Source organism: Bos indicus x Bos taurus, chromosome 17 (genome assembly GCF_003369695.1).
Source record: "Bos indicus x Bos taurus breed Angus x Brahman F1 hybrid chromosome 17, Bos_hybrid_MaternalHap_v2.0, whole genome shotgun sequence".
Lineage (NCBI taxonomy): Eukaryota > Metazoa > Chordata > Mammalia > Artiodactyla > Bovidae > Bos > Bos indicus x Bos taurus.
In genome coordinates, this window is record NC_040092.1 from 12,486,318 (window position 1) to 12,558,049 (window position 71,732).

Genomic DNA, 71,732 nt, shown 5'->3' on the forward strand with positions numbered 1-71,732 from the left:
GGTCCAGTGGTTTAAGACTCTTTGGCTCTTCCAATGAAGGGGGTGCAGGTTCGATCCCTGGTCAGGGAACTAAGGTCTTGAACGCTGCATGCACGATACAGCCAAAATGTAAAGAAATTAAAAAACAAAAACAAAAAATACTCAATAGCAAGTGTGGAGCCTAGGCATAATAATCACATAAAATGCTTGAAAAAAAGTGAAAGCGTTAGTCGCTCAGCTGCGTCCAACTCTTTGAGACCCCAGGCTTCTCAGTCCATGGGATTCTCCAGGCAAGAATACTGGAGTGGGTAGCCATTCCCTTCTCCAGGGGATCTTCCCAACCCAGGGATCGAACACGGGTATCCCACATTGCAGGCAGGTTCTTTACCATTTGAGCCACCAGAGTGCTTAGCATGTAATAAATCCTCAATAATCAGAGCTGTGAAGCACTCTGGAGCCTAAACTCCAAGCTTAACTGAAGTTGATAAGGAGAGGGAAAAAGAGACTGGGTGAAATGAGCCTCCTCTCTTTCCCACCTCTGGAAGTGACAGCCTCGATATAATGCAATGAAAGTTGGTGAGGTGGGGTGGGGGGCAGGCAAAGCTGGGGAGATGGCCTGATGTTTAAAAAACAAATGGAAACCTAAAACTCTTTATAAACTCTTAATCCACCAAACCAAAGTTTTGGGCCACATGTCGGAGTTAGTCTACATTGACTGAACAAAATGCTGTCCATGGCTTGGAGCTGGCAACTTCATTGGGGTGTATCTGGTTGAGGGTATCAGAGGAGAGGTTAAAGTGGAAGCCTGTTTGAAGGACACAAGCAATTAGCTCAACTGAGTAGCTGTTGCTTTACCTCTCTCTGCCCACTTAGCCTTGATCGCTTATTTTGATTTTTCCATGTAGGATGTGGCTGGTGAGTCAGGAAGAAAGGAGAGCTTTCGTTATTTGCCCTTTGCTAAGTTCTTGGAAATATCAAGAATACTTGGCCCTCAAGACAAACCCCAGCTCTGGGCCTAAAAGCTCAGTCCAGATATGTTATATATTTATTCAAGGCAGCAATTGGCCAGGAAACGACTATAAAACACACATTTTGAATAAAAGAGGGAGATTTATGGTGCATTTTCGAATCTGAGTCATATCTCCCTGCCTCCCCCAGGCCTGGAGCCCTTAATCACTAACATACCCCCAGCTTGTACATTCGGTGGGCACAGAATTGCTTCCTTCTGGTCCTGTCCCAGTTAAAGATGTGATGGGGATCGTGCTACTTCATCTGACAGTCAGTAAATGAATTGCCAATTCATTCTGAACGGAGATGGGGGCTGGTTTTTTCCTCGGGAAGCAAAAAAAAAAAAAAAGTGAGGTCTTTTCATACATATCTTTGATCAGTCGGGACTTGACAAATTATTTTCCTAGGAATTTCTCTATCCTTAATGCCACAGGGGAAAAAAATGGATTTACTCAAAAAGAATAGCTTTTATGTTTCAGAAACTAGAGCAATGTAAAAGCTTTTCTTAGGTTCCTTTATGTATCTCTCTGCCTCTTTCTCTCTCTCCCCTTCTTTTTCTGCAAATGTTTTTTTTTTCCCCCCAGGAAAAGAAGGCAGATACCGGATAGATTTGGGAAACGCCACTGGCAATAGCTAAGCTTTTGGCTAGCTATTTCAATTGCATGAAAGTAACAGAAATGAGGCTAACTCCCTGAATACAACTGGTATTAAGAAAGCAAAGTCAAATCTTGTGCCCCAAGTTTCCCTTCTGTACCTGTTTTTCGTTGTTTTTTTTTTTTTTTTCTCCTCTGGACTCCTGTTTTAGGGACAAACTTCAACCTTAAGAATACCTGAATTGTGTTTCAACTATCTCATGCTCATGGTTTAAACATTCACTTACCTGACGGCAGAAGGCTATTTCTATACCAAGGTTTTTATCCACTATGGTACAATCTTTAAAAAAAGTGTTGAAAACATCAGTGGTACAGGGCCGCCATGGACAGTTGGGCAGGCTGTGCACTGCACTACTTCAAGTGGGCCCCATTTGGCCAGACTATCAATGTGAATGACCTGCTATGAGGGCTGGGCTCTGCTCAGTCTCTATAAGTGGGGGTGGCAGCTTTCAAAAGGAATTCACATTACCGAAGGGAAGCCTGGAGAGTCGTAATTATAATAAAGGGACAATCTGGGGGATGTAGGTGGAAGGAACTCAAAAAGGGTTTTATAAGGGACTAAACTGAATGTGCACTAGTGCTCTTGGTCTGTTTATTTCTCCACTCAAGATTCTCTCTTGGAGAGGGAAGAAAGAGGTGCAATAGGCCTTTCTGGGTCACGTGCTCCCACCCTCTTGTCTAAGAAGAGGAAAGCTCTAAATTAACAGTGTTACTCTCCTAGTGCAGGTTTCCTCCAAGAAGACCCTAAAACAAGGATTTGGGTGCAGTGGTCTACTTGAATGGAGTGAGATTCGAGATAAGGAAGGGAAAGAAACCAGTTAGGGGTGTGGTAACAAGCAGGTCGAGCTTCCCAGGGGGTGCAGTGGTAAAGAATTCGCCTGCTAGAAGACCTGGACTTGATCCTCAGGTCAAGAAGATCACCTGCAGAAGGAAATGGCAACTCACTCCAGTATTCTTGCCTGGAAAATCCCATGGACAGAAGAGCCTGGTGGGCCACAGTCTATGGGGTCACAAATAGTCAGACACGGCTGAGCGACTAAACAACAGCAGGTCACCTTTGTGAGCAAGTGGGACTCAGTCCCCCTAGGGATCCCATAAGAGACTGTAAAACAAACCCAAAGTGGTCCCATCAAAGGGACAGAAAGCTGAGATATTTACAAGGTAGTACTCTGGTCCTTCATTACTTTTCCCTGGCCAAGCACATGCCTAAGGCTAGAGAAAGATGTCAAAAACAGAGAGACTCAGATACAGAAAGCTAGACCATCCACCCAATCTGCAAGTGACCCAGAGGATGGACCCAGGAGACAGAGCTGGGCACTGACCCAGCCATTTGCTGTGCCCACCAAGACTACACACAATGCGAATGATATAAACCCTCCCAAAGATTCAGGGTGCAATCTCCAAAAGAAGGAAGAACAGATGCAGGGAGGTCACAAAATACCAAATACCCATCACACAAGGAATCTAGAACAAATGCAGTTTGTCTGGGTGTTGGCCCCATCTCTGCCATTAAGTAGCCTCTTGGCCTTGGGCAAGTCACTGCCTCCACCCTGGAGACACTCAGACCTTCGTTTCCTCTTCTCTAAAGATCAGCAGAGTATGAACATCTGACATTTCCGGGGACCTAAACCTCAGGATTAGAAATGGGGCTTCCTGGAAAAGAATCTGAAAGAATAAATATATATAAACTGAATCACGTTGGTATACACCTGAAACAGCACAACATTGTAAATCAAATTCAATTAAAAATACATAGATAAGGGACTTATTTAGTGGTCTAGTTTGTGCGCTTGTGTGTATGTGTGTGCACGTGTGTGTACGTACGTATGTGTATATGTGTGTATATATGGGTATATGTGTTTTTGTCTTTTGTGTGCATGCTTGTGTCTTTGTATATGTGTATATCTGTGTGTTCATGTGTGTGTGTGCACACGTGTGTACATATGTATGTGTATATGTATGTATATGTGTTTTTCTTTTGTGTGCATGCTTGTGTCTTTGTATATGTGTATATCTGTGTGTTCATGTGTGTGTGTGCACACGTGTGTACATATGTATGTGTATATGTATGTATATGTGTTTTTGTCTTTTGTGTGCATGCTTGTGTCTTTATATGTGTGCATGCTTGTGTCTTTGTATATGTGTGCATGCTTGTGTGCATGCTTGTGTGCATGCTTGTGTCTTTGTATATGTGTATATCTGTGTGTTCATGTGTGTGTGCACGTGTGTACATATGTATGTGTATATGTATGTATATGTGTGTATATGTGTTTTTGTCTTTTGTGTGCGTGCTTGTGTCCTTGTATATGTGTATAACTGTGTGTTCATGTGTGTGTGTGCACATGTGTGTATATATGTATGTGTATATGTGTGTATATATGTGTATATGTGTTTTGTCTTTTGTGTGCGTGCTTGTGTCCTTGTATATGTGTATATCTGTGTGTTCATGTGTGTGTGTGTGCACGTGTGTATGTATGTGTATATGTGTGTATATATGTGTATATGTGTTTTGTCTTTTGTGTGCGTGCTTGTGTCTTTGTATATGTGTATATCTGTGTGTTCATATGTGTGTGCACATGTGTGTATATGTATGTATATGTGTGTATATGTGTTTTTGTCTTTTGTGTGCGTGCTTGTGTCCTTGTATATGTGTATATCTGTGTGTTCATGTGTGTGTGTGTGCACATGTGTGCTTGTGTCTGTGTGTGTGCGTGCTTGTGTGTATTCATTAACAAGAGACCAGTTCTCTCAGGACAATAGTTTGACCCAATAAGAGCACCAAGCCTCCAAAATTCAACCCCAAAAAATGGAGCCAGAGAAATATCCAGATGCCTCCTTGTTTCTGCCAAGGAGAACATCCCACACTCAGCAGGCAGCCGTCTTGGACTGGTACCCAGCTCTGTCACTGCCCACTGTCACCCCTTACAGAATCTCCATCTCTTTATCCTCAAAGCAGATACTGGTAACTCACCTTCCTCACAAATTCCATTTGGTCAATGGCCAGAAAATAAATGTGATTTTGTTTCACTAATTCTATTCCTAATTATAAAGATAATTCATCTTCATCTCAAAAAATAGAAACTATCCAAATACACAGAGAAACTTTAAACACCCACAATTCTCATCAGCACCAACAATTCTCATCACTGTTATTATTGCGTTCTACATCCTGGTTTTTCTCCTCTGAGCACGAATGAATGCAGATGTAGTTAATAAAACTGAGGTGCTGGTGGGCATGCTACTTGTGACCCATTCTTTCAGTCACAATGGGTATTGAGCATCTCCTTCAAGTTGTCTTCATAAATGTGTTTCTTAATGGAAAAGCAGTATTGCACTGTCTGCTTGGACATTAATTTATTTACCCCAACTCCAGTTGTCTCCAGTTTTGTATGATTAAAGAAATCATAATGAGATGGCTGGATGGCATCACCGACTCGATGGATGTGAGTTTGGGTGAACTCCGGAGTTGGTGATGGACAAGGAGGCCTGGCGTGCTGCGATTCATGGGGTCGCAAAGAGTCGGACACGACTGAGTGGAACTGAACTGAACTGAATGAACATCCCAGAAAATAAATATTTGAGCACACCCCAGATTATGACCTTTGGACCAATTCCTTAAAACAGAGTTTTCCAGTTAAATGATTAGCACATTTTTAAGGCTTTTGACTATTTTGCTAAACTCTCCTCCCAAACGGTTTATCTATCTTCATTCCAGCCAGGAGTCTATGAAATTTCCTATTTTCTCATTAGCATCATCATCATTATTATTATTATTTGGCTATGGCAGGTGGTTTGTGGGATCTTAGTTCCCTGACCAGGGATTGAACACAGGCCCTCAGCAGTGAAAGCTCCATGTCCTAACCACTGGACCACCAGGAAATTTCCTGTATTGTTATAATTATTATTAAAATGTGCATTCGCTAAGTCAATGAATAAAAAGTTATATGTAACTTGCATTTCATGGATCAAAGTCTTTCTTTATTAAGCATGTACTGAGATAGGGACTTAACTGGACATGTCCAGAGATAATTATCTCAAACCTCACAAAAGTCCTTTGAAGCAGGTAAAAGAGGTCCTTTTCGTGACCAAGGAAGCCAAGGCTTGGACAGACTTAGGTTCCATGCTGAGCTCTGCCACACTGTTGTGAGTGCTCCCAAGCTCTCTGGGCTCATACTAATGGTCAGAGTCTCTGATGGCTCTGGTGCTCCTCTGCCTCATAACTTTAATTCCCACACTTGAGTGCTCAGTGTTGGACAAGGAAGCCAGAAGGACGCTGTACTGTTTCTCTCCCAAGTACAAAGAAGCCCACCAGCTCACAAATCCTGTCTGTCCTCTGCAGCTATGGTGAGAAACTGGAAAAGACCTTACACCATCAGTAGGTCTTCGACAGATAGGAGTATCTTTCACACAGGTTGGGACTCCAACACATGCTTGTTGAACAAATGAATAAAGGTAGACTCGGTGATTACTATCCATTCATGAACCTGTAGCTCATTCCTCCACCCCCATTTCTGCCTCAGGACCTTTGCACAAGCTGTTCCCACTGCCTGAAAGGTTTCCTCCCCAACTTTTCATGTGGCTAATTCCTGCTCATCATTCAGCGCTCAAAACCCGGGTTAGGACTCCATGTTTTATTTCTTTATGACATTACGCACACTGCTTTCATAGTTCTCCCTGCCTTTGCAATTACTCATTAAGAAGACAATTACCTAAGGGCTGCTTCTCTCAGTAAAGCCATAAACTCCAGGCTGACACAACCTCTATGACCTTGTTCATCACTGTGTCCTCCATGCTTACCCCTTGTCCAGTCCAGAGCAAGCATCCACGAAAGATATTACAGAAATATAGTCATTTGTGTTGTGTCTTTTTAAATTTTTAAATATTTTTTTTAATGTGGACCATTTTAAAAGTCTTTCTTTAATTTGTTACAGTATGCTTCTGTTTTATGCTTTGGTTTTTTGGCCATGAGGCATGTGGGATCTTAGCTCCTCGACCAAGGATCAAACCCACATCCCCTGCCTTGGAAGGCAAAGTCTTAACCCCTGGATCACCAGGGAAGTCCCCAGTGTTGTGTCTTTTGACATCTAAACAATGATAAGACTACATGAATCTTTGGATATGACATCCTTAAACCTACCAATTTAGTATAAAGGTCCTTTATTACCACTGTTTGGAACCAGAAGAGGTCAGTTAGCTTCTGTTATGAAGGACAGTGTCCCCTTTTTGATTTATGAAGCTTGGACATATTTTTAATGACTCTCCAAAGAAGCGACTGTTTGAGTGCTGGAGATAGGAGTGTTAACTCAGTATTCTTGTGATGCTCTTGAGAAAGACTAAGACTGCTTATCTTGTGTAGTTGGTTAATTAGTTGGGAAGGTAAGTTTTTCAAATCCCCTTTATTAACTCATGAGAGTAAATATCTAGAGTACAGTCAGAACTTCTCCAGTAAAACTTAACTCATTCATTCTCTGTGGGGACAGGAAGGCCATTGACCTAGTTTCTCCATCATACTTGAGAGAAGCTGAATTGTCATCTCTTTATAATTAATTCACACTTCCTGGGAGTTCTCTGCTAGGAAAGGTCCAGGGGGACCCGATTAAATGAATAATTTGGAATCAACAAGCCAGTTGTTCTTGTTTTAAGGCAATGTGACACATTTGATGGTTCTAGATCATTTGAAAGGTATGGGCACCAAAATTATAAAAATAGAAAAAAAAAATGGCAGCACTAAACTCGTTACAGGTTTGCTGCTCTGTTTTGCCCTCTAAGTGTCAGGACAAACTCATACATCCTAAATCTGTGGGCTTTGAGTAAATATCCACAGAAGGTTCAGAAAGTTACCTGAATTGGGGACCTCTGAAACAAGTCATTGCAATAAATTAACTCAAAAAAAGAAATCTTTCAGAAAACCAAGTATTATTAGGTATGGCCAATATCATTTTTTTTACCAGTTAGGATTCCTGATTTTTCTTTTCCAGTGCCGACTCAAATTCAGTTAAAACAAATATCTCCATTCCAGAAGTCTAAGTCAGTGGATAAACACATTCAGCTCCATCACGCTTGAATACAGGATTCCAAACACCCCTGAGAACAGCTGGAGAAAGCAGATGGGGCGAAAAATTCACCTGCCAGACAACTTCTGTTTCCTCCACTGAATCTCCTCTCAATTCAGTCCATTGAAAGAACACAGGGGGAAAAAATGGGTGTTCAAGTCCCTTGTACTTTTTAAAGCACATGGTATTTATTAGGCATTAACTGGCACACAAATATACGAAACGAGTACTTAATTCTCATCCCACCCCGCCCTTAGCAACATAAAAAGACATAATCGCAGAAAGACACTGACATGACAAACAGACTCACACACTCTTACGTACTTGAACATACGCAGTCTCACATATTACCCTGTTCTCTTTATTAGGGTCAGTTTAAAAAAAAAAAACACAATAACTTTTTTTAATCATGAAAGCAAAGCACATTTGAAAGGGAAGGAAAAATGCAAACTTGGTTTTGAGTATCAATAAAATTAAAAGCTTTTGGCCAGCTCCCATGCTGGATTCCGTTTCAGGTTATTACTTAATTAGAACTCCTATTTATAAATAAATAGTACCAGTAAAATATTACATCTGAAGAACCCTGCAATAACGTTTTACTTACACACTTTCTTTTAATACCATTTTCTGCTTTCAGTAACCACAGTTTAGGGTCTGCATTTGCTGCTGGTGTGATGTCTTTGGAGAACGCGCCTCAGTGAATAAGTCTGGCTTCTTCTTTAGGGATGGTGGTGGTGCTTTTGTATCCAGTTTGGGTCATCGGCGGCGGTGATGGAGGTTTGGAAGCTGGGGGCTGGCTTTGTTGTTGGTTTTTTTTTTTTTTTTTTTGGTTATCAGGACGAATATTTATTTTGGCTTTTTCACAACGCTTGTCAGCACAGAGCTTGCGCCTTCCTTATCACAGTTCTGCCCGCATGTAAACCGGGGCTTTTTAAGTTTTTCAAAGCGAGATTTCCGGTTGGGAAGGTATAGGCCACGTTTCAGCGGGCGGGAAGGACGCGGAGACGGGAGGGCCGAGTGAGATAGGACGCCAGATGGAGTCGGGCGTTATCCTGACCCCACTGGTGGGCAGGAGGCAAACCTGGGCTCCGTGAGGATGGGGAAGGGAGGCCAAGATCAGAGAGAAGCTGGGGCGCAGGGAAGCTTGGCAGAAACATCCCTGGCAGAGGTAGGTAATTTCTTAGTCAAGAGGGAGGGTGGCCAATTTAGGTTTGGGGGGTTGGAGGAGTATTTGAGGGGAACCCCACAAGTACATATCTTGAAACATACTTGCCTCAGACCTCCCCCAAATAAGGGACTGGGTCCCATTAAGAAAATTGAAAGAAAAAAAATATATTATTATTTATTATATAACAAGTCAACATTAACACCAAGACAGGGAAGGACTCCAACTACGCATGAGGATCAAACACTCCAGGAGGCAGGACTTTCTGGAGTCCAAAAGAAGAAATCAGGGAGGGCGTCCTGGAGGTGGTGTGATTGTGGCCGGTCGAGGAGGGTGGTGGTCGTGGAGGGGGGCGGGGGAGGGCGGGGACTCATCTCTTCTTGTCGTTTTTTAGTTTTGAGACAAAACAAAGTCACATTTTTTGAATTGTGGTTTCAAGCGACTGATTACATCAGTGTCGGGGTGGGGGGTGTGGGGGCAGGGGCAGTTCTCAAGTGCAGACGTGAATGCAGGGTGAAATGAGACATCTCTTCCGTGGGGTTCTCCCTGTGGCTGTCTCTCTCTCCCTCTCTCTCCCCTCCCTCTGGAAATGGCAGCAGAGGAGCAGGCCTGGCCTTAGCTGTTGTCATTCCACTCTGGAACCATGCCGACTCCGTGCACGGCGGAGTGGTACTGATGCGGGGACAGGGTCCTTGGTACACCGTGAGAGTACAGAAACTCCGACGCCTGAAGGCTGCCTGGGGACTGGAGGCCAGTCTGAGGCCCGCACTGCCTGACCACAGGCTGGTGGGCCACGGAGGTCTGGTGCTGGAACATTCCCTCTCCGAGCTGCGGGGAGCCGTGGTTGGCCATGCTGGCCAGCCGGGGGACCAGGGGCCCCGAGGTGAAGTGGGCGGAGAAGTGCTGATAGGGTAGCCTGTCCATGGGCTGCACGGTGGTGACCGTGCAGCTGCTGTATGAGGACATACTGGGCCAGGCGTTGCAGCTAATGTCCTCCAGGCTGGGCACGGGCTCGCTGGGGGGCGCGGAGCTGGCGTACATGCAGGCCTGCCGCTGGGCTGACTCTGTCCGGTAGGAGGCACCCAGGCCCTGCTGCTGGGGGTAGCCAGAACGGTAGAAGGGGTCCTCCTCGCTAGGTGATGTCTCCATGTAGGGCTTCTTATAGGGATGGTCTGTGCTGGAACATTCTTCATCTGTGGGAAGACAGGACGACAGACACCCATGAGGCCAGGGACCAGCCACCCCACAGCTCAAGGCTGAGACAGCCATTTGGCCCAAGGATGGAAGGATTAAGTCTGGAAGATGATTAGCTCCAACCTCCGTTCTGATCATTAAGGGGATGGCCTGTCACGGCTAAGACTTTGGGCTACGGAGCCCTAAGCAAACAGTTTGACCTTTCCGAGCCCAGTTTCTTTTTTAAAAAATAAATTTCAGTGTATTCCCTCAGTAGAACATTAATGCAATTGTTATAGAAGATGCTTTGTATAGTTTCTAGTAAGCTGGGGAGATTGAGCTCAGCTTCTTCACCTATAAAATGGAAAGAGTCATAACGGCACTAGAAAGGGAAGCTCTAATGAAATAGGAAAATATAGCTTAAGTACTTAGTCCAGAGCTTGGTACAAGGAAACGTTCAATAAATGACAATTATTATTATTCTCTTCCTCCCCAGCATGTAAATTTCAGGAAGGCAACATATGGTCTGGAACACCCACCACTATCTTCCCAGAACCTGGGGCTTATACCTAATAACAATAACAACAGCATCAACCATAACAATAAAAACACTACAGGGCTTACTGTCTGTCACCGTTCTGAGTACTCTTCATGAGGTCACCCATTTAATCTCAACAACCCCATGAGGTGGGTTCTCCTAGTATCCTCATCTTACAGACGAGAGAAAGGAGACACACAGAGTTTGAGAAACCTGCCTGATGCACCATGGTGACCTGCATAGGAAGTCCAAAAAGGAGGGGATACATGCATATGTGAGGCCGATTCGTTTTGCTGTACAGGAGAAAGTAGCATGGCGTTGTAAAGTGACTGTAAGGAGAAGGGGATGACAGGAGATGAGATGGCTGGATGGCATCACCGATTCGATGGACATGAATCTGAGCCAACTCCGGGAGATAGCGAAGGACAGGGGAGCCTGGTGTGCTCAGTCCATGGAGTCGCAAAGAGTCAGACATGACTGAGTGACTGAACGACAACAATAATAAAAAAATCTTGCCCATGGTCCGCTATGGCTGATAAACAGCGGAGTTGGGATTAGCATCCTAGGAATCTGATGATAAAATCCCTGCTCTTCAATCCATGCTAGACATTAAGACATGCAGCAAATACTTTTGGAATGGATGGAACAGTGAGTGGACAGACGGATTCATGGATGGAAACTGGAATGAATCCCCAAACCCCTTCCTGACATCTCATGTGAACAAGGGCCTAGTTAGGATCGGTGGAGTTGGTAATGGACACGGTAATTGGTACAGTACAATTACTGTGTCACCGTTTCCTCGCCAAGCAAGTCACTTCCCTCCTGTGGGCACTAATTAATCCCTAAGAGAGAGCAATGGATAGAGAGTTCTGTCTCTGAAAGAGGGTCTCCCTTAACTACTTTGGGGTCACCGACCCCCTTGGGTTCTAACAAAAGTGTTGGGCTCTCTCCTAGGAAAAAAACACTGAAGGACAACATTTTGAGAACTGTAGGCATAGACATAAGCAATGCATACAACTTCAAGGGGCTCAAAGACTCCCTAAGATGCAGACCTCAGTTAAAAAACCTAGACATGCATGAGCCTGACTCTGGCCCTTTTACTTAATATCGGTGGGATACTACCAAGGTATCTGCCATCTCTGGGACTCCTTTTTACCATCTTCGAATCAGAGTCAGCAATACTTACCTCACTGCGCAACTCAGGCCTAATAGTATCGAGCATGGAAATCTCCTGTATCCATCACCCAGGGCAGCTCGTGTTGCCAGGGTAACACCACCTGTGTCCTGGCAGACCCCATCCGTAATAACACACCTCCAGGTGTTTCCTTCAGGGGAAGCAGTCCTAGGGAGTTTCTACTGAGGCATAAACCTCACACGGATTCATTCCTTGGCTGGGATTTTACTCCCCAAGCTGGAGATTTTTCTTTCCTCACTTCCGATCTCTTTCTAATGAACAACACCAAGAAATATGCCGATAATAACTGAGAACTAGACTTAGAAAACAGAGTCTTTTCCCAGCTGTGCTGTCAAATGGTGATACGGTCTGGGTAAGCCACTCTATCTTTCATGCCTAAACTTTACAATAAAAGAACACACTTGCCTCTTAAAAAAAAAAAAGTCTATATAAAAAAAAGGAAATATGCCATGTTTGGGGTGTGAAGAAAAGTGAAACCCTGGGACACTCCCACACCTGTGAGCACAATGATGGTTGATGGCAGGACATAGGACTAAATAAGGAAGGAAATAAGAGCTAGAATTTATTGAACACCTACTAAGTGACCTAACTCCAATCTCACCGTCATTCCTCGAGGTGGCTGTTCTCATTCTTGGCTCTAAGAGGCAGAAACCAAAGCTCAGAGAAGTGACCTGCTCAAGGCCATGCAGCTGGGAAGGAGTGGAGGCTGGAATCAAAGACACGACTAATTCACTTTGCCGACCGCACCTTGCCTCCAGCTCTCTAGATTTCTCCTATCCAATGCCACTCCTTCAGCCTCCCAACAAATACTGACTGAGCCCTCACCAAGCCCCTACCAGGCGCTGGTCAACTGCTGCGGTCCTGCTCAGAGCACATCCTTGGCTCCTCTCCATCCTCCCCCATCCAGGGGCAAGGGAATGAGGGCAGGACCTACAAGAGCAGGAGGCTGACACTGTGATGAGCAGGTAGTCCTTAGGGGTAAATCTTCAAGTCAGTCTTCTCCCTCCAGTAAGTCCCACGGCTTAGCACTGGACTATAAGCCAAGAGCCCATGCCAACTAGGGTAGCTTGGATGTGGGTTCCACCCAACACCTCCACTCTCATCATTCTCCAGGTGATACCCCCAGGTACCTCCGAAATCTGCCCCCAAACGTGTATCTTCACATCTAGGTTGTACCCATCTAATAGCAAGCACTTATTTTCAGCTAAACTTTCTGGGACACATCTGGGACCCATAGGATACTCAAACACTGGTCCCCAAAAATTGAAAAATGCAATCATCTTTCCTCCAGGTGTTCTAGCTACATGATGCCAACCATCCAGATGTTTGAAGACATCCAGATGAGCAAGGGTCCATATTTTTCACTTTTCAACCCAGCATTTTGGGGGCATCTTAAGGACACTGCTACACACCATTTATTTATTTATTTTTGTCCTGGCCACCTCCTCCTTCAATTCCTTCCCTCCATTCTTCCTTCCCTCCACCCCTCAGATCCATAAATCTGAATGTTTCCATTGTTGCTGGAATAATAACCTTTGGGTTTTCCATTTAACCAGGGCATTCCCCTTTTCAATAATAGAAAGTACAGCTGCAGGGTACCCTTGGCAAGAGAAAAAAAAAGGCAAACTAACCAGTCCCAAGTTTCTGATCCCCTTCCAGACTGGTTACAAGTAAAACAAGGAAGGATAATATGAAAAAGGCCAGAGCCACATTTTTGAAAATCGTAAAATTACACATTCCAAGGCTTAATACTCCAAAGATCTGATGCAGAGTCCTAAGAAAAACTTGATGCTGGGTTATTGACGGAAACAGGACGTAAGCATTCTCCAGTTTCTCTTGATCCTCATCATACTCTAACGAAATTCCAAAGCCAGGATCAAAACTTCACGCTGGTCACGATAAATGCTTGGGATGTAATCTCTGTGTTTATTTTCGTGATGGCTTGGTTTCTATCTTTTTATTGGAAGCCTGATAACTGATCAACAGCAAATACATCTGTCCCAGCCGAGTCCTGCTTATCTTCCACAGTTGGGGGAATGGGCTGCAGTCAAAGGTCAAGTCCTTGATGAGATGAGTCCACAGCTTGCTTTCAGAAAGCTGTATATGGGTGGTCAATTACACTTCAAATGTCCAAAACCCAGCTGAGTCCCTTGGATAACAGTAAAGCTCTTCCTGATTCTTACCACCGATCACCACACCACATCGTGAAAAACCCTAGTGCCTGGCATGTTTCCGGATGTTGTTGATTCTGGATAAAATGGCTTTAATGATGAAGCCAGGATACAGATTTTAGGGCACTGAGTTATGTCTCTTGACTCACTGGATACATAACCTTGGGCAAACCCCTAGACCATTCAAATCTCAGATCTTGTTTGTATTATACACAGGGTGCTAATGTGCTAAGTCACTTCAGTCGTGTCCAACTCTTTGAGACCTCATGGACTGTAGCCCACCAGGCTCCTCTGTCCGTGGGATTCTCTAGGCAAGAATACTGAAGTGGGGTGCCATTCCCTTCTCCAGGGGATCTTCCCAACCCAGGGATCAAATCTGAGTCTCCTGTGGCTCCTGTATCAAAGGCAGATTCTTTACCACTGAGCAGTCAGGGAAACCCATTATACATGAAGATGATAGATAAATTTCATGTAGGAATTGAGATAATAATAGTGCAGTCTAGTTTCTATTTTCCTTGTATTTAAACTAAGTATTCCAATCTTATCTGTCCAAGTAATACAATTCTACTCTCTTTCCCCTCTTGGAAGACTGGATAGACGGCTCTGTGAAGGTCGTCCAATACTGGAAGGTATTTGGGTGAACTCCAGAGCTAGGAAACTCATAAAGCTAATTTCAAATCTCTGATCCCATTGAGCTAAGATTTTCACCACTGCCAAACAGGTCACTTCCCTTGCTGATGGAGTTCATTCAGATGAAAGATTGTGGGGGAGTCTTCACAGATAAAGACACTGGAGGCAGAGAGATAAAATGCCACTCCTTAGCTGAGTGACCTTTGCCAAGTCAGAAGTAGAACTCTAATTCAGGCCTTATGACTCTGAACAGTGCTCTTTCTGATAGATGGCCCCAGCCTTTCAGCCTTCAAGAAACCCACTGTGTTCAGAGACTATGAACAGGTGGTAACCTTGATTCTTTGGATGGATGAATGAATGGATGGATGGATGGATAGATGGATGGACAGATGGATGGACAGATAGATAGATGGAAGGACATATGGATGAATAGATGGATGGGTGGATGAATAGATGGATGGGTGGATGGATGGGTGGATGGATGGGTGGATGGGTGGATGGGTGGATGGATGGATGGACAGATGAATGGATAGATGGATGGACAGATAGATAGATGGAAGGACAGATGGATGAATGGATGGGTAGGTGGATGAACAGATGTATGGATGGACAGACAGATGGATAGATAGTTGGATGGATGGATGGATTGGTATGTATGTGTTTGTCCCCATGTTGTTAGCTCTTAACCTTAAAGTAAAAAGAACTTGGATGGTACTGTGGGAAGACTGGGAATCAAAGACTCCAGTTCAAATCTCAGTGAGTCACTATCCAAAGCCATGGGATGTACTGACTTGCTTGCTATCAGTCTCCCCCAGTGAGAATACAAGCTTCCTGGGAATAGAGACCTTTGCCATCTCTCTCCCCTTATCTTCAGCATACAGCACAGCGCCCGGTATAAAATGTGCCATTAATATTTATTTGATGACTGCAGCCTGGATTGGCCACTCATCAGCCATATAACCTTGGGAATCTATCCCAAGCTCTTATTCCTCTATTTGCCTCCTATTTGCCACAGGGGTGGAAGGCATCTCCTGTGACTCAAAGACTACAGGGAGACTCCAGTGAAGGAAAGGGTGTGGGGTTGCTCTAAAAACCAAGGAGGCTGAGGAAATGCAAAGCCCTTAACGGTACCCAATTTCACTCCCCTTTCCTTCTCAGTATCCAGTGCAGTAACTGGCTTTGCTAAAACCTTTATTTGGGTCGCCTCTGGTTTCCAGTGCTTGGGGAGGGCTGTCAGGGTGGGAAGGAGACAGAAAGACAGACAAGTGGTCTCCCAGGCCCGGGTGAACTGGATGTGATTGAGTGGCATTGATAAAACACTTTCCCAGCTTTTTTAGCTCCTCCCATCAGGAGAGATAGTTTGGAGACAGCTGGGTCCAAACACAAGGGGCCCCCCGGCTGGCCTGGTCCTTTGACATTTCACTGGGGCTGCCTCCTGGGCCGGTTGGAAAGGAGACAGACAATGAGGGGAAGTCAGATAGTGGGGCAGGCAGGGGCCGGGGTGGGAGAGAAGCCACCCATGGAGTTATCACTTAACGGGAGTCCCAAACTGGAAGGAAACCTCGGCTGATTCCTTATCGCTTTACAATGGAGGCTGATGATGAATTGCTTTTTGTCGTCTCCGAGGCAGGCAGGCAGGACAGATGGAGCTTGGCTGGAATGTTCTCTGTCCCTAGGAGCTGTCTTTTCTGGGTGGAGGGAGGCAAGAGGGGCAGAGGTTTCTGCAAAGGTAAAATGAGCCCTGCACCCCAAGTGCACAGACCTCAGAATGAACCAGGGGCCGGAGCTGCTTACTCACTGGGTGACTCTGTGCCAGTTATTCCATCTCTCTGAGCCTCAGGGTCAACATCTGTCAAAGAGGGGGCAATCCTTCACCTTGTTATCTGCAACCAGTCGCAACGTCCTGACTCCTCTGACATCTCCAGCTCTTCTCCACACTCCTTGGTCTGAGCCATCACCATCTCACACACCTTGGAGCCTATGAACCATCCCTGGCATCAGTTCAATCACAGCAAAGGGACTGGCTCAAAACAAAACCAAAATCACATCCCTCATGGATTCAAGCCCCTGCAAAGGCCACCCATCAGTGTTAAGATAAAATCCGAAGCCTTCAAAGTGGCTCACAAGGGCTAGCATTGTGCTGGTCCTGCCTTCCTCAGCAGCCTTCTCTCCCATCACTCTTCCCTGTTCTGTCTTCAAACCATGCTGGCCTTACGTCCACTCCCCCAGTGAGAGGGGCCTCCCCATTTTCCAAGGGTCTGCTCTTCTCTATGCCTAGACACCTGCTTGGCTCCCCAATCTCATATATGACACCCACTCTCCATAGACCTCAGCTGAAATTCTTCCCTGACACCCCACTCTAGTCCAATAATCCACTTGGCTGTTTTTTCTTTAATAACTTTTTAAAAACACTTATTTATTTGGCTGTGTCTGATCTTTGTTACAGCATGATGCCCAGATTCGGCTGCCCCGTGGCATACAGGATCTCAGTTTCCCAACCAGGGATTGAACTCACGTCCCCTGCATTGGAAGTGTGGATTCTCAACCACTGGGCCACCAGGGAAGTCCCCCACTTTGCTTTCTGTTAGCACTTTGTGTATCTCCATAGCATTGGATTTCCACTGCCATCAAACAAGTCAGTAACAAGTCATAGTAATGTCTGAACCGCTTGAAACGGTGTGCGTTTCCCAAAGTCAGGGCAGCTGTGAGCTCACCTTCAGTAGAGGACTTATAGGTACCAGGTTCTCAAGTGCATCACCGGGATTATCTCATTTCATCTCATGACAACCCTGCAGCGTAAGCGCTACTGTCCTCCCCTGTTCTGCAGAAAAGCTGGCTGAGGCTCAGAAAGCTGAAGCAAGTTACCCACCATCATGCTGCTGGGAAGTATCAGCTGCTGGGGGAGACCGCAGTGGACCAGCCACCAACTCCAGCTTTCCTGGGGGCCACCTCAAGTCGATTCCAAGCTCAAGCAAGGATCCCAGCAAAGCACCACGTGCAGGACAACCACTCCCATCACCCAAAGAGGTTCACAGCCTTGCATTCAAAGCCTTCCTCCTGTATCCTCCAGGAGTGCATTTCCAAGGATGCTGCTATCAATATCGAACCTAAAACAGCACCCTGATTCTTTGTAACTAGGTCTGGCATCAATTTAATTGAAAGAACTCTTTAATTCAAACCTGTGAGCTCTTCATCAGCAAATAGGACCCAATCTCAAGAGCAGATCTCTAGTGGGACGATGAAATTTGGAGACTGCAGCTCATAAGCAAAGGTAATGGAGACAGGTACGGTGATGGTTCACAGTCCAGGCAGAGTCTGCAGGCCAGGCGTGGGTTCAAACTCTGCCTTTAAGAACCATCAGTTCGGACTTCCCTGGTGGTCCAGAGGTTGAGAGTCTGCCTGCCAATGCAGGGGTCACAGGTTCAATCCCTGGTCTGGGAAGATTCCACATGCCGCAGGGCAACTGAGCCTGTGCTCTAGAGCCTGGGAGCCACAACCACTGAGCCCACATGCTGCATATACGGAAACCCATGCTCCCTAGAGCCTGTGCTCCCCAACACGAGAAGCCACTGCAATGAGAAGCCCAAGCGCCGCAGCTAGAGAGCAGCCCACACGCAGCAACGAAGACCCAATGCAGCCAAAATAAATAAGTAAATAAAAATAAATAAAATATTTTTAAAAGTAGCTTTAAAAAAAAGAACATCAATGAAGTAAGTCAGAAAGAAAAACACTAATACAGTATATTAACGCATATATATGGAATTTAGAAAGATGGTAACCATCACCCTATATGCTAGACCACAAAAGAAACACAGATATAAAGAACAGACTTTTGGACTCTGTGGGAGAAAGCAAGGGTGGGATGATTTGAGAGAATAGCATTGAAACATGTATATTACCATATGTGAAACAGATCACCAGTCCAAGCTCGATGCATGAAACAGGGAGCTCAAAGCCAGTGCACTGGGACAACCCTGAGGGATGGGGTGGGGAGGGAGGTGGGTGGGGGGTTCAGGATGGGGACACATGTACACCCATGGCTGATTCATGTCAATGTATGGCAAAAACCACTACAATATTGTAAAGTAATTAGCCTCCAATTAAAATAAATTAATTAATTAAAAGAAAAAAAAAACTATCAGCTCACAATTTTCCCTCGGGTTCCCTATTTGTAAAATGGGTTTATATAACAGTGCCTACTTAATAATGTTCCTGAAAAGGTTGTAGCCTGGAACCTCGGCAGGGCTCCCTGAAATATAATATGAAACAGCATCTCTGCACCGGGATCTATGCTCTACAGGACATTCTTAACCCCTGGTTGTGCCTGAAGAGGCATATTGCAGGCATCTGGGCTCCAGCCCATCCAGCAGCGGGCGTGCTGGGAGTCGGGCCAGGGGGTCTGATGGGCTGATGCTGCTCAGGCCTTCCAGATCCAAGAGTCTGGATGGGCTTCAGGTAAGTCTGGAAAGCCTGGTCTCACTGGGTCAGCTCCCCAGCCCCATGTTTGGACCCATGACAGCTCTTCCCTCTTTCAAAACGTGACTTTGGTAAATGTCAAATAGCCAAACTGTGTTCCTTTTCTCAGGTCAAAAAAGAAGGTCCAGGCACCACTGGACTTTGAAAGGCGTCGTGTTGGCTGATGGGGCTTTGAGATCCAACAGGGAGCACTCTGATGATGGGACCATGGACCGTCTGGAGCAAAACAGAGCTGGTTTATTAAGTCAACCTAGCGCTGATTTCATAGCCTCCTCACACCAAGCCAAGGAGACAGGTCCAATTGTGGGCTGCAATCTACAGAGGTCTGTTGTGAGGATTAGAGGCACTGACTAAGTAACTTTCCCCTAATCATAAACATGTGAAAATGGCAAAGGTCAGATTTATCTCACTAGTCTGACTCTGAAAATCACAGGTGTAGGCAGGAGGTTGCACAGTCCCCTCCCCTTATGTCTGTCTTCCCAAACCTTCACCTAAATGAGCAGCCGTCTCTTTACTTCCTCCTGGGATTCACTTCGTTGCCACCCATGGGGTGCTCACCAAGCACCAACTGCTTTCAGGAACTTAGCACCATTTACAAAGTGAGAAACTGATGCCCAGAGAGGCTAGGACACCTGCCTGAGGTCATCCAGGAAGTTGGTGGCAGAGTTGAGACTCAAATCTGTTTCCCTGGCCCCACTGCCCACATCCACACCTTCGATTCTGCCTTGGAAAATGTGCCACCCGAAATTTCCTGCCTTAACTTCCCCTCTGGACTCAGATAGCTTAGGAAGAAGTCATCCATTTCTCATTAGGCAAAGGAAATGATGAGATGTCTCAGACAACAGCCTAGGAGATTTAAAGAGGGGATGCACAGGAGGCAAAATCTATCATGATTTTCTTTTCTCCCTCTCTGTCTTTTTTTTTGGTATTGATCTGGAAAAGAAAGAAGAGCTCAGAATTCACTTGGGAAAAACCTTGCCCAAGGACTAAATAGCACATCAAATTCCAAGGAGGTTCCCTGGAGTGTAAGTTATAGGCTTATAATACAACCAAGTCTCTGAAAGCATACTCCCTGACTACCCTTGAAAACATAAACTTGGCTTTATCCTTTTGGGGTAATATTTCCTTTTCAGCAGCTAAAAAGAATGAGGCTGTTCTAGGGTCATGAAAAGACATCTACAGTGTATGCTACTATAGAGCACAGGGAGCTCTACACAATATTATGTAACAACCTAAATAGGAAAAGAATTTAAAAAAGAATCAAAACATGTATATGTATGACTGATTCACTCTACTGTACACCTTAAACCAACACAACATTGTTCATTAACTATGAAAGTGAAAATCGTTCAGTTGTGTCCGACTCTGCGATCCCATGGACTATACAGTCCATGGAATTCTCCAGGCCAGAATATTGGAGTGTGTAGCCTTTCCCTCCTCCAGGGGATCTTCTCAAATGAGGAACTGAACCCAGGTCTCTCACACTGCAGGCAGATTCTTTACCAGCTGAGTCACCAGGGAAGCCCAAGAATGCTGGAGTGGGTAGCCTATCCCTTCTCCAGCAGATCTTCTCGACCCAGGAATTGAAGCCTGGTCTCCCGCACTGCAGGTGGATTCTTTACCAGCTGAGCTACCAGGGAAGCCCTTTCATTAACTATATTCCTATATAAAATAAAAAGTTAAAAAAATACAATATATTCTAAAATTTTAAGAAATACAAGTTGCAAAATAGGTACAGTATGATATCAAGAATTAAAAGTAAAAGCAAAACTCTGTATTTGTGTGTACGTGCAAGTGTAAATAAATAAATGCGTCTGAACATTTCAAATAAGCTTTCCCCAAGGAAGGGGCTAGAACTTGGCAGAGATGTGTCAAAGGAATCTTTTGCTGTACCAGAATGGTTTGACTCTTTTACATTCTCTCAGTCTCTCAGTGCACTGCTTACATTTTAAAAATAAATATACATGTAGTTAGGTGGATTTCCTTTTTTCAAGGGAAAGAAGAAGAAAAGAAAGTGGCCAGGTGGGCAGCACGGTCGCACTCACCTTTCCTCTTGGTGCAATGGTAAATTTGGCTGTGCTCCTGGGGCAGCGGGTACGGGTTGGGCGGGGGCAGGAGGTCCTGGGAGGGGCCAGACACGCCATTCTCACACTGGTACTGGGACCCCAAGTTGGATGAGGTGGACAGAGCTCGAGGCTCACTACTGAAAGGACTGTGGTTGGAGGCCACTTTCTGTCTCACTGTGCTCCTGGGAACCACAGGATATTCTTTACTGAAAGAGAGAAGATACAAAATGACATCGATCAGTGGCATGATAGAGACCTTTTCATTGTCTGAACCACAGGGTCAAAGAATCCACTGGGGAAAATAATCACAGAATAAGAAACAAAGGGATCTTTGATGAATGGAGAGATACGGTTATGCTCAAGTGCATCCTATGTCATGGACATATACGTTTGGTCACCATCTTTTCATGTCTTACACATTAGGCAAGTTGGTTCACGAACAGCTCTATACATATGCCAAAAGGTAAATGAGCACCCCCAGTTCAGAATTCCTCCTAAAAATCAACAAAGACATGTCAGTTGAAATATTCACCCTATTCTAGATGTCTTTGCATGCCCTAATTCAAATGCTAAAGAGCTGAGAAGTCACTAAGACTTAACTTCTTGGTCTCCATCTTTAAAATGGGGCTGTGGTCTTTCCCTAACATTAATCAAGAATGGCAGCTGACCATCTAGGGTAGTCACAGAAAAATCCAGGTCACCCCAATCTGAAGAGTTTGCTGCCTGTGCCTTAGAATTTCCTTTTGAGTTGCTGTACTTGTTGCCTCTGAAAATACTTCACCTCTCTGTCCCTTGGTTCCCCACCTGTAAAAAAGGGATAATAAACAAAATCTAGGTTCAAAGGATTGTTGAGAGAAGAAATGAGTTAATACATGTGAAAGCCTTACAGTGGCGTTTGTCACAACAAATGACAGCCGTCAGCAGGACTGTCACAGTTTTGGAGACACAGTGTGGGGGAGGGGGGCAGGAAGAGGAAAAGAAAGAGGACAGAGAAGATAGAGAACAGAGCCTGGGATCTAAGGAGAGGCAGGTCCAGAGTCGGGTCTCATCTCCACCACTGGACCACAGCCTTTCTAAACCTCAATGTACAATGCCATATGGACCACAGCCTTTCTAAACCTCAGCATACAATGCCATATGGACAGCCTCTACCAAGGCGCTCAAAATCTGGTCCCTCATACTCTCTTTTTCATTATTTTTATTTATTCATCTACCGGCTGTGCCGGGTCTTCGTTGCTGCATCAGCTTTCCCTAGCTGCAGCGAGCAGGGACTACTCTTTGGTTACGGTGCACGGGCTTCTCATCACAGTGGCTTCTCTGGCTGCAGAGGATGGGCTCCAGGTGCGTGGGCTTCAGTAGTTGTGGCACATGGGCTTAGCTGCTCCACGGCATGTCGGATTCTCCCAGACCAGGGATCAAACCCGTGTCTCCTGCATTGGCAGGTGGATTCTTCACCACTGGACCACCAGGGAAATTCCTGGTCCCTCACACTTTTATGATAGGTCCCCCCACATTCCCTTCCCTTTAGCTTTCAGGTATTCCTATTTTGTCTTCATAAGAGCTCAGGCAATTCAACAGAAACCTGACCTGGAAAGGAGGAAAGTGGAGCTGAGTATCACCAAGAGCCCCAAAGGAAACCAGGTGAGTGAAAGAGGGACTGAGTGAGAATTTGCAGAGAAGCTCAAAGGTAAAAGGAATAACTGACAGAAATGTCCAGGGTGTTAAAGAAGAGAATAGTCCAACCCATAACGTTCTCACATCCACTAAGGGAAGAGGGCTGCCAGTGTTTGGGATCAGAAAGGATATCTTGCTCAGGACAGTAACTAGTACAGCGTGGATAAGGTGATCAGCCCATCTTTTCTGGAAAGCAATATGATATCACTCTTTGGTTTTTTATTTTTTATTTTTTTGGCCATACCACGCAACTTGCAGGATCTTAGTTCCCAGACCAGGGAGTCAACCCAGGGCCATGGGAGTGAAATCACTGAGTTCTAACCATCTGATCACCAGGGAATTCCTGATGGCGTTCATTTTTGAAATTTTTAATAAGGTGGACCGAGCAATCCCATTACTATGGATTTTCCTAAGAAGGTAAGTATGAGGATTTTTCTCCACTGCATGGTCTATGAAAGTGCAAGTATTCACTTGCTTGGTCACGTCTGACTCTTTGCGACCCCGTGGACTGCAGCCTGTCCAGGCTCCTCTGCCCACTGTATTCTCTGGGCAAGAAGACTGGAGTGGGTTGCCATTTCCTTCTCTAGAACAAAGGGAAGAAACTGGAAACAGTCTAAATGTCCTCATTAATGGCTGAGTCAACTCTGACAGAGCTAGATGGTGGAATATTCATGCAACCTTTGAAAATAATGAGAAGTCTGTTTATGAATAAATTCATAAATCTGTGCAAGATAAACGAAGTCAAAGAGGCAGGATATAACATGGTCCCTCCAGAAGCTGGGGTTATGGGAGAACTTTTAGATCAACTTATTACTTTTATGCAGGCTTTCCTCGTGGCTCAGTGGTAAAGAACCCACCTGCCAATGCAGGAGACTCGGGTTCCATCCCTGGGTCGGGAAGACTCCCTGGAGAAGGAAATGGCAACCCATTCCAGTATTCTTGCCTAGGAAATCCCTGGACAGAGAAGCCTGGCGGGCTATAGTCCACAGCGTTGTAAAAGAGTTGGACACGACTGAGCTACTAAACGTTATTTTTGCACATCTGCATTGTTTGATTCTTTTTACAGTGAGCATTTATGAGGTTTCTGGAGAAAGAAATGGCAACCCACTCCAGTATTGTTGCCTGGAGAATCCCATGGACGAGGAGCCTGGCAAGCTACAGTCCATGGGGTCACAAGAGTCAGACATGACTTAGTGACTAAACCATCACCACCATTTATGAAGTTTAGATGAATATTTCCGTGTTGAAAATAATAATTATTACTAATTGTTAATAGAATACTATATAAACTATTAATATAATTTTAATTACAGCAGAGCAGGAGGACTAGTCTAGGAGGGATACACACAAGATAAAAGAAGTGCTTGCAGTCTCCTGGACGACAACATGTGACCCTCCAGGTTCTCCATTCATCCTCCCACGTCCCCCACCCTCCACACCACCTCGGGCAACAAAAGGCAATGGAAACAGAGGTGAAATTCACAGGGGAAGATCTTCCTTGGTTGGAAAGCAAAATGAAAATGAAGTAGAAGATATTCAAAGCTTCCCCCACATTTCTCCCAAGAGAGGTCCCTGGGAGTGAGGAGGACAGAAAAGGATTTGAATCTGATCTTGTCATCTGTGGATCCAGAAAAGCTGCTACTTCTGGGGAAATGTCCCTTCTAATTTTTTTTCAACATTTAAAAAAAGTGCTTCCTTGTCCTTTTTTTTTTTTTGGCCCCGCAGCATGTGGGATCTTAGTTCCCCAACCAGGGATCGAAGTTTTGCCCCCTGCAATGGGAGCACAGGATCTTAACCACTGGACCACCAGGAAAGTCCTGAAATGTCCATTCTTCACGCAATACCTTCCGTTGGGTCCTCCACCCCACTGAGCCTGTAGCACTCCTGGTCCAATATCCTTGCCAACTCAGTGAGCTAGGATAAAGCAGGTCACCTAGCTAAGCGTCACCTGCAAAATGGGGAAATAAAGAGATGATCTGAAGAAACCACAGCAGCCAGCCCTGAGTCCCCCAGACACCTTCCCTTCCCTGATAACCCACTCACTGAACTCTGGTTTTTATTTGAGTATCTAAGAATCAGGGTATAGTGGGAAGAAAAAAGATATTAGATTCAGGCAAAAGTGCATTCTGTATCAGACCTACCATCTTAACAGCTGTGTGATCTTAGACAAGACAGACCATCTCTCTGAGCATCAGTTATCTCTCAAGATCGTTGAAATTATCCAATAACATACTCTAGAAAATGTCTGGCACATAGTAGAAGCTGTCATGACCGCCGTTACAAGATGACTCGCGCTTCCAGCTCATAAAATTTCTCGGGAGGGAGCCGTGCCATAAGCCTGTCTCCTGAACATGGAGGTCTCAACTTTGGGGAAAAACTCATGGGTGTAAACTTGGATTTTCAAGATGATGTCTTTATTTTCAGTAATCCTGAATTGGAATTCAGTATCTCTTTCTGTAACGGGTGTCGGCATCAAGCCACAGTTGAGTTAGCAGCCCTAGCGACTGTCATCAACAGAAACAAAATAACTTCCCATCTTGCTGCAGCTGTACAGGTCTCCAGATACCACTTACGCTCATGATGACTTCAAAATTACAGTTATTTTCAATCTGCTACTAGGTCCCCATTACTTAAGACATTTATGAAGTGCATATGTTACTATGTCGCCATTTAGAAAAGAGTTTGATCACTCTGTGTTAATATAATGGGCTTCCTTGGCAATCAATGCATCTTATTTTACACATTTAATCAGATTCTTCTGAGATGGGATCCCTGAGCTTCCCCAGACTGCCAGAGGAGCCCAGGGCCCCAACCAGGATAAGAATCCCTCTGTAGAAGATATACGAATCAGGAAATCCTGAACTTAGCTATGATGTTTGCTGTGAACCAACCATTCTTCACCTTACTCCATTTTTAAATGAATTATTTGCCTAAATGAGCTTTGCCTTACTCCGAGTAATAACAGCCATGACATTAAAGGGTTTGTGGTGCAAGGTCCTCTAATGCAATTAAAATAAAAACACTTACCTATTTGAAATGTTTAAAAGTACACCTGAAATTATACCACGTACAAAGAGCACAACGCTTAGCACATTTTGAAGGATGCTGCATTCACCCCCTTCATCCTCTCTGTGACCCTCTGAAGTGGGGACTGCTCTTATCCCCATTTTACAGATTAGAAAACCGAGGCCCAGGGAGATGAAATAACTTGCCCAGGGTCCCAGAGCTAGAAAGAGACACCACCAGAATTCTAACCCAACTGTCTCCAAGTTACTTCTAGACAATTTCCTACTGACCTCTTTCCATTTTTAAAACATAATATGCTTTTAGGGGTGCAGGGGTTTGGAGCCTAAGACTCCTCTCTCATTTCACCCACCTCTCAGGGGTGTGACAATCTCCCACTCTGGGCCCCTGCCTTTGTTTGTCATCACAAACCACGTCAGAGTGACCAGACGGGACAACAGAGTGTCTGCCAAGTTTCCGTGAGGTTACAGACACACTCATGACACCCTGGGGTTTCCTAGCCCAGCCTTCCTGTGGACTGTGTCATTTCAGAACCAAAGCTGGAGCCATACTGAGCCGCTCCACTGCTCAGACTCTCCCCCTGGGGCCAGGAGGCTGAAAGGAATGAAATTAGCTTTATAGTTCTCGCTTGGCAGCTGAAGCTACGTAATGGAAAAAAAAAAGAAGAAGAAGAAAAATCATTATAATAATAAAACAAAAAAGTTGCAAATCTTGCTAGCAATTCAATTGAAATCTTGCTTAGTTTGAGTACTAGGCTGTCAGAGATCCAATAGGGAAGGAGAAGTCTCTTTTTAGTTTGATATTCTTAATGGGGATGGTTTGTGTTTTTTTTTAATTAAAGAAAATAACTCTTAAAAAATGTTGGCTGAGGGAATTTACAAGAGAATGTATCAATGGACTCCGTGGAATTCTCCCTTCCGGCACTGCCAGATTGCAAAATTACCCTCTGGAAAAGCCAAATCCTGCTTTTGATTACTAATACTCACAGAAGTGGGAAAGGCATATTATCTCAATAACCACTTGTCCCTCTCAGTATGTTTCTCTCTCAGGAGCTTGAAACATCAGCCCCACCATCAACCACGCATGTCTCCCCTGGTGTCTGCAATACAACATCCCCAAATCCACCTGGCAGGTGTCAAAATCGAGGCATAGAAGAGTGGAGTGACTTCTCAGTCAGGATAGAGTAACAGAGACAAAGAGAAGAAAAGGGTCCCAATAAACACCATTTGGGATCATTTCTCTTTTTCTGACCATGCCACGTGGCTTGTGGGATCTTAGTTCCCCAACCAGGGATTGAACCCGGGTCCTCAACAGTGAAAGCACAGAGTCCTAACCACTGGACCACCAGGAAATTCCCAGGATCATTTTTCCTGGGCTCATCAATGCATGAATCAAAGGAACTCGTGAGTAGCAACACAGCAAAAGCCTCTAAAGTCCCCATGAGGAGAAGATGACCTATTTTCCTCTACATCATTCAAGTGTACAGGCAGCATCATTCAAGAATACAGGCAGCAGAGAATTAAAAGGACAGCTGAAAAGCCCTCATGGGTCTGGGAAGAGAATAGCAACTGGGGGCTATTGTTTTCACCAACATCATCATTATCAGCATGACCATTCTCACCATCACCACTACCTTCCTCATCCTCATCTTCCTCCTTATCATTTACATTGTTTTTTTGTGCATCCTACTGTTCCAGCCACGGCTGTTGTTTTTTAATCACTCAGTCACGTCTGACTCTCTTGCAACCCTATGGACTGTAATCCACCAGGCTCCTCTGTCCATGGGGATTCTCCAGGCAAGAATACTGGGGTGGTTTGCCATTCCCTTCTCCAGGGGCTCTTCCCAACCCAGGGATCAAACACAGGTCTCCTGCATTGCAGGCGGATTCTTTACCACTGAGTCATGGGGGCAGCTCTCCAGCCACTGCAGTGGTTGACTTATATGCTTTCCCTCATTTGATCCTGGCAAGAATCCCATTTCATCCGTATGATGACATTTACTTTAGAGACAAAGAAAAGAAATGAGACTCAGAGAGGTCCCAGAACACCTAGCTAAGAAGAGGTAAAGCTGAGCTGCACCCGGGGTCAGTGCTATTCCAAAACTTTTCCCAACTTACACTTGATAATAGGCAATCGTTGCCTTCCCATCACTGCTAGGGCAACACGACACTTCTGTCACACAGAGCATCTTTGAGGGTACTAGAGTTAGGTATTGGTTTTATCAGGTAACATCAACCTCTACCGATCCAACTGTCCATCATTCCTGCTTTACCAAAAGTCAAATCCCACTGCACTGGCTGACACAGACACGATCTGCCCAGCCTGGACACAGGGACCCGACAACCCCAGTTTACCCTGGATACCAGGGCCACCAACCAGCTTCTCCCGGCTCCACCACTCTCTCACATTCTGTTCCACGTGAGCGGATGCAATGAATGACGCCATTGTCGCCGGCTCTGGGTTGTAAAACGTTACAAGGGAATATTGAAATCCACAGCCAAACGGCATCGCAGCCGGCCGCCAGCTAACGAAAGGCCCCGAGAATGTTTTCCACTGCAGCCGACTGAATTGGCCTTTTCACGGGAGCAGGTGGCAGGGGTGCTGGGGTGCTGAGGAGGGGGTGAGTTTCTGTTGTTGTTTTCCCCTGGCGATGCTTACTCAGTTTCTGGCAGCCTTTCTCCAACCACTAAAGCAGTGCACAAGGGCAAGGCTGGAGACTGTAAAATCTGTTCTTGCAAGCAAATTCCTCCTCTCACGAGCACTTTAATCTGCGATCAGAATGAAAAGAGGACACCCCCCACATCCCACAAGAGCCTTCCCGATTTATTAACTTTCTGATACGCTTGGGGAAATGATTCCGATCTAACGTGTGTGGACCCTCAAGGGATGGGGGCAGTTCACCCCAAGCGGGATTTTAGCTCAGCAAATAATAATCACTCCCATCATTCTCATCTACAAAGTGCTTCGCGCCCATTTTATGACTCAGGTCTCACCCCACCAGGGAGGTGGAGAAAAGCACTGTGAATTCTAGCTGCTCCATCTCACTGGGCAGACTAGGGGGACACGAAGAAGTGACATGAATTCCCACCATTGATTCTAACAGGGCTGTCTGATGTGAGCAGCACCAAGAATCTCAAAGGTTGGGACTTCCCTGGCGGTCCAGTGATTAAGACTCTGAGCTTCCATTTCAAGGGGCATGGGTTCAATCCCCGGTCAGGGAACTAAGATCCCGCATGCCATACGGCGTGACCAAGAAAAAAGAAAGAAACTCAAAGACAACACCCTCGCTGGCCAAGAGCACCCAGCATCATGACGACTTTGGTGGGCGACCTTGGGGTTCCCATAGTAAATCTCTGCATAACTTCATATTAGGGTGCTCATTTTGAGTTGTGACTCTGAAGTCAGGTTGTACAGATGTGCCTGCCTTTGATGGTACACAGCCACCAATTTGGCCACTGCGGGGCTGGCTAAGTTCTTCCCTTCTCTGAGCCTCAGTCTCTTGTCTATAAAATGGGAATAGTCAGAATCATCCCCTTCTTGGGTGGTCAAACGATACAATGCTTGGAAAGGCTTAGCATATATTGGAGACACATTGCTCCATAAACCCCAGCTTATACACCACGTGATTATATTTTGAAGCAAACATTCTTACCTTGCAAAGGCTTCACCTGATTTATGAATTCCACTCCCCATGCCATCCCAAATACCAGAGCATTAGAGCTTGTCAGTTTTTCTAAGGATAAGTCCATACTTGCATCTGCTACTCAAAAGGGGTCCCAGGATCTCTAGTTCTCCCCAGGAGAAAAAAGCCTTATGCAAAGGGTAAATAGTATATGGTTTCCTTTATATAAAATTCTATAACAGACAAACCTGACAGTTTTTTAAAAAATCACAATATTAATTGTTTCTGGTGGGGAGGTAGAAGAGGAATAACTGGGAAGGGGCATGAGGGAACTCTCTGGGTGAAGGAATGTTTTATATGATGATAAGGACTTGGGTTTCACAGGTATATGCATTTGTCAAGAAGTGAATGGTGTACTTAAGATCTGTGCATTTCACGGTATGTAGACTTTACCTGAAACAGAATCATGAACAAAAATTGAATCCGTGTTAATGGCATGCCTACTGAAGTATACAAGGATGAAAGGTACTCACAAATGCAACTGAGTGTGAAATACATCCAAAAAAATGGGGAAGGGGAGGGATGCTCAAGAAGGAGGTGATATATGTATAATTATGGCCAGTTTGCATTGCTGTATGGCAGAAACCAACACAAACAACGTAAAGCAGTTTTATTCCAAATTAAAAAGTAAATTTATGGAGAAGGAAACGGAAACCCACTCTAGTATTCATGCCTGGAAAATCCCACGGACGGAGGAGCCTGGTGGGCTACAATCCGTGGGGTCGCAAAGAGTCGGACACGACTGAGCGACTTGTGTGTTTTTGAAGCTCAAAGGGATACGGGCCACTGAAAAGGATATAAACCAGGGCAGAATTTCTTAAAGAAGTAACAGATTAGTTAGTTACAACATCAAGATAAATGGAATTGAAAGAGAGATGCTACCAAGAGAGTTGGGCAGTACTGCTTAAATAACGCTCAAGAGTTTCTGTTCTTAAATTGTTGCCTCTTGAGAGAAGATGAGCAGCGCTGGGCCCACTCAGCTCTGCCTTTTCTGTTCCCCACTTTGGTTGTGTTGTTACTTTCGGAACTGCACTTTTTTCACCTTGCCATAGTAGCTGCCAAAGTGTGTTTTTATAAACATGGGGTTCTAGAGCCTGGCTTCCTGCAGCAGAGGAAAGAAAGAAATGCGTGTTGTACAAAATAAGTGTGTTCACATGTTTAATAAAATAGTTCTATTATTGAGAAAAAAAATAAGATAGAAATTTAAAAAAGTAAGATGGTGGATGGATGGATGGATGGATTGGTGAAAAGGTAGATTGGTGGATGGATAAATGTATGTATGCATTGATGGATGAAAAGATAAATAGATGGATTGGTGGATGGAGAGATACATCAGTGGACAGATGTGTGATAGAGCAAATATATAGCAAAATATTAATTACAGAACCAAATCAGTGGGTACATGGGTGGTCTCCATGCAATTCTTCCATGTTTTCTATATGTCTTACATTTTTCATAATACAACATTGGACACACTCTCGGGATTTCCAATGTTCAGCCAAAGTTGGCCACCAAGTAGAGAAACGGGTTCCTTTTTATAAAATAGCCCAGCCCATGAGCTCCGTTTCCAGAAGGTAAGGTCACACATTATTTTCTGCACGTCTTTGCTCATTTTGTAGGGCCAAGAAATTATCCAGGTCTGACCAGGGGACCCCTCCATCAAATAACTTGATAAAGGACAGTTTTGTACCTTCTCCCGAGAGCCACTGATTCAGAACCTCTAAGGGTGAGACCCAGAAACCTGCTTTTTTCACCAGCCTCCCCACCCCCAGCTAATTGTGATGTCTGCCAAAAGTTTGAGAAACAACGCTTACGGGCGATTTGCCCTCAGACACTGTCCCTGAAGAGCAGGTTCACTGGGGGAGCAGAGAGCTGGGTGTGGGGCTGCAGATGAATGACGGACAACCAGGACCAAGGTGAGACCTCTCGGAACAAACCTCCACTTACAACTTAGGCTGGCCTGGCCTCCCAAACATAAAGAGCCTTCTTGTTTTACATAAATTCACACTTTCCTGGGAGAAGCCACAGGCATAGCCAAAAGTACAGCAAGGAGTGAGGAGTTAATGTCACCTCCAGAACGTTCGCTGTCCTGGAGATCACATCTCATTAACTGGACATCCCCATGGGTTTCCCTGGTGGCTCAGACAGTAAAGAACCTGCCTGCCAATGCAGGAGACATCAGAGACCCAAGTTCGATCCCTGAGTTGGAAAGATCCCCTGGAGGAGGGCATGGCAACCCATTCCAGTATTCCTGCCTAGAGAATCCCCATGGACAGAGGAGCCTGGCAGGCTACAGTCCATGGGGTCGCAAAGAGTCAGACACGACTGAGTGACTAAGCACATCAGCTTTAACCACAAGCATGAGAATACAAGAGCGCTGAGCCTTCTTTTTGAAAAATAACCATTTGAAGTTAGGAGCTGAATAGTCATTTAAAATTAGGAAGGCAGGGGTGGGGGCGGGGGGTGGTTGCTGGAAAAGAAGGGATGGCTCCAGTGCAAGGATTTTAACCTTTTTTAAAAAGGTTTAAAAAAAATTTTTTTTAATATTTATTTATTTGGCTGTGCCGGGTCTTAGTTGCAGTACTCGGGATCTAGTTTCCCAACCAGGGATCAAACTCTGGCCCCCTGCACTGGGATCACAGGATCTCAGCCCCTGGACCACCAGGGAACGTCCTGGATTTTAAGCTTTTAAGGATCCCAGACCCTATAAATTCCTCAAAATTGCTTGACATTTTTTCTTCTATTTATATATTGTGAGTTTTTCAGAGTTCTTGCTTTAATTGGATTTTCCAAAGGGGTCTTAGATAAGGTGGATGAGGAGGAGGTGACCTACCCTGCAGAGTCAGAGGACAATGGTCTGTTTCTTAAGTGGGTGGACAGAGATGCCCCCAGCCTGGGGCTGACAAAACCTATTTGCTCTACCTGGGACAACCTGGACTCCTGGCTCTCCTATCTGCTCTCTGGTTGCTGTTCTTTTCCAGTCGCTCAGTCGTGTCCAACTCTTTGTGACCCCATGGACTGCGGCACACCAGGCTTCCCTGTCCTTCACTATCTCCCAGAGTTTGCTCAAACTCATGTCCATTGAGTCGATGATGCTATCCAAGCATCTCATCCTCTGTCGCCCCCTTCTCCTCCTGCCCTCAATCTTTCCCAGCATAAGGGTCTTTTCCAATGAGTCGGCTCTTCACATCAGGTGGCCAAAATATTGGAACTTTGGTATCAGTCTTTACAGGCTAACCAGAGACTCCAGGGACCCCGGCTCTGGAGATTACTTCCTGCCAAAGCATCGGCAGTCCACGAGAAGACTGAGGAAGAGACAACCTCAATTCTCCCATGAAGAGCTCTGAAGCTGCCACCGCTGGGCGCTGCCAGTCTCCCCATCATGCTCCACAAATGCTTGTATGCCAGAAAGGCCAGGCATGAGTCACAGCCACACTGTGTGAATTAAAGCAAGCAATGCCCAAGGAAGCACTTTGCTGCTGCCTGTTCCTATTCTGAGGTTTGTCTTTACAGAAAGACCAGGTGTAGCCTGCCGGGGCAGACAGGTGATTCCTTCTATCATGAAGATGCTCACTGCCAGGTATCTGCACCTTTACTGGGTGTCAACCTGGCCTCAGACTTCAAGAGGGAATGGATCCCATCTCCTCCTGACATGATCCAGGGTCACTCCAGCCCAGGGACAGTGTCAGGCGTTCCTAGGCAAGCTGGGGCAGTGTTAAATCACCCAGGCACACTCTCTGACTTCCTTCTGTCTAGAGGGAGGATCCCTGGCTCTCCTGGAATCTGAGCCCATTAGTGAGTCTTGTTCAACCAACAGCAAGTAGCAGAAGAGATGCAACAGGCTCCCAAGGTGTAGTGAGCAAAGGCCCTCTCAAGATTGTCCAAGGACAGTTCGCCACCATGGAGGGAGTCCATGCTGGATGGGCCACATGCACACGCTCCAGGGGACCACCCAGATGGGCTCCCAGCCAAAAGCCAGCGTTAACTGCAGTCATGGGGGTGTGCCATCTTGAACACCCAGCCTTGTCTGGCCGTCAGATACCTGCAGCCGTCCCCACCAAAACCTGACAGCAATCACACCTGTCCAGAGGCATCCTTCCCAACCCCCAAACCTTGAGCTAAACCCAAGTGCCTCCCTGGGGATTTCCGGCTTCTCTTTGGGCACAGTGACAACGAGCGATGCCTGGCTTTTCCGCCCTAAGCAGCATTTAGGGAGCATTCCTGAGCGGGAGTAGGTTGTTAAGTGGACAAAATCTGGAGCACTGTGATGGTCTCTGAGCTCCTCATGGGAGGACCGAGGCTGCTTGTACGTCCTCCCCCTTGCGTGGGCACAGAGGTGTTGGGAGCGAAGTGCTGGAGCTCTGGCTGTCCTGGATTCAGAGTCTCATGCAGCGATAATGAGCCAGCTCAGAGCCCAGGGTTTCGCAGCTAGTAGATGGGAAATTTAGGAATGGAATCATTCATTGCATAGCAATAGTAATTAGGACACCCATATTACCTCACCTCATCCATGCAACAGCCCCGGAGGTAGGTGCTATAATTATCTTCCTTTTACAGATGAGGAGATAGAGCTAGGGGAGCCCCAGGGCTCATCAGTGTGCTAGCCAGGACCCCAGCTCGAGAGCCTGCTTTAGCATCAGTGAACCCTGCCCCTCGGTGCATGGATTCACCTTTGCATCCTCAGGACCTGGCACAGAGTAAGCCCTGAAAGAATGGGTGTCCGCTGAAGAAGAAAGCAACAGATCCAAAACTGAATAAATAAATGAGTCTCTGGGAGGGGGGTTCAGGATGGGAGACATATGTACACGCATGGCTGATTCACGTCAATGTATGGCAAAAACCACTACAATATTGTAATTAGCCTCCAATTAAAATAAATTAATTAAAAAAAATAAAAACAAATGAGTCTCCAGGCTGCAGTTTTCTTTTTTGCAAAAGCAGGAAGGTTAAACCAGACGCTGCCTCCCAGGGTCCCTTCTACCGCTAGAATCCCACGCTTCTAGGGACACTGTTCCCTGTCACAGTGCCACGGCAGCTGACTTTCAGAGATCTTTAGAGTCTGATGCCTCCTCCAGAGCCCCAGATGGGTAGATCCCTGCACACTCCTCTGATCCAACCCAGAAAGCCCTTCCTCTCAACAGATTCAAATCCCATTCACCAGGACTTCCCTGGTGGTCCAGTGGTTAAGAATCCACCTTCCAATGCAGGAGATGTGGGTTCAACCCCTGGTAGGCGAACTAAGATCCCACAAGCCACTCAGCTCAGCCAAAAAAAAAAAAAACAAAACCCTAGGGAGTTCCCTGGTGGTCCAGTGGTTAAGAATCCACCTTCCAATGCAGGAGACGTGGGTTCGATTCCTGGGAGGGGAACTAAGATCCCCACATGTCTCGGAGCAACTAAGCCTGAGCACCTCAACCAGAGGGAAGCCTGCCTGCCGCAGTGAAGATCCTATGTGCAGCAACTAAGACCTGTCATAGCTGAAAATAAAATAGAGTTTAAAAAATTAAAAAACAAGAGCTAGCAAAAAGAAAAAATCCCATTCATCCCACAAAACCTGACTCCCATCCTCTCGATAAAAGCACCTCCCTGCACTCAGTGGCCCCTGTCCTTGGCCCCACCGGGACCTTTGACTCCCAGGAAGTTCTCATTCAGCTTTGACAGTGAAGTGCCCACGCTTTCTCACTAGGGTGAGCATTTAGGTGCATCTCCCGAATTTCTGTGATTTGCATATCACCTTGACAACGTTGGCCAACTCTTCATACCACCTCTTCTGCTATTTAGTTCATGGGAAGATCCCCTGGAGAAGGAAATGGCAATCCACACCAGTATTCTTGCCTGGAAAATTCCATGGGCAGAGGAGCCTGGCAGGCTACAGTCCATGGGGTCACAAAGAATATTTTCTCTAAACAACCAGCCTTAGCTTGCCTTCCCTTCTCCCTCCCTCCTTCTTTCTTTTCCTTCTTCCCTTCCTTCCTTCAAACTTAGTCTTGAGGACTTCCCAGGCGGTCCAGGGGTTAAGATTCTGTGTTTTGTGGGCATGAGTTCAACCCCTGGTCACAAAACCAAGATCCCAAATGCAGTGCAGCACAGCCAAAGAAATAAGTCAATAAAAGAGAACTTAGTCTTATTCTAAACAATATTGTCTATGAAATCAGCCTGATGTGCCTGGTATCTGTGGGCACGCTCTAAAGTCATCTCATTTGTCACCAGAGGAGGGGGCCCTGCAAATTGGGAAATATTGGTTTTTTAGGATAAGATGTTTTTAAGCCACAGATTAACCTTTCCAAATAACCTTGGCACATATTTTAATCAGTCGGCTAGAGACAGGATTTGCAAAATGATTTTATTTTCTTCTTTCTGCTTTCCCTTCACTCTCCCATTTTCAGAATAAGTAGTTATCGCTTCTGTAACTAGAAACCATACATAAACGTTGGAAAATAACTAAGATACTCTCCGCATGTTCCAAACACAGATTGCTGGGTGAAGAGAGGGGAGGAGGGTACGTGCCCAGACACTTGCCAAGCTAATCCAAAAGTTATTTACGTGGGATCACGGCAGAGTTAAGGTTCAGCCCTCCATCACCCCACCCCTCTCCCTCCCTCCATTCCGATTGTTGGTATTAGAGGAAATTTCATTCCTCCCGCTTTGCTGCCTGAGCCAGCTGTCACCGGGTGTGTGGGGGACAGGAAACAGGATTACAAGATCAACAGTGAGCCCGCCGTTCCAGCCAGGCTGTTATCAGAGCCGTCTCCGGAGAGCCATCTTCCCCACTTGTCACTACCAACTGTGACCTGGGAGTTGGGACCACAGCCCAGACTCAATTCTGAACAAGGGCAAAACTAGGAGTAATGAGGAGTTCTCCCTGACTCGGATCATATTTTAGAGCATGGACTAGGAACCAAGCACCCTTCAGGCACTCTCTCACATAGATCTTACAAGAACTCCCGAAAGGGGAAGCTATCTTTATTTATGCCCATTTTACAGATGAGGATACTGAGGCCCCCTGCAGTAACATTACTTGCCCGAGGTCACGGGCTGATACACGCAGAGCAAGGACTGAACCCAGGTTTGTCCGACTCCAAACCTTACTGGAGCCTCTCTGCTTTGCTCCTTCTCCCCGCCAGGGGACAGGTCCAGAGAACTGGGTGGATGACCCTGTCCACTCTCCCAGCCTGGAGAGTGGTCAGTCCAACTCTCTTTGTTTCACAATGCAACTCCTCACACAGCCACAAAGACACACGTGTCTGTGAGGCTGAGACTTTCAATCCAACATGTCAATCCCTGACCTCTTACTGAGGACCAATTACCTTTCCTTCCTTCCAACTCCAGGTGCCTAGGTGGGAAGAAGCCCACAGCCAATGTGCAATAACCCTAAGGAGTAGTTAGGGCAGAGTTCAGACCTAAGCAGAGTCCTGTGCCTAAATAGCTCACCAGGCACGTGGTTCAGAGCTGTAGGAAGAGACTCCAGGATTGCTGACATGCGAACTCTCAAACACCTGTCCGTCCCCCACTGTCTCTGCTTCCATGCCCATCATCTGTCCAACCAACTTCCAAAGTGTGGCGCCCAGCCTGACAGAGAAAACCAGTGAGGGCTCCTAGGAATAGACACACCCGCACCAGGCAGTCTGTGGCCAGAAGCAGCTCCCTGGAGGAAGGCACAGCTACAAGGAGAAATAGTTACAGGGAGGCTTTAGTGATGGACAGGAGATGGAAGGGGAGGGGGGAAAGATGGAGCTTAGTTAACCAGCCTTGGTGTTCACGGGGCCAAAAACAATAGATAGAAGACAGATTTGGAGCCACTCCTTCAGCCTGATTGAAAGGGAGAGGGGACACCGGGAGGAACAGAGCTAGGGGGCGTGGCCAGGCCCGATGGGAAGGGCGTGGCCAGGCCCGATGGGAAGGGCGTGGCCAGGCCCGATGGGAAGGGCGTGGCCAGGCCCGATGGGAAGGGCGTGGCCAGGCCCGATGGGAAGGGCGTGGTCAAACACACCAAGGCGTCTGGACCTGACACGGAGGGCAATAGGAGTGTTTGAGGCTGTGAAGAAATGTGTCTTATTTGTGCTGTACAAAGATGTCTTTGGGCTTCCCTGGGTAGCTCAGCTGGTAAAGAATCCCCTGCAATGCAGGAGACCCCGGTTCCATTCCTGGGTCGGGAAGATCCCTTGGAGAAGGAAATGGCAACCCACTCCAGTGTTCTTGCCTGGAAAATTCCATGGACAGAGGAGCCTGGTGGGCTAGAGTCCATGGGGTCACAAAGAGTTGGACACGACTGAGCGACCAAGCACAGGGACAAGATGTCTTTGGCAGCTGCCTGGAACATGTCTGGGAGGGGAACAGAGCTGGTGTCAGGCCTAAAGAGGTTAGAGGCTGTGGCAGGTGAGGTTGCTGGTGGAAAGGCAGCCTAGATGGAGAAAGGAGGTGAACTGTGAGACATGATAAGAAGGTAGCACCTCTGAGACCAGATGACCGGGTAAAATTGAGGGGGCTACTTGCAATACCTTAAACCCATAATCCCACCTGCCCTGGACCTGATGGAAAGGGGGGAAGAAGTAGGGGATGGAAAAAGCCCTTCAGTCCCCAGCTGCACAGCCTGGACCCCTTCCTGCAGGATGACCAAGATGAGACTGTCCATCAGTGGCTAAGCTGCCATGATGACAAGATGACCATCAGGACAGGATGGGGTTTAGACACCATATAAACAACACGTGGGTCCCTGAGCCGACAGCTGAAAATAGTTTGACCTCTTTCACCTTCAAGCGATGTTTGTTATCAACTTTTCCACCGACCACAGGCTAAATTCAACTCCAACTTCCAAGTGAAGACACGTAAAGCTAAAAATGTTTCTAAATAATAATTTAAGGACTTCGTTATTTTCACCACATAAAGCATCTTACAAGTCCACCATCATGAAGGAAATCAGTTATTAATACAGGAATTCATATGAGTCTGGTGTACCTGTTCGACCTGAAGATAATGACATACTTATTTTTTAAAAGCATGCAAAATTAGATCTGCTAAGCCCACTATCTGAAAAAGATTTCTACAGCATGTTATTTCCAAACCCATCGTTTAAACCACAAAGCTCTGGGACCTTTCTCTCCCTCTTCTTCTTGGGTCTCTTGTCCTCCTTTGAATGAGTACATGTGTCCATCTGCCCAACTCTCCCTTTTCGGGTTTTCCAGAAAGGATAAGGCTAAGCTTCCTAAATGACCTCATTTTATTTTGAAATGCTAAACCCACCAAAATGGAAAGAAAAAAACAACATTTCTTGGTCAAAAGGAACAAAATGCATCTTGAATTCTCTTGCCATATGGTAAGTTATTTTGGAACTCTACCAAGAGAATATTCGACAAAATTGGCAATGCTTGTACAATCGTTTCAAATCAGACCGAATTCCCACTATGTCCATTTGCCACAGCCCCTCCTATTCATCATATCAGCGACCAAGACCACAGGATATGTAAAAAGACCAAACCATTTTTATCACCAGCTTCTAATCCACCATCCCCGCCCCATGCCTGGGAGGCCGCGTGGTGTCAAGTCTGTATATCACCCCACGGAAATCAAGCCATTAACTCCCCTTTCATTTACCAAGAGCTGTTGCCAAAAGAAAATCATTCATCGGCGGTGACTTATGGGAAGAAAGAGAGAGAGGACTTCACTAGAGAGGAAGACAGCAGAGAAAGAGGAGAAAATTGTAGCTTTTGCTCCGTGGGCAGATGCAAATGGTCAAGTCCCCTCATACACAGTCTTCCCCAAATCTACACGCTCCAGAGCGTCTGATAGAGGAGACCACATGGAGGGTTTGGTTTACGCCATAAAAATCCCGCCTCTAACACAGAAGCTGCAGGAGACACAGGTTCAATCCCTGGGTCAGGAAGATCCCTTGGAGGAGGGCACAGCAACCCACGCCAGTATGCTTGCCTGGAGAGTCCCATGGACAGAGAAGCCTGGTGGGCGACAGTGAAAGGCTTATCAGAAAGTGGGATTCCAGAGGCTCATTCTCGTTTCTCTCGATGGCAACAAGGCCCCATTTCTCTGTGCCTGGTCTTCCGGGGCTGCTGGCTCACCTGGGCTATTGAAGGGCAAGGGATGCAGAGAGCGAGGAGCCAAGGATCCCACTTTCTTACCTTTGCATTCTCGACATTCTGTGTAGCTCCATGTCATCGCTGCCCCGGAATCCTTTGGCGAAGGGATTATTCTCAATCTTTAACTGGGTGATCTGTAGGAAGCAGAGAGAGTTCCGTGTTCACTTGGTTGCTATAAAACCGCCTGGTGACCCAGCTAATGATAAGTGTCATGGAAACACAGTCTCTGGCAACCCAAAGAAGCAAATTAAGCCCGTCATGTCAACAGGACCCATCACTGCATTCAAAATGAGGCTCTGAAAAATGTCCTAGATCAGACTGTCTATAAAAGGGGGGACAAAAACCTGGTTTCAGTTTGCCCACTAATTGGAGTCATACTCTGCATCATTCCAGCCGGATTGGCATTTTTGTCTCAATCATAGCATTTTGTGTTTCAAACACAATGCAGACCTCAACACTTGGTCCTCCACCCCCTTGGAAAACTGTACCATGTTGACACGATGTCAGTTTCCTGCAGCGTGGCAATCTCCATTGGGAAGGACTTGATTATTGCTCTCAAAATCCTATTATACCTCATTTCACATTCATTTCATAGTTTTCACAGAGTTTGCTAGTTCCAGTGAAAAGGAGGGTGTCTAATTAAATAAAGACCAACATATAGAATTATAATATATACAAGAGCTACCTAACAGCTCCAAACCTCTTTAATTATATAAGGAAGAAAGAATCCTCTTCTGGGAAATTTTTGTTGCCATGTCTAAAACTCAGTGATAGAACGGGGTCTTTTGGTTCAAGGTCCATCACACATATTCTTGAAATCATCAACATATTCTGTTAGCATGAATGTATAGTAGCAGATCTAGGTAGAAGAGTACATCCCTATGAAGTTTGCCAGAAGTATGTCCCAAAAACTGTGTGTGAATTGAATTTTTATATATCAGATCACTTTACAGACACCAAGGCAGTGTTCATCAGAGGTCATTCAAAAATCACTTCATCATTATTATACCTATATAGTCTTGGTCTACTAATCTGCTTAATATTTTTATTAAATCAAACCACTTTTTTTACTTCTTAGTATTTTGTTTGTTGTTGTTTAGTCACTAAGTCGTGTCCGACTCTTTTGCAACCCCAAGGACTGTAGCCCACCAGGCTCCTCTGCCCATGGGATTTTCTCAGACAAGAATACTAGAGTGGGTTGTCATTTCTTTCTCCAGGGATCAAACCCACATCTCTTGCATTGACAGATGGATTCTTTACCACTGAGCCACCAGGGAAGCCCAGTATTCTGTTTATTTTCAATTTAACTACTGAATTATAATTACTGATTAAAATTTAAGGTAGTCATAATTATGTTCTATTTTTACTATTTTTTATTTATTCTTTCATAGTTTTGGTCTTACTTGGATTGATTATTTATATTTGTATTATTTCATTGTTCTTCCTCTACTGGCTTCTTAATGATCCTCTTCTTTTAAAACTTTTTATTTTGTATTTGAATATCGCCAATTAACAGTGTTGTGGTCATTTCAGGTGACCAGAGAAGGCACTCAGCCATAAAATATACATGTGTCCATTCTCCCCCAGGCTCCCCTTCCATCCAGGCTGCCATGTAACATTGAGCAGAGCTCCCTGTGCTATACAGTAGGTCCCTGTTGGTTATCCATTTAAATAGACCACTGTGGACGTGTCCAAAATCAAACACTTTTTATGTAAATCTATTTTATAAATATACTATATCACTTTTCTATATGTCAAAGTGGAAACACTTGCAAGTCAATACAAAGATAACAAGTGTATCAAATTCTCTCTACTGGTACCCCTAGAAAGTTCCACACTGAAGGCCAGCCTTCCCTTTGTTGCAAAGGAAAATCCGACACTTTTACGGAAGTATTTAACATAAACCAGTACCGAGGTAAGTCTCCCTTTCTGTAGTAGATGAATAGAAAGATAGTTAGAACAAGAACAGATTTTTTTCGTATGGTTCCATCATCTACAGATCCGCACAGAGCCATCTTTTCTACCCCCCAGTAGCATCTTTACAGACTTCGAGAAACCAAGAAGTTGCTTTGAGAAACTAGGCATAATTAATGAATGTACAGATTTGTCCATTTGGGGGCAAGAACATTCTGTTTTCTGCTAGACATGGTCTTACAGCATTTCCTTCTAACCCCAGGACTCTGTCATGAATATAAAATTACTATATATGAGTCTGTGTGCTCACAATAAAAATATATATAAACTTAACATTTTTTAAATGTTATGTGATTCCAACTATGACATTTTGGAAAAGGCAAAACTAGGGAAACAGCAAAAAGAGTAGCAGTTGCCAGGGGTTAGGAGGAAGGGGAAAATGAACAAGAGACGCATAGAGGATTTTTAGGGCAATGAAATGATTTCTGTGGGATACATCACGGTGAAGACATGTCATTACACATTTGTCTAAACCCACAGAATCTAGAGAATTCCCTGGTGGTCCAGGGGTTAGGACTTGGAGCTTCCACTGCAGGGGACACAGGTGTGATCCCTGGTCAGGGAAGTAAGGTCCCATGAGTTGCATGGCACAACCGAAAAAAAAAAACCCACAATCTATAACACCAAGAGTGAGCTCGAAGGCAAACTACAGACCCTGGGTGATGATGCGTCCATGCAGGTTCATCAGTGGTATCATGTGTCCCACTCTGAGGTTGGGGGTGGGGGGTGCTGTTAGTAGGGGAGGTTGTACATGGTTGGGGGAAGCGGACAGAGGTTATACAAGGCTCTGCTTCCCACTCAGCTTTACTATGAACCTGAAACTGTTCCAAAAAAATAAAATCAACTTTAAAACTTTTAAACTACGCGTGGGTATGTCTATGTATACACGTTCCCTTCTCCTTCCTTTTTTTTTTAACATGGTAACCCATTCCTGCAACTTTCTGACTTCGAATCAACTCTTCAGAGTATATAGAAACATTTGTAAAACCTCTCTGGAAAACAGAAGAGACTGGCACAACACTGTAAATCAACTTTATATCAATAAAAAAAATTTTTTTTTAAATACAAAGTCTTTTTGGATAACAATCTTGAACATGTGCACTCCTCAACTCAGCCCCATCACCTAGCGGGGCTTTCTTTCTCACACCAGTTTTATGACAGCAAAATGCAACCATAAAAACATAAAGCATTTTTAATGGTGAGGGGTAGGAGGGAGAGATTCTCAAAATGTTGAGTAAAAATTAGATCATTTTTAAAAAGGGTGGAGGGAACCCTTATCCCGATTTTTATGCCCCTCACCCACCCATCGGAGACAGAAGCCAGCTCCTGAAAATACTGAGAACAATAAGACAATAGGGGTGGGGCAACTGGGCTGAATTAATGCCTATTCCATGACATCGCTATTCCACACAAAAAAATTACTCAGAGCAAAAAAAAGAAAAGGGTGGGTTTTGGTATTTTATCAGCAAAATCTTTTGCTCAAAAAAAACTTCTGCTCGAAGTAAGCTTAGGTGCAGGTGAAAATGCCTATCTTATTTCATACTAGTCCTCTCATTTACCATAACCCTGTCTATGAAATCCCTTGCACCTCAAACAGAATTCAAACAGAAAAAGAATTCTTGTTCTTATACCATACCTCCCAAAAATATGCTGTCAGAGATGCGCACAATTGGTGAGACATGCACGGAGATGTGTGGATCTTACCTATCTACCTTGCTCTGTAGATTTGAGGATAGATGGCTATGGTTGCAAGAATTACCCCTGAGAAATCTTAACATGTAAGCTTAGGGGCCGGTGAAAATGTCTATCTTATTTCATACTAGTCCCCTCATTTACCATAACTCTGTCTATGAAATTCCCTTCCTAACGTGGAGCTAGTCACTCACAGGCACAAATACACCTGGATGTCTGAGTTCTACCCAAAGGCTCCACTGAAACTGATTTCCATGCGTCATACAAACGTACTCCCTCCAAAATCAGCATAAAACCGGATATCCGGGGGAGGGGCCCGATGGGGAGAAAAACAAATATAAATGCCAGGTCCAACCACTGAGACAGAGGTTGTAAAAATTAATGAGAATAATTGTTGTGAATTCTCGCTTTGGGGGAAAAAAAAATAAAAAAAAAACCCTCGCGAGGGCCAAAAATCTTAATTATGTCTCTCTATTAGGGGTTCATTTCCTGGTCCTGACCAGAGAGCTCATACCTCATAAATACAGGCTCCATACACAATGATTTAAACAGGAGGAAAATGCCTTTTAATGGCAAAGTAAGTTAATATTGAAGGGAGAGACACGCTTGCATACAAAGCCATTGTTGCCTAAGCGGGGAAATGAAATGCCCATGTGACCTTTTTTTTAACACCTAAATATTTCTAGGGATTGCCCTGGGAGCTGCTGACAACTGCGGCACAAACCTTACAAAAACCTGTTTCACAGAGTGAGCGTCGCTGGGGAAGATTCGAGTGTTTAAATATCTTTTTCAAGCTGTCAACCATCTGGGGAAATAACCCCCAAATCCAGCTTGGGATCACAGCTGGGCTCAGGAAATATGCCGTGTCATTAGGAACCCCATGGTATACAGGTGTGTGATGGCAGTGTAACAAATGAAGCCTGCCACATACCTGCCTCCACCTGGTACCTGCATGCAAAGAGCAGTCTGGAGGCACTAAGCCCTTTGGGACAAAACTTGGTGGCTCGCATTTTTCCAACTGACTCAATGGACATGCATTTGAGCAAACTCCAGGGGCTAGTGAAGGACAGAGGAGCCTGGCATGCTGCAGTCCATGGGGTTGCAAAGAGTCGGACAGGACTTTGCCATTGAACAACCACATTATTCCAAACTGTCCTGGCAATTCAATCACACAGACTGCTTTTCTTTCCAAAGCATAATGCCAGGCAAACTGTCCTTGGACTGACAGAACAATCAGGAAATGAACCAATTAGACCACAAAGTAGTTGTAGTTGTGTTTCAACCACAGTAATAAGAGCTTATTTAAAAATCTCAGCTTTTCAGATTCTAAAATAGGATAGGCAAAGAGATTTCCAGAACCTGTGTTTTGGATGGAGTTGCCCTGTTACTGTTAACTGATCAGTTATGAAGTCGATCATGACTCATCACTAACAACCTGTGCTGACTCTTTACCCGGGCTCTGCATGATTACACGTTTCATGGATTAGCTTATTTTAATCCCCACCATGATAATAACCAAAAAAAAAAAAAAAATCTCTTCTTATTCCCATTTTACAGATGGGGAAAACTGAGTTAAATAATTTGCCCAAGTCAGATAGATTTGAACCCAAGCATCTACCGCCAGATTGTGACACTAACACACGAGGATGAGGAACAGCCCAGGTGGCTTTTACCCACAAAGCCAAGAGTCTCAACACCCTATCCAGGTGGGACAATAAAGTGACAAAACAGAGCCCACAAATCACAGTCAACCCAACTGCCCCACTTATTTAAGTCACACATCATATATCCACGTGGGGCATGTCTGCAGGGGCCTGAATGCAACTGGAAAAATACACTGCTTTAGACTTCCTCCTGACAAAGAAAATAGGTGTTATTGGTACTTGATAACTCAAAAGTGGGGAAAACCTCATGCAGGAGAGAGTGCTTGAAAGTCATCTCCTTGAGCGCTTGAAATCCTTCTTATGGATGCCAGGCTGGCTCAAAAAAACAAAAACAAACAAAAAAAAAAACCCTGTATGTACAGCTCAGCCTGGCTTCTTGGCTCAACCAATGAAGAAAATCAGTAATTCCTGTGTGATCCTCAAATACACCTATATTCATCACTCAGCTGATCACGGTCCTTATTTCATGACATTAAGTCAAAGTGTGATGCTGTACACCTGAAACTCATACAGTACATGTGTCAATTATATCCCAATAAAACTGGAAGAAAAAACCAGCGGGAAAAAAAAAAAAAACCAACACACATATATTCAAATGCATCTTTGGGAACTCACGTTTTGGGACCCATGAGCATTTAGATGCACAATCTCCTAGATTGTGTTCAAAACTTACATGTACACACCCCATTGGACAGGCACTCCACACACATAGATGAGCAAATATGTGCATTGAAGAAGACCTTTAAATAAATAAAATCTAAAGGGTGTTGAGTGTGTTCACAAGTAACTACAGTGACAGTTTCATGGACATACACATATGCCAAATAGCTAATTGAATACTTCAAATAGTGTGGTTTATCATATGACAGTTACGCGTCAACAAAGCTATAAACAGAGAAAGATTGTGTGGTCCCCCAAATCTACCCATTCCTGAGGAATCCCTAAGATCTTTGCTATTAATATATAAAGCTTGGGGATTTCTCCCAAAGGACCTGAACACTCATGTGTTTCTTTACCAGGCCGCTTTCATATGTCTATCACTTCCTGTCCCCTCTCTCTGGATGAACCTGGGTTTTCCTGGCAGGAAAAAAAAAGATTCAACATATTTTTGGGCCCTATGTCAAGACTAGGAAGCTCTAAGCACGCACACACACACACACACACATACACACATATACACACACACACACACACACACACACATATGGGGAACTGAGCGTTCTGGTTGCTATTTTTTTCATTTTTTTCCCCTGTAGCCATCACCACAAAGTTAAACATAGGTTTACAGCAGCCATAGAGGAAACAGGTTTCTAGCAGCCAGACTCAAATTAGCCTGAAACAGCATAGCAACTTTCAGGGCACTTGACCCTACCGTTTTTTTTCTCTTATTGGTTAAAGTGGGTAGAAATTTTTTTTAAATAATAACATAAAAAGTTCTTCTTTTCCTTTAAAAAGTAATCACATTTAGCGGATAGGAGGGAGTGCGTTTTCTGCTGAAAGGAAGCTTGCCAAGGCCTGGGATCCCAAACAGGCCGTGTGGCCTGCAAGGGACCATCCATCACAGCTTGGCTTGGTCACTGACAATCTGAATTTGGAGATTACCCACAGCATTTCGTAACTGCCCTGGCTTCCTTGGGGGTGGGGATTAGCCGACACACAGCCTGCATGAAATGACCTTCAAGGGGTGACTGGAGGCTTTAGGGTGCTAAGCCCATCTCTCACTGTAACCTGGCCTCTCCAGCCTGGCTCCACAGCCTCTGCAGCCTCCCCCCACCCCACTTTTCTCTTGCAGATGGGGGAGGGGTGGGCGCTGTAGAGGGGGAGGGCACCCTAGCTCCCTGTCCACCTCCGTAAGTCATCCACATGACCCGCCCTCACTGATCTCATGTGGACCCCCTCACCACTTTCCCCTCCCACAGCCCCTAACCCCAAATCACTTCACAATATTCCTAAGAGTCTACCACCCTGGAGCGGGGCAGCGATGCCTCCCCAGCCCCTATATTTTGCCTTTCCCGCTTCCAGATCTTTCCATATCGAGGTTTAGGAATCATTCAGTCCTGCCCTCCCCACGCCAATAATATCCAGGCCAATAAGATGAATCCATGGGCACTGGTGGCTCAGACGGTAAAGCGTCTGCCTGCAGTGCGGGAGACCCGAGTTTGATCCCTGGGTCGGGAAGATCCCCTGGAGAAGGAAATGGCAACCCACTCCAGTATTCTTGCCTGGAAAATCCCATGGACTGAGGAGCTTGGTTGGCTACTTTCCATGGGGTCGCAAAGAGTCGGACACGACCGAGTGACTTCACTATCACTACCACTATGGGCACTTGGGTTTCTAAAGAACAGACATGAACCACAACAAGTCAAGATGAGCCCTTTCTCCCAAGCAAGATCTCTACCCCCTGACCTGCAGTTAGAGAGGCATCTTATTCTAGCATCACTGTCAAGCTTTGAAGGACCAAACTGGGGCCTGAATTTCAAACAGTGTGGGGTTCTGACGGTGACACAAGCCATCTGCAACATCCCACCTCTACACAACACTGCAGCCACCAGAAACAATGAGCTGGCCTTGTGCACATCTCCCCACACCAGGCTGTGTCCTGGCAGGATCTTATTTAAGTCCCCAGAACTTCGATTCAGGCAGCTGGTGACACAAGTTTCTCAGTTTTTGCTTTTCTTTTAGCAATGCTAGTCTTGCTTGAGTATGTACTTTGGGGTCAGTCATTACCGAAACAAGTAAGAAAGCATCTGGGAAGGTCCAAGCTCAAGGTTTCCAGCAACTCAGCCACCTCCCCCGATGGGAGCTGAAATGCATCCAAAAGGCAAGAGTAGAGGAGGAAAGGACACCGACACCGCCCCCCCACAGAAAAGGTGGCCCCAGGCAGGGTGGCACCAGGTTCCCCACCCAAGGGCACCGAGCCCGTCAGTGAGGGGACCTTTCTTTTCACTGATCTTTCCACCACTGCAGGCGGATGACTTCTTGTTGCATTTGAGGATAAGTGTTGATACCAGGTGGTCAGCTATGGTTTGACAATTTCCATTTAGTGTGTGGGAGTATGGCTTTCATGCCAAGCCTGTGAATACAGTACAAACAGCTGCGATCCTTAGGCTGCAGCTCTGTTCCTGCCTCAGCCCCCTGGACAGAAGTTGGTGCCCACTGTAGGGTGGAATAAAGGTGTCCAGAAGGCTTAAGGTTTTAGCAGAAGCCCCCTGCGGATTCATGCAAACAAGCAGGTGACCCCAGGCCTGCTGGTTCCTGGGTCCTGGGCTTACCTTGTGGTTCTGGTAGGAAGTCACCGCAATAAACGCCGTCTCAGGAAAGACATGAGTACAGAACGCGGTGTTTTTTGAGCCAAATCCATTATTTTCATCTGCTTTCACGATGTGTAATCTTGGCTGGTATTTGTGCATGGAATTTAGAATAATCTAAAAATAATAAAGAAAATGAGATGGTAAGAAAAATCAAACCCCCTTTGTTTCCATAAAACCCCACTCTCCACCCCAAAGTTACATTCCTTATATAGACTCTCAAAAAAAGGTCTGATTTTTTTTCACTCCTGTTTTTGAAAAGAAGCCAGTGATTTCATTAAAAAGAAACATTTCAAAAATGACAATTTCCATCTGAAAAAGCCACAGTAATATTCCAGGAATCTACCGAAAGCACACGGGGTAGTAAATCAGAATTCTTAATAAAGTTTGCTTAATAAATTAACTCTCTACATAGGGCACTTCCCGCCCCCTCCATGCGAGTGAAGCAAGTTTGGGGAATTGGTGCCCCCAAGGAAGTCTGGGCAGTAATTTTTGAATGAAAGGAGTGCAGAAACAAATAAACATACATACAAATAACCACCTCTTCTCTGCCCCCCCCCCCCAAAAAAAGTTCAAAGAGATGCAGAAGAAGAGACCAAGCATTTGCAGAACTGGAGGAAAAATCACCGGCTTGGTCCTTTGTTTGGATAATGTGCAAAGGGGAGTCAATGAAGACGAGAGGAAAGTGGTGGGGGAGGGTGTGAGGTGGGGGGAGAAACAGCCCCGCCTAACACCAAACAGGGGCCTGGGTGGCCTCAAGAGTCCCTTCCTCCAATTTTACATTTCAGGATCCACCACTGGAATTATCTCCAGACTTGGCCCTAAACAGAACTGGGGCATCCTACTTGGTGGGCAATATTTTTCTCCTTCCTTTCTACCTTCTCCATGTTTGGGGAGGGGGTCTCGGGGACCAGTGGGGTCTCCCTGTTGCCGCTGTACTATGATTACAACCACCACAGTAAAGACCAAGAGGGGTCTGCAGGCACCACTCTCTCTCTCTGGAGCAGGACCAACCAGAGAAGACGAGCATCCTCACGAATAAAACCGAATGTGTTATCTGGTTGACGCCTTGCAGTTTGCAGCCGCCGGGAGGCTGGTAACGCTAATGTTTGTCAAAACGTTCTAGAGCTATACCCACCGAATGTGCTAACCGCCGCGTTTCCTGAGCTGAAAAATCTGGCCTGGTTTTTCCCCAGGATCGCGACACTGAGCGGCAGAGGGAGTCTCAGTGTCTTTGATTATTTGCATGGATGACCCTGGGGCAGGGTGCTTGGGCCAACCCTTGAGATCGGCCTGGAGGAGCGGGAGGGGAGCGCGGCCCGACCCGGCCGGGGGAGGGGCGCAAAAAGCTCGGGACCCCGCGGCTTCCCGACCCCCGGGCCGCGAGGCTCTAATCTCCGGCCGCCGCGGCCCGGCCGCCTCCCCGGCCGATAGCGACGCCGGGCCGGGCGGCGTGGCGACAGAGAGACGCAGCGGGGCCCCGCGGGCCGCCGCAGCCCCCGGCCGGCGCGGCCATCGTCCCGGCTTAGCCAAATTGCTTTGACGGCCGGGGACAGTGTGGAGACATCAGCGCGAGGGCGATCTAATGGCCCTTAATTTCATTAGGGCGGCTTTGGATTCCGAGTCCGGAGTTTAGGGTGGGAATGCGTGGCCGCTGGGGAGTCCCGAGCCGCTCCTCCTCGGGCGCAGAAAGACCTGCAACTCACATGGGCGCCGGGCGCGGGGCTGTGCGCGCGCCTTCCCTAGGGGTCTACCCCAGCGCGACCCCAAAGGCACACCCAAGTCCCCAGAGGGAAAGCTAAGGAGCCCAGACCAAGGATTCACGGAGGCCCCCCACCAACGGCTCCTAGCCTCCAGAAGGATGCGGTCCCGGGAAGATGCAGGCAGGTCCTTTACAAAATGGTCCTCTCTCTGTTGTTTAACGTAAAGCCTAGCTTCAGCATGCTTTCCCAAACCTAACAGCCCTGGCGCCAACCCCCACGCAAGCTGGAGAGTACACCTGGCTTGGATGCACCACTAGCTGGACCCTGCCGGCAAAATACCCGGTTTAAACGCAAAGGAGGCCCCAGTATTTTGCCCAGAAAATACCCACTCTGCCCCTTTGCAATCTCTTCCTACAGCGTAGAAAGGGAATGAATCTTCTTCCTTCTCTCTGCTCTGCCAGAGTGGCCAGTCGGGTCTCACACCAACTCCGTGTACAGCGGAACTGAAAGCATCAGTGAAGAACCTGTGGTCCCCTTCCACCACTGGACCCTGTCGGCTCAGGGTATTAGCCCTAAGGCCTCAGGAACCTGATTTTTCATTTGAACCTTCACAAACCTTCCTCCCTCCTGACCAAATGCATCTGCACCCAGGCCCCTCAGGTCCCCAAACTGGGATCATGTGTTTGTTGATCTTCTCTCTAAACAGAGTGGCAGGACCTGGATCGCTTCTGGAATTAGACCTAGCCTCACATCCTCCTTCCCCAATACAAGCTGTGTGACCTTAGGCAGGTCATCTCCCCTCCCGCGAGCTCCCAGTTATAAATGCTTTATTTCCATCCTCTTCTCTAAGCTGCTCTGAGGGTCAAATGCCCTGAGATGGGACTACCTCAGGGTGGTTCCACCCCCGACTCGTTTGGTGGAATCAGCAAACTAAAGTTTCTGAACTCTGAATTCAAAGATTGTGTTCTGTCCTGGTAATCATGTCCAATGAAGAGATTTAGGGACGTTTCCCCCCAAATCCATGTTCTGTTGGTTTTTCTTTGGGGAACAGAGAATGATATCCTATAGAGAATCTGCTGCTGCTACTGCTAAGTCACTTCAGTCGTGTCCGACTCTGTGTGACCCCATAGACGGCAGCCCACCAGGCTCCCCGGTCCCTGGGATTCTCCAGGCAAGAACACTGGATCTCTAGGAGCTACATATTCTCTTGAAAGGCAGGAGACTACACCCGCAATATCTTGCAGTTTCAGGGGGTTCCCCCGGCCCCTGTCTCTTAGGGTCAATCCAGATTCCAGGTGTAAGAGCCTGATCTGGGCTTGCCCACTCTGGGCATGGTGGGAGGAGAGGGAAAAGCTGGAAACTGGAACAAACAGATAAACCCAAGAGTGTCAAGCTCAAAGGGGCTTGGGTACCAGAGTTCGCCTCTGGGGGGGTTGGTCTCCCCATCTATAAAACAGGAAGCAGAGGGCCTAGGGTCTCCCTTTCATCTAGATCATCCCAATGATAAGAGGGTTTGGAAGGAGGTAGGTAAGGCATCGGCTTCCCTGGTGGCTCAGTGGTAAAGAATCCACTAGCCAATTCAGGAGATGTTGGTTCCATCCCTAGGCTGGGAATATCTCCTGGAGAAGGAAATGGCAATCCATTCCAGTATTCTTGCCTGGGAAATCCCATGGCTAGAGGAGCCTGTCGGGCTACGGTCTGTGGGTTCGCAAAGGGCTGAATACAACTTAGCGTCTGAACAACAACAACAAAAGGTAAGGTATAAGGCTCCCACTGTGGTCCAGCCTTTGTGATCTGTGCCGAGTAAGTACCCACCGAGCTAGAGGGCCCATGTTTTCTGCAGGACTGCAACCAGTCCCTAATCACAGATGGGGCTGAACGAACAGGAATTCCAGGCCCGGAATGAACAGCTTTAGTCACCCACAACCCCTGTCCCTCAGCAAAAGCAGGTTGGCTGGATGCTGGCATCAGAGATGCAGGGTGAGCCCCAAGCCAGGAGAACCAAGGGACTCAATCACCAGCCAGCCGGGAAAGACACACTCCAGAGTGTGGATTAATGGACAACAGGAAGGATTGCCAGGGGCAGATGCCTGAGCAGGAGAGAGGGGGAGAAAGCCAGGAAGAATTAGAAGGTGTGAGAAATAAGAGAAAAGGAAAGAGAGATGAAAAAGAGGCAAGGAAAGGGAAAAGAAAGAAGGCCAGGTCAAAAAGGTAGAGGGAGAAAGAGGCCAAGGCGTTGAGATGGAGCAAAGAAAGAAGCATGGGTGGGCACAAGGAGCCAGGAAGAGAGAGAAAGTTCTGGAAAAGAGGGAGAGGAGGGGGAAGGTGAGAAAGAGAGGTGTGGACCTGCTGATACAAGAAAGGACCGCGGGAGGTACTCACATGCCCAAATGGGTCCAGGTGGTTGTTGGTGAGCTTGAGTTTCTGGAAGGAGACGAGCTGCCGCATCCAATGCGCCCCCGTGGCCGGCGAGTCCGGGTGCACGTAGAGGCGGCCCGGCATGGCGGGTTCCGCTTTGCCCGTCACAGACCTAGACCAAGGAGAGGCGCCACCCGCCTAGACTTAGCGCACCGCGGTGCCGGCTGCTTCGCGAGCCGGGCGACGGCTGCTGAATACGAGACAGATCTGGAAACGGCCTGACCCTCAGGTCTTGCTCGGGAACCTACAATGCCAGATGCCCAGAAAGCCTAGAGCCGGTGTCCAAGTGAGCGTTCCCCCCGCCCCACACTCGACCAACTGACTGGCTCCTTCGCCTTCCACCTAATTCCTTCCCCAGCACCAAGGGCTCCATCTCGCAGCATCTCTCTGCCCACGAACAACTGGCGCATTCTGGAAAGCTTGGATGTGCACAAAAGTCTCGGGGAAAAAAAAAAATCCTTGCGGGCTTTCCAAAGGGGCTTAGTCTTCAAGCCTCTGCACTCTTGGCAGCTGGGAGAGCAAAGTACCCAAAGAATGAACCTCTCCTCTCCTGCCTGTTTAACTCAAATACCCCGGATGGATTTTGCAATTTCATAAAACAGGCATGTTCAAAGCAGGTAACTCATAAAAAAAAAAAAAAAACTGTTAATGGTTTATGCCCCCTAGAAATAGCTCCAACGCTTGGGAACAATACCCTGTGTAAAGATCCACAAACCCTCCAGTCCAGCAACAGACAGCGGCACTTTACTTCCTCTGAGCCTCAGTTTTCCCATCTATAAAATGGGAGCTACTGGCTGCTCTTTCTTTTTTTCAGGGTGAGGTCAGGAGGATGCAGAGCCGTGGGCAGCAAAAACCTCTAGCACACAGTAGGAGCTCAAAACAACGTTTATTGGTTCGGTGGGGAGAGGGAAGTTGGGTTTGCACGGTCCACCCCACCCTTCCCACCCTGCTACTGTGTTGCCTACCATTTATTATCTGCGAACTTGTATCTGTGGTCGTCCGCGGGAACGATGTCCATGAGAAGAATGTACTTCGTTTTGGGATTCAGGCCGGTCACCTTCACTTTGTAACTGGGAAACATCCGCCTAGAAGGGGCGGAGGCGGAGAGACAGAGACAGGGAATTAATCCAAATATTCTGAAGATCGCATCCACAAATTTTTATGCAAAGAATCGACGTATCTTTTAAGAAACGGAGGAGATACGGTGGCCCCTGCTCCGCACTTGCCAAGATCCAGCCCAGGTTTCCCTCCAAGTTATGCGGAGGAGAAAGGTCCGGAGCTGAGCAAGCAAGCTGGGACTACACCTATCTACCGGAGGAAATAGAAACCAGGAGGAGAGAGCTTCTAGAGACTAGTTTCAAACAGGGCCAGAAAGGGACCCCGCATTTCGATTCTTGCTAAATGCTCCTTTCAGAGCCAGACACCTATTTTCTTATTCGGGGGCAGGGAAATGCTTATTAGGTTTAAGGGCGGAAAAAAGTGGCCAGCTTCGCCCTGCCAGGTGCTTTGGCCCTTCTGCGCAGAGCTGCCCGTCACGTGAGCACCCAGGTGGGTGCGCCCTGGGACTGCCGGCGCGTGGGTGCCCACACAAGGTGCATCCTGGCCCCAGTCCTCTGCCCCCAGGGTATGGCTCAGCGCGTGACCTCTGACACGAATCTCGACCAGGAATTCATTCATAAATGTTTCACCGCTTCTCCAAGGCGCTGGAACTCTAACATGGAGAGTCTAAACGTTTTGCCCCTCCGCGAAGAAATTTGGTTTTGGAAGAAGCTGATCCCTGCGCGAGATCGGGTGCTTGGAAGGAGGTTCCGCAGCCCCGAATGCGCCGTGGCCGCTCCCTCTCCGCGTCCAGGCGCACTCCCGGGTCTCCATCCCGCCTCCGATGGAGGCCGCCCCGAAAGCCTTCCCAAGGCCGATCGGGATTCAAGAACCAGTGGCTGGAACCTGGCTCGCCAAGGGATGGCGGGAATGGGTGAGGGAGCCCTCTCCCTCGGGCCTTAGAGCCTCGCCTCACAGTGTTTATCTGCCCGAGGGAGCGAGCCTGGAGGCGGAGGCGCAGAAGGCTTCGCAGGCCTTTTATAGTTAAATCCCGTCGGCTCAGGCTGGGGAGGGGGAAAGGAGGCCCCGGCCACTCTTTCCTTCCTCGGCGGCGGAATGGGAAGAGGACTTGAGTTCTTTGGTATAAACAGAACGCGCCTCCTAGTTCACTGGGGCCGAGCAGGGGAGCAGACATTGTTTAATTTCAAATAATAATAAATGTCACTGTTGTCAGTTTATTGCGGGGGGCTTGGGCTGGAGAAGCGGTGGGCGTCTGGAGAGGCGGCTCCATCCGCCCCCTTCACACACTCGGTGGCTCGGGCCTACCGGCTCCTCGGCTTCACACGCAGGCCGGGGCTTTCTGCCCCTTAAGGACGAGGAGGGCCAGTCCAGCATTGCTAGGGCCGCGGGGGTGCTCCCAGCGCCGGGACGCACGCCCGCGCGCACCCAGACGCTGGGACACCGAGCAGCACGACCCTCCTACCCCCTCCCCCAGAAGTCTCGCATTTCTAGCTAAAACTCTGCGAGCTTTTAAGAGGAACTCTGGGGGTGAGTGTCTTGACGAAACTGCCGTGTTTATCGGTGTCTGTATATAGAGCCCGGCCGAGCCCCGGTTCAGTTTCAAAGGCTTCGCCTCTTTCTATAAACAATGAAAGAGGTAGCGAACACACTCAACGATTCCGAGGTTTGGCGATCGGGTGCGACCCTGGAACCGCTCCAAGGTCAGGGAGAATGGGAAGGAGGGTCTGGGCGAGGAATCAAGTCTGAGATCCCATGAAACCCAAAGCCCCCCTCTCATCTTTGTGTGTCTCGGCACCTTTCTGTTTTCCCGTGGGCTCTCCCATCTCATCTCTTCTTTCTCTCATTACTGATCCATCCAGAGAGCATGGCCTCCCAAGCTCTGGGTCTTCTTATATAGGAGGTGGAAGAAATGCCCAGTTTCAAGAATCAAATCTTTTAGGTACTTTATTTCTCTTACACTGATGGCGATCTCTGGGGGAATTCGCTATGCCTCTTTAACCACAATAGAGTCAAACAAAATATATTCATATTCCATCTCTGTCTCTCTCCTCTCTTTGTTTCTATTCCCTCCTTTTTCTGATCTCCCACATCTTTCTTCATCTCTACCACAAGCTCCCTCCACCTCCTCCACAGAGGAGACCATCTCACCTGCCAGCCTTGGTTATGATCATTTCTGTGCCCACTTCGTGGAATTTCAGCCACAGTTCTCTTTCATGAAGAAACACCTTGATCCCTTCCATGCCCTATAGGAGGAGAGAAAAGTCACACAGAGAAGACCTGGAGACAATGAGCCTTCCCTCCCCACACACCCTGAAAACACAGAGTTTTCTCCTCCTTCCCCTTCAAGCCAGTGGGCTTATAGGCTGAACCACTGCCCCCAGTCCCCAGCACTGTCTGGGCTCTGGAGCAGCCCCTGCCCAGGAATTTGTGTGTGTGTGCTCTGTCCAGGAAGGTCTTAACCCCATGGTGCAGATCTGTCTCATTCTAATGCCACCAACATAAGGCTAGAGGAAAAAGAAAACCCCAACCATCAGGGCATTCCAGAATGTGCATGGGGAGGATGGGGCTGAGGGGAAAAAAAAAAGAACCAATTACATTTTAGCCAAGAGGCTTCCTTTAAAAGAAAAAGGAAAAGGAAAAAAAAAAGCCTCAATCTCGAAAAACTCACTCAGGATATTCCAATGTAGGCACCCAGATGTCCACACAAAAACACAGATGTGAGAATACTGTATATGTGTGTGTTTAATCTCCCTATGGTGGTGCATATATAGACATAGGTGAAATTTAAATTTTTTAATGTTTATATATTATAATAGGTTGCCACAGTCCCAAACAAAACTTAATTATCAAATCTCAAATATCTCTATGAATATGCCTCCTAGGCTCTCCTCCCATCCAGCTTCATTCACTTCAAACTGTTTTGATTCTGGGCACAGCGATTTAACATCCCTGGTATCAACTACAAGTTTTACAAAACTGATGCATATATATATACATACATATGTCTTCATTTTGCAATAACTTGGAAACGTCTAATAGGTAGATTTGTTTTTTCCTGGAAGAAAACCTCTTAAGTTTCTGAAAATGCGTGCCCTCTGCGACGCTACAAATATAGGGGCATATTCCTGAGATGGGAAGGGCAGAGGAGAGAGGCGATGGAAAAGCCAAGAACGCCATCGAAATCCCAAAGAAGGGTTTCAGCTACGTGCAAGTATCTCTCCAGGTCAAGACAACCACTTCCAGCCCTCTGACACCCTATTTAAAAATCATCAAGGTCTACAGAGGACGCCTTGAGCGCCCAGGGCGCCCGGGTGAAGGGCGCAGAGCGAGAGGCGAGGCTTCACGCTCGGCTGGGGCCCAGCTTTCAGCCAGGCGAGCCCGCGGCTCCCCGCGCCCTCCCCTCCCAGCCCTTCGCGCTCCCCGCCTGCCGGCCCGGGCCTCGCCAGTTCTCCAGGCCCCGGACGCCAGACAAACGATGCGGCGCGCGGGGCTGGGGCGGCGACGCGGAGGAGGCAGGCGGAGGCGAAGGCTAAGGCAGATCTGAAGAGGGGTCAAGCCATCGCTCATGCCGGCCTGAAGCGGCCGCTGACCCGGCCCTTAATGAGGCGTTCAGACCGAGTTTACACCTCGTGCAGCAGGAAAGGAAGGATCTGGACCCTTGTTCGCTGGCTCCAAAGAGCCGGATCTTTATGACTCTCCTAACCACTTCCACTGATTCAAAAATCCTATGGCCATAAAAATAGTCGTCACAATACAGCGGATAGAAATACACTGGCATTTGGGGAGGCATGGCAGAGAAGGGTGGAATTGAATGGGGATAAAAAGAAAAAGGGTAATTATGCCCCCGCTTCCTCCTCCGCCTCAACCCCTGAAAAGAGGGGCTTTGGCTTCTGCAAAGGGCCCCGAGGCCCTTCTTACCTGCTGGGTGAAAGCCGCCTGCGGGGACGACGGGGACTTGCTGGGGGCCCCTAGCGCGCTCTCGGGTTTGGAGTCACAGGGTAGATCCTTGGCGTCTGGTTCCAGGGGTGTGTGAGCCAGGCCAAAGCCCTCGTCTGCGTCGGCCATGGTGATCCCTGGGCCCTGCGACCGCTCGGGGTCCTGCTCTGAGGACGGGAAGGCCAGCGACAGACAGATGAGAGGGGGGCGCAGAGAGAGAAAAAGAGAAGGTTGGAAGCACAGTTCTGGTGACAGGAGGGGGCAGTTACTAGGCTGCCACTCGCGGTTTCCAGCTCGCAGCACCTCCTTCCCCCGCTGAAGGAGGCTGCAGAAGGTCCCGTTATTCTTAGCATTACTATTACTTTATGACCACGCACATCCTCTTGCGAAAGCCCCGCGTCACAGCGGGAGGAGGCGAGGCCCGCATCTCCGCTGCGCAGGCTCCCCCGCGATAAGCGAGCTGCCCGTCAAATTTGTCTGGACTTCTGGAAGAGCCAATAAAGATAAGGCCTGGGTATTTTTGGAAGCCATTGGGTACTAACCCAAAACAAAACAAAACACAAACCTACTGCCCTGAGAATTTTTTCTCTTCGTCAAATTACAGGAGGCCAGCAGAGCCCTGTTGATGAAAACTGGCAACAGGAGTATTCCCTGCAGTAGCCAAAATGCCTGAAATAACCCGCCTCTTGCAAAAGATCAAAAACAGGAGAGGAAAGATCCACAGAAGAGGCCAGGTCCTGAAAATTCACGTTCATCAGTTCCGAGCCTTAAACTTAGAAGTCCTTTAACATTAAGAGTCCTCCCTTTCCCCCCAGTCGTAAGCAACGTGAAAAATAAAAAAGGAGTCAAACAGAAAGGTCGAGAAAGCGGTCGCGCTGCGGTTCGTAAGGAGGCGCGCCCGGGTGCCCGAAGCCAGCACGGGGCCGCCGGCCTCCGGAGCACGTTTTTCTCGGCTCTCCAGCCCCAGCCGGGCGTTTTGTCGAGCGGCCTGACTGAGGGGAGCTTCTCCGAGCTTCAGCCGGGCCTGGTTCGCTGGAACTGCAGGCCTAAGCTTGGGGCTGGCGACGGCCAAAGCGGTTCCCGGATAAGTCCTGAGCTTCCGGCGTTGAACCCGCCACTGAGATCCGACGCGAGGCGCCTAATGGCCCAGGTTTTACAGGCATGTGAGGTCGGAACACGCAAAATAGCAGCTGCAGAAGGGTTCAAGCCCTGAGGAGCCTGCCCCATACTCTGATCGTCTTCCAATCTCTTCTACGTTCCCAAGTAGGGATTTCCTCCCTCAAAACCCGGGAACGCTGGGAAGGAGGCGCAAGAAATGCCGCCCCCAATTTTAGCAGCCGCTCCAGCGAAAGGCTGGATCCCACTCCCCCGATCTGCCGTGGCCGGAGACCCAGAAATGGTACGGAGGCGATCGGCTACTAAGCACGATTTCCAAGCCGCCTCCTTCACCACGCCCTTGAGGTTCGGGGGAGGCGGTGATGGGAGCCCCGAAGCCGGCTCACAACAAAAGAAAGCGGTGCTGGCGTCCCCACGTGCGCTCCCCTGCACCCGCCGGCCGCGGGGACAATCCCAACCCGAGCCCTGGCCGACGTTCCGGAGAGCTGGGGGGCTGGCGGGCCCGAACGAGATGCGGTTTGACAGAAGCAGGCCGCGCGTCCTGCAAACCTCCACGCCTCTCCCCCAGCCTCGGCTCCACGCGCCGGGCAGCTCCGGGCCGCGGAAAATCGCTGGCGAGCCAGGCCCTGCAGAATCCCCGGGCCAGGCTCGAGAGCCGCCTTGCGCGCCTCCCCGAGCCGCCTCGGCAAGCGGGCTCCCTCCCCAGCCTCCCGGGCCATCGGCGGAACGGTTACCTCGCTCGGTGAAGCCGGTGCATTCACCACATTCCTTCTGACTCCTAGCAGGGAAGCCGGCGGCGAGGCGGGGGCGCGGGCATGGTGGCTCCGGGGTCTACGGGGGAGACTGCTTCCCCGGACCGGCGGCAACCGCTGCCTACAAAGGGAGCACCCACCGCGGGAGCCTCGCCGCAGCGACTGCCCACAATCCAACACACACCTCCTGCGCCGTGCGCTCACTCTCCCTACAGGCTTCCAAGTTGTCAGGCGCCAGCAGGGCTCTCAAGAACGCCAAAACAGCAGCCTCCCGGAGCACCCCCAATCTCGGTGCCCGGTTCTCCCTTGCACCCCCAGGGAGGGAAAGCTGGGAGACAAGAGGGAGCCTGGGAATGGCTGAAGTCCTTGCTGAGCGCGGCTTTCAGGGTTAAAGTTCCGGAATCCGAGGTAAGAGTCTATCTCTCTCTCTCCCCCTCTCCCCCTCTCAGAAATACAAGCCGACTCAGCTGAGCTCAGTGACGTTGGGCTGCCTTGATGCTTGCAGAGTACTGAAATTGCCTATCCAACTCGCTCCCACTGCACGCTGCCTGCCTCTGTCTGTCTCTTCCTCCCTCCCTCTCTTCCTCCCCCCTCCCTCTCCCATCCCACTCCCTCCCCCAACCACCTTTTCCATTAGATTTCTCGAACACTCAAATCACAACACGAGTCTCAAACCCAGACCTCGAGAGCACCCCCCTCCTTCCCACCCCCTTCCCAACCTCCATCCATCTCGGCTTCTGTGAGCGCGGCTCGGTGGCTGCAAAAAATCCTGCACAAATCATCGCAAACCCGCTCGCCTTCTGCCGGGGTAAATAATCTCGGTGTCGCGGGCGGTGCGGAGAACGGGAGTCTGAACGCACCAAGCGTGCACACACCCGCCGAGAGCCTCCTCTGCAGCCTGGCCCGCGTTCTCTCTCTGCCGCTGACCTCAAGACAGGAGAGCTGCCTGACCTCGCCTGGCCCAGCCTGCCGCCGCTAGCCGCCCTGACATCTCCCCCCTCCCCACTCATCACCCCGACTCTAGGCGACTCCGGGGTGAAGGCAGGGTGAAGGTGCGTTGGGATGGGGGCCGAGATCAAAGATGCCCAGAAATTACCCTGGGCTCCCACCCGCCCCCCCACCCCACCCCACCCCCCCACCCCCAGAGCCACCAGACCTCCCTGGCTGGAGGTGTACATAGGCAAGTGCCCAGTTTTATTAAAATAATCAAACAGTCACTGGGGGCTGGCTGGGGTTTCATCTCCACTCGGCTCCTCTCTCTGCCCTCCCCTTGTCTGAAATGTATTATTTGGAGGGTCGAGTTGAAGAGGTCAATAGAAGCGTAAACACAGTCAGTAGGTCTTAGCCTGAGCAGACCCAGCTTGGAAAATCAAGAATTAGTGCTTGGAACACATGTCAGGGTTCCTGTTTTTATTTCTCCTTCGTATCTCCATCACCCTGATTTTTACTCAGGCTTGGTCTGGAGATTCAGGCCTGCAGGCCAAGGTCTGGGGAGAAGGGTGGAGGCAAGAGAACCACCCTGGAGATCGGAGGCCACCTCAGAAGACCACAGAAGTGTGATCTTCTGTGGCTCCTGGGAACTACAATCCCAGGGCAGGCCTGACGCATCGCTGCAGAATTCCAGAGTGGAGGACTGTGCAACCCTAAAATCGGGGCAACCAACAAGCAAACCAAGCCCAGCAGTCTCTAGAGTTCTCACTCCACCTTCCAGGTTTGCTTTCAAACAGCCTTTCCCCGAGACAGTTTATTTATTTGTGAAAACACCCTCACCCTTCCAAAACGTCAGCTCAGAGTACTTTGGGCTTGCTCAGGGGGCGACCCTCGGCCAAAGATGGAAAACAAACATGGTTTTAGGAGGAACCGGCATCTAAGCATGTCTGACAGAAACGAAGGGGAAATCCAGAAAGAGCTCTCCAATCCCTTTAAATTCTTAGAGATTTGAGGATAAAAGAAATTCCCATAAATAATCTGCAGGCCCCTCCCGAGAGGGACAATCTGTACTCTCCCGAGTAATTGCCTGGCCAGACTTGCTTAGTTTGTGAAGTGCAGATCCTGAGGGCCACCGAGCGAAATTGGGATTTTGAGATCTCAAGAGAGAATCTGTTCGTGCCCGGTGACACTGGGAGCAAAATGAGTGCATTCTTATCTAGATAGCGAAAAATCGGGAGGCTGGGAGAGGAGGCATGCGGCGGGGTCAAGCTGGGGCGGTAAACCCAGGGGAAGGTAGGCAGGCCAGTGCTAAGGCAATCCTATACCCCCCACCCCCAGAGCAAAACTCACCTCCAAAAATCCTGCCTCTTCTTTCCAGCGCAGAAGCGGGGAGTGACGCCTCGCTGGGAAGGGTGTGTTCAGGTGGAGAGTTTGGAAAGGACACCCCCCCCCCAAGAGAGACCCCTTTTAGGCCAAGCCTTCTTCCAGCGTCTGTCAAGGGTAGTAAGGTACCTCCCAGCTCGAAGTTGGTTTGTGGTCCTCGACAAATTAAATATTACTGTTTATTACCAGGCATACCCCAATAAAATAAAGAGGCGACCAGGCGATACGGACTATCTCACCAGCCGCTGCACCTATAGGACGTGGAGACGTCACGAGTCACGCAACCGGCCCGCGCGCTGTCACGCTCGATTGGGGGGCAGTGGCGGGATGTTGATTTCTCGAATCCCCGACTTCCCCTACAACTCCCTCCAGGGGTCTGCGCAACCACAAGTCCCAGACGCCTGGGCCAGGGCAAAAATAAAGAAATAAACAAATCCAACTCTCTCTGGGGACATGGGGGTGGCGGACAGCATCCCCAAATAGAACCAAGATCGATTTTCTTAGGGAGGGAGGAGGGGAGCTTTGGGCGAAGGGAGGTGAGAATCCCACCTCAGCCCAAAGGTTAGAAAGAAATCGGGTTGGGGGGAAGGGAGGCAGGAATCGAGGTCTCCTGAAGGAGGTTAAGAGAATTTTTTTTTTTCCTAATTTTCTCAGGAGCTCTCAGCATTGGCGTTTGAGGCGCCTCTATAACTGGTTAAGTTTGGGACGCGATAACTTAGTGCCCTCTTGCAGACGTGCATAGAAGCAATTACTGGGTTATCGCAGAGAGGAAAAGAGACAGAGACGTTAGGACGAAGAGTCGTCCCCAGTGTTTCTGGCTGAGAAAAAGCCGCATTCTGCAAATCTTCCTTTAGCTGGGTCTGGGGATGAAGCTAGTCCCAGGGTGGCCCGGCGGGGGTGGGGTGCGATTGGGTGGTGGAGGAGGGGGGTGGAGAAGGGTGATTTCTGTAGAGAAAAATTGCAGTGCCGGATCCTGTAGAAGGACGAGGCGCTCTATTTTGTTTTGTAATAACGATCATCATTATTATTGGTCTCATCAGTGGGCATAACTTCTAAGCAGCCCCGTGGTGGATGCGCATAAGCCTTTGCGCGCAGCTAGAAATGCACTGGGTTCAGGGGCGAAACGTACCCCATAGACGTCCCTGGCAGCGCCGAGAGGAGAGGTAGGCCTACCCGACTCCGAGCGATCGAGCGTCCGACCTTCCGGAAAGGGTAAGTTCCCCGCCGAGGGGCTCCCAGGGAGCCCGAACTTTGGAATCTGGGCTCTCCCCCCGGCTTCGGAGTTCGAGACTGGGTTTCCGCGCGCGGCCAGCCCCCAGGGCTTTCCGAAGCATGGCCTGGCTCCAGGCCCCGTCCATCTGGGGCTGGAGCGGCGCAAAATGTGCAGGAAGGCAGTCGACCGAGCAGCCTCAGAAGCTAAGGTCAGGCCCGTGGGGAAAGCGACCAGTGGTTTCCAGCGCCGGACGCGGGCGCCCCGGCCAATTTGGCCGCAGGCTCTGCTGCTTCCAGCAAATAGAACCCGCGTGCCTTTTCTCCGTCAGGCCTCAAGAACTTTACCGAGCATCGCTTTCATTTCCCAAATTATTAATAATTATTTTTTACCCAATGCAAGGCCCTTTGGGTGCAGCCTTTGCGCCTGTGGATGCTCAAGAGCGCAACCCGAAATCCTTCGCCCAAAACCTGGAAACGGGTTCCCATTTGACCTCTGGGCCGAGGTGAGCCGGAAACCGAGGCCTGGGCCCCAAAGGGGAAAGCGAAACTCCGAGCGGAGCCAGCTCTTTTCCTTTTAGTTCCTTCCTCTCGCATCCCCAGCGCGGGCCCCGCAATCACCCGGACCGACTCACGAAAGATTCCGCAGACTCACCCTCCAAACCCGCTGTCCCAGAGGGGCCGGAGGCCGCACCACGGATAGAATAAACCGAAGACCTCAACTAGAGTTGAGAAATTCCATTCTTTCCCCAATCACTGGACAGTTAACTGGAAAGAGAGACTTGATGATACAACCTTCCTCCCTTCTTTCGGAGGACTGAGGCTTTTCCCGAACCGCCCCCAGCTCGGTTTTCTCCCGAAATGTGTTTTCCTCATTTTGCAAAATTCCTGCCCAGATTTTAATATTGCCATGCCTAGGAGAACAGAGCTACCCAGTTTAAAAGTCGAAAACAAGAAAACCAGGGCGTCCGCTGTGAATCTTTTTCCTTCACTCTTGCCTTCTACTTTTAAGAAAGCCGCATCCCAAACCACCATATTTCTTTCCTCCCCGAAGAGAACTCGCTTAAGAATTCACTGTTTCCGTTTCTCCCCCGACGTGTCCCCGCCTGACTCGGATCTCTGTGGAAGGCAGAAAGTAGGTAGAAGTGCGGATAGGGCTGGGAAAATTAGTAAGAATTGTAACAACAATGGAAATGATGGCAAAAGTTAACTTTGACCAACTCGTTTTGCAAAAAAAAAAAAAGTCAGACTGAGGGTGGGAAAATCTCTCCTTTCTCAGGGGGTCACTTCGCCTGCTGCCTACTTAAATCTGGCTTTATTATGTTTTTTCTAGGACTTTAGTGTCGTCCTCCCCAATGTCTTCGCTTCTCGGTTTCCTGCTTTTTGACCGGAAGTATTCGGGAACACTAGCGCTTTTTATTTCAGAATATCCAGTATTCTCCAATATTTCCACCAAGAATTAGCACTGATACTTACTTTATCAATTAGGCGTGTTGATGTTGTCCCCACTCCCTCAAATTTGGGGGGATGAGACCCCTCCCTACGACCACCACCACCCGCTTCAGGTTAATGAAATAAGAAATGGCTGTGGGAACATCGTTCTAGAGACTCAGCGGAGCTATCAGTGCTGGAGATTCCCAAGCTCCCAGGGATCGGAGAAAGCAGTATTACACTTAGGAAGCAAAGGAGCCCCTGATCTTGCCCCTTCTGATTTGGCAAGTCCACAGTGGAAGAGAAGGGTCAGGGTCTTGAGCTGAGAAAGCCTAGAACAACCCCCCTCCCCAGCCCCATTCTGTAGGCTGCTCTGAGCCTGAAAACTTCAACTGTATCTGCAGCCCAGAATGTGCAGAAAGGCCTCTGCATTTAGCCACCAGGTCTGTAGTCAGAATGTCCCCACAGCCCCCAGAAGTGGTGGTGGGGGGAACAGACTACATTCCAGGGCTCTGGCTCTGTAAAGATAGAGATTTAGGGTAATACCTCCAGGTCTGGGATGCAGGCAGTGGGGTAGGGGGGCTGTCTGGATACCCCCCCTCCCTCAACTGGAGGGTGCAATGGAAACTTGGGAGCTCTCTGCTCTCCGGGGCTCTGGAAAGACAAATTTTCTTTGGCAAAAGGAACGGTGTCGCGCTGTCGACAAAGCAGACTATTTTTCTTGTTTCCTCACAAGGAGGGAGGGGGCAGAAAAGAAAGCAAGAAAGAAAGGGAAATTAAATCCACACGTGTTAAGCTTGCTCAAAGGGCCAAATTCAAAACCAGAGACAAAACTCTGGAGTCCTCCAGTGCTGGCAGCCCGAAGGGCCTCTTTCCAGCCAGCCCCGGCCTCCTGGAGCCCAGCGTCCCCACCAGAGAGAATTCGATCCTATGTTTCATAAAGCATTTTATTTAAGGGGGAAGGGACATGGTTTCTCTCTGTCTACCTGCGTAGAGGCAGAACACGTAGCAGAAAAAAGAGAGATGGCCTGTTGTGAGAATAATTAACTCCTTTAAGAAAGCCCAGCTTGCCATCTCCCAGTCAACCCAGTGATTCAGGTCACCGTCACCCTATGGCCAAAGTGAGGCAGGCCAGTGATATGGGAGATCCCTAAATTCTTATCAAGCCTTGGGCTTACCTGTTTTAAGAGAAACTTAAAGGCTGTTTTATGCACTGGGAATAGCCAAGTTCATTTGCGGAGCTTAAGCCTCCTCTTCTCTTTGGGGAGAAACTTCCGGAAAACGAGCTGTGCAGGGGTAGAAGGGGGTGGAGGATGGAGGAGGCCACCCCGCCTGGAGCTGCGAGTGAAAACTCTAGTAATGACCTTGAGGAGGTGAAGGGAGGCGGCGGGGCGGGGTGGGGGGGGGTGCGGATGACGAGGGCGGCCAAACCCCAAACTGGAAGGATCCGTCACCGAAAGGATTGCTTGGTCGAGACCTCTAATTTTTCTTCCCTTTCAGCTCGGGCCGCTGCGGGTCTCCTCTGGCCTCCTGGTGCTGGGTTTCTGGCTTCTGGGGGCAGCCCCGACAGAAGGGTCCGGAAGTAGGGACCCTGAACACCTCACTCCCCCATCACAGCCACAATCACATCCGGAAAACACTGGGCTGAAACCGACAGAGGCTGGCCGTGGGGTGCGACTGACAGGTTCTTAGTGGAAAAGTCCCCGGCAATTGTTTCCGCAAGGGCCCTGGGTTTCCTGGTCACCATGGCAACCCCGGAGTCCCCCCTCGTACGCTCTCGACCACCGGGCGCCCGGAGGACAATCGCCGCGCACTTTGGCCGCGCGCTCTGAGGCCTGCAAGGCGCTTCCGCCCTTTGGTCTGGGCTTTCCGGAGGCTCTTCTGTGGATTCAACACGGCAGGGATTGAAAAACTCCTCTTCTTTTTTAAACGAGGGAGAAAATCTAGGATTTCGTAGAATCTCTGCAGGGTCGGTTCGGGGGGGTGTCCAGCAAAAGCTCCCACTTTTGAACTGAGAGAGATGACTTCCGAGACGCGCGCCCACGCAGCGAGTTGGATATATCCATCCAAGCCCGCATCCAGAACATCTCAGCGGGGGAGGGGGGATGGGCTTTGAGGAATCGGGGTCTCTTAACATTCACTGGTCACCCCCATCAGCACCCGAGGTTCCCCACGTTCTTTCCAGGTAACCCTTTCTCCTGCCTGGAATAAGATCTCCTAAGAAGGAGGAGAGACGTGGGGAAATTAATGTTTGCAAGATCTTAAGAAAAAAAATAAATAAACTACACTCCTTTTTAAAAGAGAAAAATATTCTATTGTGCTATAAAGAGCATGTGCTACAAAGAGGATGTGCTATGAAGAGCATTAATAATATTTGGAAGTTTCAGTCAGTGCTTTCTCAAAACTGCTAGCAAGGGAAATGCTCCTCCTTCTTGGTGGAGTGGCGGATGGACAATAACAGGGCGGCTTTTCTGTTCTCCTTTCCGAGGCAGCAAGCTCTCAGAAAGAACTGAGGTGCTGACCAGCTTGGACAGCGGGCTTGGCGGGATGGAGGGAGCCAGAAAAGGGTTGGCCTCTGGAGGAGATCAGTTCTGCTCCGGGTCCATCTCGCCCTCCCTTGTTTCACTCTCTGCTGTGGACCTCATTCATCTCCTAGCTGTTCAGGAAAGCCAAAACTTCTCTCCATTTCCAGAGGGGCAGAGATTGTCCCCAAAAGGTCTTGGCTGGCCTTGCAGGGTCCATACCCACTTTTCCCCCATCTGAGTCTGGAATACAGCCTGCAAGGGTTCCCTTAGCACACCTGAAACCCCATCTTCTTTCCTCCCCAGAATTTTCCATTCGTATTTTCAGAAGAGTCCTGCTTGCGTCCACACAGTCACCAGGAGAGAGGCTCAAATAGCCATTCAAGTCATTAGTACCAGAGGTGCCATCAGAGCTAACGTTCATGGCAGGCCAGGGGCTCTTGTAACATGGTCTCACTAGTTCAGCTCCTTCTAAATAGCTCCATGAGACGGTGGCTCCTGACCAGTGGCACTCCTGTGGGGACCTGAACCCAAGCACTCAGACTCCAGAAGCCAGGAGCTCCTCTTTTGCGACAAGCCAGGGAAAGGGAGGGAACAGGAAAAGGTCTCTCGGATGGTGGGAGGTGGGGTGCAAAGAGCACTTTGTAAGCATCTAAAGGCAGAGTAAGGCAGTTGCTCCCTGACGTGTGGGAGAAAGGCTTAGATCTCCTTTTGTGTCACTGTCTCCTCTCCCCCACTCTCAGGGAGGAGGCAGAGGGACTCAGAAGAGACTGGGCACACAGCCCCAGGTCCCCAAGCATTTCGCAGGATGAGGGGAGCTGGGGGAGGAAGATGGGACTCCACTGCCGCAGCCTCTGCAAACCTCAGCGTCCTGTTCCTGGCCCATATTCCTCACAGTTTCATGCCAGGACACTCTGTCTCCTGGAAGGAGAGAAACAGGGTGGCTAAGATGGAGGGGGAGAGGAGACGTGCCTGGCTCCGTTTTTGGAAACACATAATGAAGCTCCGAGAGGGTAGGGAGAGTCACACAGCCTGTGCTGGAAATTCGCCCCCTCCCTGCTCATCCCTAGGCTTCCTACGTTTAGGTACAGCCCGAGAAGGGACCTCAGCCTCTTCTCCAGGGAACAGCGAGGTGGTGCTTGGAAGTACAGGCTCAGACGGCTGAAGGTAGAGCCAGCCTGGGGTCTCCCAAACGCTCCACGGAGGGAGTGTGCCAGTGGTGGGTCTCAGGGAAGTCCTGGACCTCTTAGGGGCCCCGGACTTGGGATCCAGAGGAGCCTGTGCCTGGCATCGGTCCTACAGCCTCCCCAGTCGTGCCTGCCTCACCTTCCCACTTCTAGACCCTTCTTCCTGCCGCCTGTTTGCCCAAGAGCATACCTCTCCCAAGCTGGCTCTGGGCGCAGCGCTGGCTGCCACGAATCCAAGTTAGGAAGAGAAGGACTTCTCCAGAAATGGGGCAACTCTGAGATCCAATGAGAGCCAAGCCCCACGACAGTACCCCAGGGAGGCACAAGTGGTCTTCAGTTTCCAGATTCCTCTCTGGAGCTGCCAGCCGCCATGCCTGGCCGCCATGGCCGATGCCTCCCACCTCCATGCAAAATGCTCATTCTGTTGGGTTGCCCTGTCTCCAGGGTCCCCGATAACTCCCATGCATCCCCACTTCCAGGACCGTGGTGGACCAGACACCAGCTGGGTTGTTTGCATTTTCTCCCAGACCTCTCCCATGCCAGTTCTTCTCCAACAACAGCTGCCCCAAGGAGGAGAGTTACCAGCTCCTGGTGCCTCTGAGGGAGTGCCCAGGACCCAGGAGTGGGTGCCTGACCCCACAACACCCGAATCTGTGCACAGGCAAGGGCTGGTCCTAGCTCATCCCCCAACTTCCTCCCCAGTTTCCATCTTGTAACAAAGCTAGAGTTGCTACTCCCCACCTGGAGAGGTGGGCTGTCTGTCTACTTGCGTGTGGCTGAAGAAGACAGTACCTTAAATCTCTCTAAATGGCAGTGTGTCTCGTGAGGAGGGACTATGTGTGCCTCTCTGCTGTTGTTTTAGTCTATGTGTGTGTGTCGTTGTGTGGCCTTCCTGGAGAGAGCACTGAAAACACACACACACATATATTTTTGTGCACCTCCTTATGTGAAACCACTTTCGCCTATCCAGCATTGGGATCCTGAGTGTGTGTGGCGCAGGCTGGTGTGAGTCTGTGTGTCCTTGTGGAATGCCCTGTGTGTGTGTGTGTGTGTGTGTGTATAGCCTGCAGGGCAGTCACCACCCAAACATCATCATGGGGCAACTGGTGTCCTGGGCTCATAACCGAGTGTTCAGCTACCCTCCTTTTTTTATGGGCCACTTTTATGATTATTATTTTTACCAACGGCTCCAAGCGGAGGTCTGTGAGCCTGGGCCTCCTGGAAGGCAGTCACAACTCGGCCGTTCAGCCGGGAGGCCAAAGGGTTCGTGTACAGGCAGCCCAGGCCACTGGAGTCTATATTTGGAAACAAATTCCACAAGCAATTCCTGGGAACTGGGCGGAAGTGGAGGGGAGTGGAGAGGACAGTGTGGTAAATGAAGTCCCCTCCCAACCCCTCTCCCGACCCTGGGGCTCCAGGGAAGCCCCCCACCACTCCTGGCAGGTTGGAAATGTCAGGTGTAATAATGTGCTGGATGCACACCTGGGCAGGAGGCGGGGTGGTCACTTCCTCTGCAGGCAGAGTTCAGGAGGTGGGGAGTTGATACACAGGCACGCCCCACCCACTGGCCCATAGCGCACAGACACACACCCTGCCCGCGCCTCCACCGTGGGCGCATGCGCCCTGCACACACCACCAGGGACTGCCCCAGTCCCAGAAGGAAGAGGAGAGGACTCTAAATCCTAACCATGTTTCCTTCTCAGAAGTTGGTTCTAAGAAATCAGGTGTTGCTGTCTGGCTGCTCACCCCCAGGTGCCCCCCAAGTGGCCTTTACCTTGTCCCCCAAGGCCGTGGAGAAGGGGACGACAGAGGATGAGATGGTTGGATGGCATCACCGACTCAGTGGACCTGAGTCTGAGCAAACTCCTGGAGATGGTGAAGGACAGGGAAGCCTGGTGTGCTGTAGTCCATGGGGTCACAAAGAGACACGACTGAGCGGCTGAACAACGACCAAGGCCTTGGTCCCAGTGGGCTTGCTCCAGGGTGGATCCTGGTCCACCCAGGGTCACAGCCACTCGCAGCCGATCCGCCTGGAGTCCAGGTGGGGGCACAGCACTTACCTGGGCTAGTGAGCTCCCACTTCCACCAGCCACGCCTGGAAAGCAGCAAGGTTTCTGGCCACTTCTGCCCCACGGTGCGGGAGGGAGCTGACTTGCCTGTGCCCGGGGTCCTGGCCCCTGGCTGATGCCACTGCCATGGCCCTCTGACCCTGAGGGGTCAAGCAACAAAATGCCCCAGATCCAGCCACTTGGGAGCCACTTGGAGCACACACAGCCACACACGACCACCTACTGCATGTATAGGAGCAGCAGCTGTGTCACACAAACACACACACACACTCACATCAGGCAGAGTCACCCCCTACACATCTTGGTGCAGCATTTTGCTTTTTTTTTTTTCCTGCACACAACAGTAACCTTACCCACCATTATGCATTCACACACACACACACATACAGACACACTGATTCTGCCACACAAATACACAGACACACTCCTATCCTCAGTCTCACACCAGCTCCCCCAGGCACATACATATCTGTTCAGTCACACACACACTCTCATGCTCATTGTCATACAAAGACACACATTCACACAGAATCAGACACACACAGACACACAATCATGGTTGTGCACACAGCAGGTTCACACTTGCACATATGTGCACCTTAATTCAGTCACAAGCGGTCACGCTGGCCCACAGTCATGGACAGAAAGTCACACAATTATAATCCTTCACCCTGAGTCACACACCAGTCCGTGTGTGTACATGCACGCACATGCACACACACATACACACACGCCTTCACACCATCATCCTCACATCCGCTCACCCACGATTTGTACTCTGTCACTGTGTCCACGCCCACCCTGGACGCCAAGTCTCCTCTCCTGTAGCCTGCCCATGGTGCCATCAGGGCAGGCTGCCCCTGACCAGCCTGGCAGAAGACACTAGGTGGGCACGATCAGGGCTTATTACCGAGGTAGCACCTTCTCTAGAGGGAAGCCCTTGATTCAGCATCCCTCCCCAGGCAGGGAATCACCAGATCGGGAAGAAGAAGGATGCTGGGGAGGGGGTTGTGGTTTGCAGCAGGCAGGGAGAAGCCTCCTCCAGTTCCACCCTCAGCGCTGCAGCCCTCTCCTCCCACGCTGCCTGTCAACCCCCCTCCAAACACCTGGAGCTCTGACATAGACCCATCTAGAGGGCGGGACCCAAGGGAGCCCTCAGTGTCAACTAGTCCATCTCTTTGATTTTACATGTGGGGAAACTGAGGTCTAGAGGCACAAAGATCAGGAAGGAAACTGACAAATTCCCTAAGGATTTTTGAAGCGGAGCTAGGACTGGGACCCCCATCTTCTGCTCCTTGTGGAAACCACACTGCAAGATTACTGGACACCCCACCACCACCAACAACCACCATGACTGCCATCACCACCCTTCTACCTACTGGTCTGACCCAGCCCCCAAGGATGCCTGAGCAACCTGCCTGTAGGTAAAAATGAGGCATCAGCTCATGTCCCATTCCTGCTGCTGACTCTCAGAAAGAAAGAAATAATAACAAAGGCAGCTCGAAGAGTTTGTGATAAAATCCCAACTCCTGGACTTTCTTCGTGGTCCAGTGATTAAGATTCTGTGCTTGTACTGTAGGGGACATGTGTTTCATCCCTGGTCAGGGAACAAAGACCCTGCAAGCCATGCCACATGGCTTTAAAAAATAAATTCAATGGTTCTTTGGGAATTCCCTGGCAGTCCAGTGGTTAGGACTCCATGCTCTCACTGCCAAGGCCCCAGGTTCGATCCCTGCTCTGGGGCCTAAGATCCCACAAGCCTGTCGATGCAACCCAAAAAAGAAAAAAAAAATCATTTCTGTAT

General features: G+C 48.3%; 1 protein-coding gene across 1 annotated transcript; it reads right to left on the reverse strand.

The window, feature by feature from the left end:
- Window positions 1-8,502: 8,502 nt before the first annotated feature.
- TBX5 (T-box 5) lies at window positions 8,503-59,787 on the reverse strand. Its single transcript, XM_027566687.1, has 9 exons — window positions 59,180-59,787; window positions 57,312-57,496; window positions 55,542-55,636; window positions 53,300-53,419; window positions 52,299-52,446; window positions 48,178-48,330; window positions 39,618-39,709; window positions 21,087-21,313; window positions 8,503-10,051 (listed from the first exon to the last, which is right to left on the reverse strand). The coding sequence occupies exons 2-9, from the start codon at window positions 57,456-57,458 to the stop codon at window positions 9,474-9,476; spliced, it is 1,560 nt and encodes a 519-aa protein (XP_027422488.1). The 5' UTR covers window positions 57,459-57,496; window positions 59,180-59,787; the 3' UTR covers window positions 8,503-9,473.
- Window positions 59,788-71,732: the final 11,945 nt, after the last annotated feature.

Coding starts and splice junctions, on each gene's coding strand:
- TBX5 (XM_027566687.1), bottom strand. CDS start 57,458: ATGGCCGACGCAGACGAGGGCTTTGGCCTGGCTCACACACCCCTGGAA. Junction 48,331..52,298: donor ACCTGGACCCATTTGGGCAT/GTGAGTACCTCC, acceptor TATTATTTTTAG/ATTATTCTAAATTCCATGCA. Junction 21,314..39,617: donor AGAATGTCGAGAATGCAAAG/GTAAGAAAGTGG, acceptor TCTCTCTTTCAG/TAAAGAATATCCTGTGGTTC.